General features: G+C 33.9%; 1 protein-coding gene and 2 non-coding genes across 3 annotated transcripts; 2 read left to right on the top strand and 1 right to left on the bottom strand.

Annotated features, from left to right (window-relative positions):
* Positions 1-40,433: 40,433 nt before the first annotated feature.
* Positions 40,434-40,540, top strand: LOC115715406 (small nucleolar RNA R71). Its single transcript, XR_004011279.1, has one exon. It is a non-coding gene; the product is annotated as a small nucleolar RNA R71 (small nucleolar RNA).
* A 6,370-nt stretch (positions 40,541-46,910) lies between these two features.
* On the bottom strand, positions 46,911-47,017 carry LOC115715407 (small nucleolar RNA R71). The gene has a single exon (XR_004011280.2). It is a non-coding gene; the product is annotated as a small nucleolar RNA R71 (small nucleolar RNA).
* A 4,068-nt stretch (positions 47,018-51,085) lies between these two features.
* LOC115713280 (uncharacterized) lies at positions 51,086-52,401 on the top strand. The gene is made up of 2 exons (XM_061113794.1): positions 51,086-51,401; positions 52,391-52,401. Exons 1-2 carry the CDS (start codon positions 51,086-51,088, stop codon positions 52,399-52,401), a joined length of 327 nt encoding a protein of 108 aa, XP_060969777.1.
* The last annotated feature ends 19,688 nt before the right edge of the window (positions 52,402-72,089 follow it).

Below are 72,089 nucleotides of genomic sequence, written 5' to 3'. Positions count from 1 at the left end.
AAGCTTTTACTTGCCAAAATTTTCTTCTTCTTCCTTTGAATATTTGCCAATCTCTAAAATAAAAATGCTAAATTAAAACTCTAAATAAAACTCTCTCTCACTCTCTTTCTCTTTTTCTTCTTTTTCTTCATTTTTCTCTTTTGTGTGGAACTCTAGCAGCCGCCCCTCCTTCTTGTATGTATCACGCCTCACTCCTTCTTTTTCTCTTATTTTTTTTTTTACAAAGCAAACATATAATGCATATATGATCTTGTAACCACCAACATAGCCCTACGTGGCCCATGCTTCCTTCTCTTTTATTTGTTTTTTAATTTTTTTTCATTCAATTGTTGAAACAAATGCCCAATAACAAAATATCAATATATTTGGACTTTAGTGATTTTAATGATACTTTGATGAAATATTAGCCCCATAATTTTGACCCATGTGATAAGTCCAAAATATGCATTTAAACATTCTACAAAAATACACAACATTGAGATTAACACTTATAAAATGGAAAACTAAATTAAATTGATAAAATATTACAAAATTAATTAAAATTTAATCTAAAAAATACTAAAATTAATATTTATGCAAAACTAAATAAAACCAAATAAAAGTCACTAAAATAAACTAAAAATACTTGAGAACAAAGCTAATTTAATGCCCAAGAAGATATAAATAACTCTATTTTCATAGAGTTATCACACCCCAAACTTAAAACGTTGCTTGTCCTCAAGCAAAAAAGAAAAATAAAGAAAATAAAACACGAGGCAATATGACACTAAAATTGGTGATCTCCACATTTCCTTAAAGCTTAAGGCTGATTAATGAACATAGCTTAGAGAAAAATAAAAAGATTGTCCAATGATTGTGAAAAATTCAAGCACAAGTTTCATTCCAATTTTGATTACTCCCAGTGTGTGAAATGCCTTTTATCAAAATGTTACTTGCAATTTAGATCAATTTATGTAAATATGAATTAAGCACAAAATCTCTAAAGTAACAAATTCTCATAGGTTTGTTTTTCATCTCTCTCTCCACTAATGTAGACAAACACAAAACCAAAGATCAAAAGGACTTTTTTTTAAGCTTGTAATGTAAGGCTTAGGTGAAGGTGGTTAAGAGAAGTTATTTTTGGCTCAAATCACCTAAAAGCACCTTAATTTTCCTAAGACCAAAATGAGACCTCACACTTACTTCCTCAAAGAATATCCCACAAAAAATTTGAGTACTAATATTGCCATTATTTATTGCCCCAAAATTTTCCAAAATAATGTGCTCCCAGGAGTTATAGCAATGCTTTAGCATAGCATTTTTTTTCTGTCTCTGCTCCAGAATGCTGAAGCAATGCTATAACACCAGGGAGTTCAAGCTTCTAAAAAAAAATCTTGCTCTTTTTTTTTTTTTTTTTTTTTTTTTTTTTTTTTGCAAGGGGTGGCACACCCTAAACTTAATTTTAAACACATTTTTTTTTTCAAGGGGTGACACACCTCAAACTTAATTTTAAACACTCTTTTTTTTATTCTTTTTTTTTTTTTAATAACTAACAATATAAATATAATAATGGCAATGTACAAAAAATATGGTATCTTTCAAAAAAAATAAAAAAAATATGGTAACTCTCCCCCAACTTAATATTCAACATTATCCCCAATGGCGAAAATAATAAAATTACACAATGAAAACACTCACCCAATTACCACTCTACCAAAAATACACTTCCCACATCCCCTTCATGACACAACAAACAAATATCTTAGAATAATAAGGTGCTCAAAGGGTATATGGTGGAAAAATTTGTATTTGGCTAGGCTTACATGTGGTAAAAAAAAATAAAGGGATCAATTATGCTCAAAGGGGGTGACTAGGGATGAAATAATACTATGGTTGGCTCGAAAGGCTCAAACGGTCCAAAAATGGCCTAAATCATGTCTTCGGTTAAGCATTGTCTAGGATTTCGCCTCAAGAGAGAATCAAACAAATTCTAAGACTTGTGAGATCACAAAATCATATATTTACACAAATTTTCACCAAATCACACACAATAAAATGATCAAGGCATTCGTGCTCAAAATTGGACATATCTCAATCAAAATGAAACTAGCACAAGAATTAGTCACATGCTCAAACAATATTTACATTTTTCAACAAGCTATGCACACTATCAATCATGTATTAGAATATGGAAAATCACCAAACCAAAGCACATATGCCTCAATTTTTTTTTTCAAACAAGCAAAATAAAAGAAAAGAAAAAAAAATATTTAGTTTCCCAAACTATTGTATGCACAAAATTCTCAAATATGTGTGAGCAAGTTTAAAATTAATAAAGAAGAGTTAAAGAAGAACTCCCCTTTCAATGATGTGAAAACTCGCTAGTGTCAACCTCCGTAGGTGCGCCCAATTCCACTTGACTTTATGCTCGCACCTAAAAGAGAGAAAAAGAAAAGAAAGAGAGAGAAAAAAAACTACAATGCAATTGTCAAAGCTATTTAACATTGCATGTTTATTGAATTTAAAACAAAATAAAGACAAAGTTTAGAAGGCTTGGGTTCCCTCCCAAGAAGCGCTTGATTTAAAGTCATCGGCTTGACTTTTTGAGAAGCCCTCATCAAAGAGCGGCTTTCGCCCATAGAGAGTGGAATATGCCCTCACAAATGGGTCTTTGTCGTGGATGCCCTCAAGCTTGGCGAGATATGGAATTGAAAAGGCGAAATTCTCAACTTGACTTGAATTCGATGAATGCCCATGATGGATGCCAAGGTACCATGCCAATGGTGGAGGAGGAGGTGGTGGCCAAAAAGGATCTTCATAAACATAATATTCCATTACCATGAGCTCTTTGACTTGAGGAATGCAAAAATGCTCTTGCTGAATTTTTTTAAAAACTGGACAGTTTTGCTGTGATAATGCTACAGCATTATGAGCAGCAATAAATGTTGACCAACTTGGAATGCTTGCTTCCTTATCTTTTTTTTCACTACTTTAGATTGAAGTGAGCTCTTGTAATTGCTCAAAATTTTCTCCAAGTATCTCCAACTCATTACCACTCCTCAAAATGACATTTTCACTTTCTTCTTTCTCCTTTGAATTTTCCATATCAATGCCCAAAGTTTCATGGTGTTTATCACACAACTCATTGACCAAAAGCTCAAATTGGTTCTCCAATTTCCTCAAGGATGAAGCTTGGCCTTGAATTAAGGTATCGTTTTTAGCCATGAACTCCATCATCAACACCTCAAGTGAGATTGGTTGAGCCATTTGATGAAGATCTTCTTCTATGTTGAACTCTTGTAAATCTTCTAAAATCTCATCATTTGGTCCTTGAGTGTAAGTGTCAAAATTTGGCTCCAAATTGTTGTAATTGTCCTCCCAAACATGGTCATTGTTTGGACAATTATAACACCACTCATTGTACTCCGCCATGTCTTCCAACATCCAATAGGCTTCATCAATTGATAGTTGGTAGAAATTGGTGGTACCATTTCCTCTTTCTACCCATTTTCGTGTGCTTGGATTCAACCCATTTAGGAAGATTTCTAGTTGACACTCTTTGGACAACCCATGATATGGAAACCTCATTAGAAGTGTCTTGTATCTCCACCATGCTTCATACAAGAACTCCAAGTCATGTTGAACAAAATTCATAAGGACTTGTCGATGAGACATCCCAAGTACCTTGAAAAAGGAACCAAGACAAACAAACAAAGCGTAAAATAGAACAAGGAAAATAAAACGAAACAAATAAAAAACTTAAAAAAAAACAAATTGATAGTAATTAAGTTCCACAAACAAAATTTCACTAAATCAATCCCCGGCAACGGCGCCAAAAACTTGTTGTGAAAAATTGTATACCCAAGTGTACGCAATCGTAACAAGTAATAAAGTGATAAATCGAGTATCGTCTCCACAGGGATTGAAAATTGGAAATTAATTTATAAAACTAATTACTCACAAATTAGTTTCAACAAAAATAACATAAAGTGATGAGAATATGTAAAAAATTAACAAACACAAACTATGAAGAAAACAAGCTAGAATTATTAAATTGACCTAAAAAAATGCAAAGTTGATATAATGGTACAAATGAGTATTGTTGCAAATTGATGATGTCAACTAGGAATCTAAAATGTCATAATCCTTTTTCCAAAATATTTATGGTTTGATTCTCTAATTAATTAACATATTCCTATGCCCAATTAATTTTAAGAATACCAATTTAAGCACAATTCCTTCAAGTCATACAAGGTAAATAACACATTCCTATGCTATTTACAAATCACCCTTTTCCAAGTTGATATTCATGCATCATTCAAGAAATTTCACTAACCCTATTTTTTCCAAAATTAAGATTAGCTAGTACCTACTAATGGTGATCAAGCAAAAGTAAGCAATTGCACAATAAACACTCTTGAATGAACAAAACCAATTCACTAAACATAGCAATAAAATACCAAATCACAATTTAAGTCAACAAAATAATTCTAGCAAAATAAAAATTAACTCATAATGGATTGTGAAAAATTACAAAGTTTAAAATAAGAGAAAGAGGAAAAGAAAAACCCATATTGGAGTTGTCACAATACTCCAAGCTTTTTCTTGCCAAAATCTTCTTCTTCTTCCTTTGAATATTTGCCAATCTCCAAAATAAAAATGCTAAATTAAAACTCTAAATAAAACTCTCTCTCACTCTCTTTTTCTTTTTCTTCTTTTTCTTCATTTTTCTCTTTTGTGTGGAACTCTAGCAGCCGCCCCTCCTTCTTGTATGTATCACACCTCACTCCTTCTTTTTCTCTCTCTTTTTTTTTTTTTTACAAAGCACACATATAATGCATATATGATCTTGTAACCACCAACATAGCCGTACGTGGCCCATGCTTCCTTCTCTTTTATTTTTTTTTTAATTTTTTTTTCATTCAATTGTTGAAACAAAGGCCCAATAACAAAATATCAATATATTTGGACTTTAGTGATTTTAATGACACTTTGATGAAATATTAGCCCCATAATTTTGACCCATGTGATAAGTCCAAAATATGCATTTAAACATTCTAAAAAAATACACAACATTGAGATTAACACTTATAAAATGGAAAACTAAATTAAATTGATAAAATATTACAAAATTAATTAAAATTTAATCTAAAAAATACTAAAATTAATATTTATGCAAAACTAAATAAAACCAAATAAAAGTCACTAAAATAAACTAAAAATACTTGAGAAAAAAGATAATTTAATGCCCAAAAAGATATAAATAACTCTATTTTCATAGAGTTATTGTAAAGCCCGCTTAGTTAATTTGGAAATTAGCAGTTGTTTATGTTTAATTATGAAATTATTTATAGCTATTTAAATAATTTATTACTGTTATTTATGGAATTCAGAAATGCATGATTATGTCATCAGTAGTTTTTATATTTTGCATTTCCGGTGTCCGGTATTTTGGAACTCGGCGTTTGGCTCAGTAGAAATCACACTTAGTATGTTAGTAATTTGGGGACGGGTTTTAGACATTGGGAATGTCGGGAATGGCCGGGAATTTAGAATGTCCCAAAAATACCCCTTTAGTATGATTTTCATGATTTTATGGTGGAAGGGCAAAATGGTCTTTTTGCCCCATTAGTGTTTTGTCTTTTAATGACTTTTTATTTGAAAATTTAAATGTTTAAGTGTTTAATTGTTGGCTGAATAAAATGGGATTTTATAGCTTTTATTTCATTTTTCCCAAACTTAGAAAAATTACATTTTCTCAAAGAAAACTCTCTCAACTCTCTCTCTCTCTTTTCGGCCATTTGAGGCAGCTTCAAGGGTGATTTTTCCTCTTCAATTTCAAGTAAATTTCAGCTAGTTAGTGTGTCTCTAATCAAGGTAATTCTTGTCTAGCTTTTTCTAATTAGTTTTCTTGAGATTTTTATGAAAATTGATGAAATGCATGCTTGATTAGTTGTTGTTGTTGCTGCTGAAATCTGGTTGTTGTTCTGAGTTTAAGCATGTTAGATTAGGGTTGTTTATGTGATTTTGAAAGCATATTGGATAGATTGTTTAAAGCTTTGAATTTTCTATGCAAAAATGTGGTTTTTGGAGGAAAATATAGTGATTCTGTTATTGTGTTGTTGCTGTAGTTTCTAATAGTTTTCAGAGGTGATTTCATGCTTATTTGAGTAGAATTAACTAGGTTTGAATGCATGTTTGTGGGAATTGCTCAAGTTTGAGTTTAGAACTCAAAGCTTGAGCTTTAATGGTGATTTTTGATTCTGTGGTTTCTGGGTTAGTTTGAGGCCTTAGAAATGTTCTAGGGAAGGTATACAACAGGTCTGGAAAGTTTGGAACCATTTGGGGTTGAATTGGTCGAGTTATGAAAAAATTGGTTTGCTGCCTGCGAGGAACCGGAATTCCGGTTGTGCATCCGGAATTCCGGATGAGGGTTCAGTAATTCCCAGAACCGGAATTCGGTTGGGCAACCGATCTGGGTTGGGGAATTTTTCAGAACCCTAGTTTTCCTCGTTTTTATGTTTTTAGGGGTATTGCCATGCTTTTTATCGATAGGGAAACTTTTAGTTCCAAGTTTTAGTCCCCGGGAAGTGATTTAGCGTGTCACTTATAGCGTTGTGATTTTTATGGTTTAGGAGCCGATGTCCGCCGTCACTTCGGTTCCGGTCGGGTTGACGCACACCCGAATTCGGAATCCGTAAGATTAGTATAACAAGTATGCATATGTAGATTACATGTTTAGCGTGCATGTAGGAAGCCTATTAGATTACATTAGTTGTATGTTGGCTTCGAACCATCCAACCCTGTCACGCTCTGCAGACAGCCGGAGTATGACCAAAGAATGAGTATGACCGGCTTGACCGATCAGCCGACACTTGGTTGGTGGTTCCGTGCTATTGACGTATCCCGTCTGCACAGCTGCCGGAGTATGACCAGCAATGAGTATGACCTGGTTCGACCGATCGGGGAGGATATAGTAACACGTCGGTACAGCCGGAGTATGACCAAGACGGCGGAGTATGACCGGCTCGACCGATCGTGTTGTTACGTGTCAATAGTACCGTCCCTATGAACGTTCGTAACTCGGCACCATGTTGGACATGGCAGTAGTGGCTCAGTACCATGTTGGACATGGCAGTAGCGGGACTCAGTATCGTGTTGGACACGGCAGTTAGTATCATGTATGAGTATTATTATGCTTTTCTTACTGAGTCTGTCGACTCACAGTTCTACGTTTATGTGTAGGTAAAGGCAAGGCTAAAGCTGATGGACCGTGAGCGAGCTTATGAAGGTTGTACATGTCGGGGCGGTTAGGCCTGGAGCGTACGATCATCGGGACAGCGAGGCTGATTTTTGTAACTGGTCGTTAGACGACGTTTATTTTATGTAACAGTTAAACAGTTAAACCTTTTGTAAATGATTTTATAATCGGGATCCCGAGTCTTTTGTAATATTATTTTATAAGTTTAATTAAAAAAAGCAAAATTTTAATTAATCACGTTTTTCCATAAACCTCGTTGATTAGCAACGAGCTGCACAGTACGTTTAAAAAATCACGTAATACGCCTAAGTTAGTTAGGGTGTTACAATTTGGTATCAGAGCCGCCAGGTTGTCTTCCGAAGATCGTCACAACATGTACAATCATCATCAGCGGTTAGCTCGTTTCACGGTTCAGTAAGCCTTTATTGCTTTAGTAGTTTATTTTATTCAGTTATGAAAAAGAAAAGCCTGTTAGGAAGCATGTTAGTAGCCTGATAGTAGAATAGGCGCATGTTTCGTTTTAATTTCCAAATTAAGCGGCATTAGTAAGCTCTCGATGATCGTGACCTGAAGTGCCAACTCGGGATTTCGAGACGGTTCAGACTAGATGGGCGCCAGACGAAATATTAGGAGTCAGGGCATCTCAGTCGGGTCAGATCAAGGTCGAGGAGCTCAGTTCCCCTCAAGTGTTTTGGGCCGAGGTAGAGGTCCCAGGGGCAGGGTTTGCGGTTGGAGGATGTTAACTCACCACAGGCTGCCCAAGTCAATCAGGAAGCCCAGAATTGGGAAGTTACGGTTTGCGGAAATGCAAGCTCGGATAGAAGAGCAAGATCTCGAGATTCAGAGGTTGAGACAGCAGGGTGCTCCTGCAGCCCGGCTCCGTAGTTCCGGTGGCACCTCGCCTCGCCGCCTGTGCCGAGATAGTGGTGGCGGCAAATAGATTGGAACCTTTGTACGAACGGTTCCGGAAGCAGGCACCTCCGGTTTTCCTGGGAGGTCCGGATGTAGTGAAAGCCGAGCAATGGCTGACGGTGATCACCAAGATTCTGAATTTTATGGGTGTCACCGGGAACGACAGAGTGGTGAGTGCCACTTTTCAGTGTTAAGAAGACACTCTGGTTTGGTGGGACATGGTATCTCAGATCCATGACGTCGTCACTATGACCTGGGAAAGGTTTTAGGAACTCTTCAGCGTTAAATGTTATAACGAGGCGGTCTGAAGCGCCAAGAGGAAAGAGTTCGCCCACCTGACCCAGCGAGAGAATATGAGCATGACGGAATATATTACTCAGTTCGACCGGTTGGCGAGGTTAGCCTCGGGATTTGCGCCAACCGATTTCAGTAAGAAAGAAAATGTCTCGATGGACTTAATGTGAAGATCAAGTATGACCTTGTGATCACTACCGACGATAAGACCATCTAAGCTGAGATGGCGAAGAAAGCATGGTGAGCTGAGGGCGCAGCTAGATGTATGTGGAATCAGTCAGGACTCTGGAATGTGGCGGGGCTCCTACCCCTTCTGCGTCAGGTTTCAGCAGGGGAGGTAGTGGTTCGGCCATGGACTGGAGGAGGAAATCATCCACTGCATCCGGTGGCTCGAGGCAGAACAAGAGGTTCCGGGGGAACCAGAACCAAGACGGTCGTCAGGGTAGTGTTGAGACCCGTTATTCCTACTGGAGTGTCTCATTAGTAAGAGGCGTCCTATGGATGAGTGTTTAGGCCAAGGATGTCTGGTGTGGCAGCTAGAGTCTTTAGAAAATTGGAAAGATCGTATGATAGATATGAATCCAGGTTTGGAACCCTATTACCTGGCGGAGAACTGGTTATCTCCAATAGGTGGATTAGGTCTATGCCGATCAGGATAGATGGTAGAGAGTTAAGTGCTGATCTGATAAAGATGAGTTTAGTCGAATTCGATATTATTTTAGGGATGGATTTCCTATCTAAATATTCGGCGAGCATTGATTGTAAAAAGAAGATGGTGGTCTTCCAACCGGAAAGTGAAGAACCGTTTGTATTTGTGGGTTCAGTTCAGGGATCTCGGATCCCGGTGATCTCGGCTATGTCAGCGAGAGAATTGTTGCACGGCGGGTGCTTAGGGTTTCTGGCCGTGGTGGTGGACACCACTCGGCCAGATACCATTCGGCCAGAGGACATCAGAGTGGTTCGGGAATTTTTGGATGTTTTTCCCGAAGAACTTCCAGGGTTACCACCTCAGCGGGAGATTGATTTCGTGATTGACTTGGCACCAGGGGTGGATCCGGTTTCCAAAGCCCCATATAGAATGGCTCCAGCTGAACTTAAGGAATTAAAGATTCAGCTCCAAGGGTTGCTTGACATAGGGTTCATTCGGCCCAGTGTGTCACCCTGGGGAGCCCGGTTTTGTTCGACAAGAAGAAGGATGGATCTATGAGGATGTGCATCGACTACAGGGAGTTGAACAAGCTGACGGTGAAGAATAAATATCCATTACCTAGGATCGATGACTTGTTCGATCAGCTTCAGGGGAAGACGGTCTTTTCTAAGATTGATCTCCGTTCGGGTTACCATCAGTTGAGAATCCGAGAGGAGGACATTCCAAAGACGGCTTTCCGCACTAGGTATGGACATTACGAATTTCTGGTTATGTCATTCGGACTAACCAATGCTCCTGCAGCATTCATGGACCTGATGAATAGGGTATTCAAGGATTTCCTCGATATCTGTGTGATTGTGTTTATCGACGACATCTTCGTGTACTCTCAATCAGAAGAGGAGCATGAGTTACATCTTCAGATGGTACTGCAACGACTTAGAGAACATAAGCTTTATGCCAAGTTCAAGAAATGTGAGTTCTGGCTATCTCAGGTGTCCTTTCTAGGGCACATTGTGAGCAGAGATGGGATCAAGGTGGATCCCGGGAAGATTGAATCCGTCAGGGATTGGCCGAGACGAAGACAGTGACAGAGATTAGAAGCTTCTTGGGTTTAGCTGGGTACTACCGTAGGTTCGTGGAGGGGTTCTCCAAAATTTCAATGCCCCTAACCGAGCTTACAAATAAGAATCAGCGGTTTATTTGGTCAGATAAGTGCGAAGCTAGCTTTCAGGAGTTAAAGCAGAGGTTGATCACTGCTCCGGTGCTAGCTTTGCCTTCGGACAAAGAGAAGTTCGTAATCTTTTGTGACGCATCCAAACAGGGTTTGGGGTGTGTATTGATGCAAGCCGACCGGGTTATCGCCTATGCCTCCCGTCAGTTAAAGGATTATGAACAGCGATACCCGACTCATGATTTAGAATTGGCCGCAGTGGTTTTTGCACTGAAGATTTGGCGGCATTACCTTTATGGGGAGAAGTGTGAGATCTATACCGACCATAAAAGTCTCAAGTATTTCTTTACTCAGAAAGATTTGAACATGAGACAAAGGCGTTGGTTGGAATTGGTGAAGGATTACGATTGCGAGATCCTCTATCATCCCGGAAAAGCCAATGTAGTGGCCGATGCCCTGAGCAGAAAGGGTCCCGGGCAAGTAGCTAGCATGGTTCGGATCTCACCCCAGCTAGCTGAGGATATGGTTAGATCCAGCATTGAGTTTGTAGTAGGTCAGCTTCACAACTTGACGCTGCAGTCTGATCTATTAGAAAGAATAAAAGTCGCTCAGATGACAGATCCGGAGTTAGTGAAAATCCGAGATGAGGTGTTGGCTGGTCAAGCCAAGGACTTTTCAGTGTCAGATAGTGGGATGCTTTTGTATAAAGCCAGGGTTTGTGTTCCGAGCAGTGTGGAACTTAGAAATGAGATCTTTGAGGAGACTCATTCTACTCCGTATTCTCTGCATCCCGGCACCACCAAGATGTACCAAGATTTGAAACTGTACTTTTGGTGGAGCGGTATGAAGAAGAATTTGGTAGAATTCGTGTCGAGATGCCTCACTTGTCAGCAGATTAAGGCTGAACATCAGAGACCAGCAGGGTTGTTGCAGCCTCTAACCCTACCAGAATGGAAATGGGAGGATATTGCGATGGATTTTGTGGTCGGGTTACCTAGGACCACGGGTTTGTATGATTCCATCTGGGTAGTGGTGGACCGATTTACGAAATCTGCTCACTTTCTGCCGGTTAGAACAACACTTTCAGTGGATCAGTTGGCAGAACTGTACGTCAGAGAGATAGTGAGACTTCACGGGGTACCGAAGTCTATAGTTTCAGACAGGGATCCGAAATTCACCTCCAAATTTTGGCAAAGTTTGCAACGGGCAATGGGTACGAAGCTGAAATTCAGTACAACATTTCATCCTCAGACAGATGGTCAGTCCGAAAGGACAATTCAGATATTGGAGGATATGTTGAGAGCCTGTGTTATGGACTTTGAAGGCTCATGGAGTAAGTATCTACCGTTGATAGAATTCTCTTGCAACAACAGTTATCAGAGTACGATAGGGATGGCTCCCTATGAACTGTTGTACGGTAGGAAATGCAGATCCCCTATCCACTGGGATGAGACAGGGGAGAAGAAATACTTAGGTCCTGAGTCAGTACAGCGGACCAATGAGGCAATAGAGAAGATAAAAGCTAGAATGCTTGCCTCACAGAGCAGACAGAAGAGTTACGCAGATCCGAAACGCAGACATGTTGAGTTCCAAGTAGGGGAACATGTGTTTTTACGGGTATCTCCGATGAAGGGGATTAAACGTTTCGGGAAAAGAGGCAAGTTATGCCCTAGATTTACAGGACCTTTCGAGATTCTTGAGAAGATAGGTCAAGTGGCATATCGGTTAGCATTGCCTCCAAATTTATCACAGTGCACAACGTATTCCATGTCTCAATGTTGAGAAAATACGTTTCGTACCCCTCTCATATACTCGGTTATGAGATTCTTCGGCTTCGACGGACATGACCTATGAGGAACGGCCCGGTGCGGATCCTGGATAGAAAGGATAAAGTCCTTCGGAATAAGACCATAGCATTGGTCAAGGTTCTCTGGAGAAACAGCAAGGTGGAGGAAGCCACCTGGGAGCTAGAGTCAGATATGAGAGCTCAATATCCAGAGTTATTCAGGTTAGATTTCGGGGACGAAATCCTTTTAAGGGGGGATAGTTGTAAAGCCCGCTTAGTTAATTTGGAAATTAGCAGTTGTTTATGTTTAATTATGAAATTATTTATAGCTATTTAAATAATTTATTACTGTTATTTATGGAATTCAGAAATGCATGATTATGTCATCAGTAGTTTTTATATTTTGCATTTCTGGTGTCCGGTATTTTGGAACTCGGCGTTTGGCTCAGTAGAAATCACACTTAGTATGTTAGTAATTTGGGGACGGGTTTTAGACATTGGGAATGTCGGGAATGGCCGGGAATTTAGAATGTCCCAAAAATACCCCTTTAGTATGATTTTCATGATTTTATGGTGGAAGGGCAAAATGGTCTTTTTGCCCCATTAGTGTTTTGTCTTTTAATGACTTTTTATTTGAAAATTTAAATGTTTAAGTGTTTAATTGTTGGCTGAATAAAATGGGATTTTATAGCTTTTATTTCATTTTTCCCAAACTTAGAAAAATTACATTTTCTCAAAGAAAACTCTCTCAACTCTCTCTCTCTCTTTTCGGCCATTTGAGGCAGCTTCAAGGGTGATTTTTCCTCTTCAATTTCAAGTAAATTTCAGCTAGTTAGTGTGTCTCTAATCAAGGTAATTCTTGTCTAGCTTTTTCTAATTAGTTTTCTTGAGATTTTTATGAAAATTGATGAAATGCATGCTTGATTAGTTGTTGTTGTCTTCGCTGAAATCTGGTTGTTGTTCTGAGTTTAAGCATGTTAGATTAGGGTTGTTTATGTGATTTTGAAAGCATATTGGATAGATTGTTTAAAGCTTTGAATTTTCTATGCAAAAATGTGGTTTTTGGAGGAAAATATAGTGATTCTGTTATTGTGTTGTTGCTGTAGTTTCTAATAGTTTTCAGAGGTGATTTCATGCTTATTTGAGTAGAATTAACTAGGTTTGAATGCATGTTTGTGGGAATTGCTCAAGTTTGAGTTTAGAACTCAAAGCTTGAGCTTTAATGGTGATTTTTGATTCTGTGGTTTCTGGGTTAGTTTGAGGCCTTAGAAATGTTCTAGGGAAGGTATACAACAGGTCTGGAAAGTTTGGAACCATTTGGGGTTGAATTGGTCGAGTTATGAAAAAATTGGTTTGTCGCTCGCGAGGAACCGGAATTCGGTTGTGCATCCGAATTCGGATGAGGGTTCGCATCCGAACCGGAATTCCGGTTGGGCAACCTGTCCGCCGGTTGGGGACTTTTTCAGAACCCTAGTTTTCCTCGTGTTTATGTTTTTAGGGGTATTGCCATGCTTTTTATCGATAGGGAAACTTTTAGTTCCAAGTTTTAGTCCCGGAAGTGATTTAGCGTGTCACTTATAGCGTTGTGATTTTTATGGTTTAGGAGCCGATGTCCGCCGCTCGGCTTCGGTTCCGGTCGGGTTGACGGCACACACCGAATTCGGAATCCAGTAAGATTAGTATAACGGTATGCATATGTAGATTACATGTTTAGCGTGCATGTAGGAAGCCTATTAGATTACATTAGATGTATGTTGGCTTCGAACCATCCAACCCTGTCACGTCGGTACAGCCGGAGTATGACCAAGAATGAGTATGACCGGTTTGACCGATCAGCCGACACTTGGTTGGTGGTTCCGTGCTATTGACGTATCCCGTCTGCAGACAGCCGGAGTATGACCAGCAGCGGAGTATGACCGGTTCGACCGATCAGAGGATATAGTAACACGTCGGTACAGCCGGAGTATGACCAAGAATGAGTATGACCGGTTCGACCGATCAGGTTGTTACGTGTCAATAGTACCATCCCTATGAACGTTCAGAACTCAGTACCATGTTGGACATGGCAGTAGTGGCTCAGTACCATGTTGGACATGGCAGTAGCGGGACTCAGTATCGTGTTGGACACGGCAGTTAGTATCATGTATGAGTATTATTATGCTTTTCTTACTGAGTCTGTCGACTCACAGTTCTACGTTTATGTGTAGGTAAAGGCAAGGCTAAAGCTGATGGACCGTGAGCGAGCTTATGAAGGTTGTACATGTCGGGGCGGTTAGGCCTGGAGCGTACGATCATCGGGACAGCGAGGCTGATTTTTGTAACTGGTCGTTAGACGACGTTTATTTTATGTAACAGTTAAACAGTTAAACCTTTTGTAAATGATTTTATAATCGGGATCCCGAGTCTTTTGTAATATTATTTTATAAGTTTAATTAAAAAAAGCAAAATTTTAATTAATCACGTTTTTCCATAAACCTCGTTGATTAGCAACGAGCTGCACAGTACGTTTAAAAAATCACGTAATACGCCTAAGTTAGTTAGGGTGTTACAGTTATCAACCACAAACCATTTTTTTCGAGACTTTTCAAAGAAAATAGACAATCTTTTACATATATTCTAGGAGCCATAAAAAATAAAATAATATAGCCTTTTCTTTTTTTTTTTCAAGATTAAAAGGCAACATGTTAGATAAATAGATAAAATTGTTGCTCTTGTTTTTTATTTTTTATCAAGAAGGAACAATCTTCATTAATCACAAACAATTACAAAGCTAAACAATCCAAAAAGCTAGGCAACAAACTAGCTTTTACATAAAAATTCTCTCTTTGTATCTCTTCTCATGATCTTTCAAACTTCTTTTTTTAGCTATTTGTAATCTATAATACACTATTTTTTTTTTTTAATTTCCTATGTAGTCTTTGTTGCTGTACTCGAGTATTTGTTGAAAAGGCAATTGTTCATATTGCTCCAAATGCTAAAAATCATGGCTGCCAAGATCGACACATGAATCCGATGCTTCTTGTCCCTATTGTTCTGTAGCAGCCACTGCTGCCAGCTCTGGAAACTAGTCGGCCATCTCTTGATTCCCAGCCAAATGCTCACCTGCTCCATAACCTGCTGAGAGAAACAGCAGTCAAAAAACAAATGGGAGTTGCTCTCTGTTGCTGCTTCACACACCGGACAGTTGAGGCTGTGAAGAGTGATATGAAATTGCACAAACTTGTCTCGAGTTAGAAGCTGAGAGTTGATTACTTGCAAAAAATGAATCTGTGCTTCGGCATGTTAAGGGAGCACCAAATGTACTTGGTGAACTCAAATTGAGTTTGAGGAATGCAGCTGTTGTATAATAGAGCAGCTTTGAACCGGTTTACACTAGCCCCAGCTTTTGCAATGTCTTCACGAGTGAACTTATCCCATAGATGACATAATTTCCTCCAATACCAACTAGTATCACTCTTAAGCACATAGTTCCACAAAGACTTGCTCTTGAGATAAATATTATTGACCCATTTCACCCAAAGGATGTCCCTTTTAGAGGAAATGGCCCAAACATATTTAGCAAGGATGGCTTGATTCTATTTAATTCCATCTTTGAAGCCTAAGCTACCATACGCATTAGGAAGGCACACTTTTTCCCAAGACGCCATATGGAGTTTACTTCTATTCCCATTCCAGCCCCATAAGAACACTCGACAAAGTTCTTCAACCTCCTTTGTAACACTATGAGGTAATATAAAAATGCTCATCCAATAGTTTCTAAGCCCAAGCAAAAAAGAGTGAATGAGTTGAGCCGTACCGACAAATGAGAGATTCCTAGTAGCCCAAGTATGGAGTCTTTGCTTGATTTTCTTGATTATCACACCACAATCTTTTGCTTTCCACTTTGTTGGTCTTAGGGGCACTCCCAAATGTTTGAGAGGATAAGTTCCTTCTTGAAGAGCCAATTTTGTCAGCATTGCTTGCTTTTCTTCCTCTTTCAACCCCCAAAGTAGAGATGAGATTTGTTGGTGTTGATTGCAAGACCAGATGTTGCACTAAATTCATCCAAAATCTCCTTGACCACCTGAATTGAGCCTAAGTCCCCTTTGCAAAATAACATCAAGTCATCCGTGAAGCTCAGATTAATAATCTTAAGATTCTTGCACAACGAATGATGTCTGAACTTAGATTGATTGGCTCCTAGAAGTAATCTCCTGGTCAAGTACTCCATTATCATGCCAAATAAGAGAGGTGATAAAGGATCACCTGTCGCAAACCCTTCTTGCCTTTGAAACTCCCTTGCACTCTTCCATTCATCAAAACCGAGTAAGAAGTAGCTTTTAAACAAGTCATAATCCACGATATAAATCTTCCTAGAAGTTTAAAGTCATTCAGAAGCGCCTCCAAGAACTCCCAATTAACTGTGTCATATGCTTTACTAATATCCACCTTGAGAGTACATCTTGGTGATATGTTCTTCCTTTTGTAATTCTTCAAGAGGTCTTGAAGAATCATGACATTATGAGCTATTCATCTCCCTTGCACAAACGCTCCTTGATTTTGATTGATCAACCCAGAAAGCACTTGAGAAAGTCTCGAACACAACAACTTAGAGATGCATTTATACACAGTTGAGCAGCAGGCTGTAGGTCTAAACTCCGCTGCCTTGGTAGGGTTTTCTGTCTTTGGAATGAGCGTTATCATAGTTGCATGAAACTCCTAAGGCATTAAACCTGTCATGAAAAAATTCTCCACAACTTTAGTGAATTCAGCTCCTACTTCAGGCCACATTGTCTTGAAAAATCCAACTCCATATCCGTCTGGTCCAGGGGATTTAGAATCTGGAATACTGAAAAAATCCTTCTTAATTTCCTTCCTTGTAAACGGTTTGATCATACTCAGTTGCTGCTCCATATTAAGTCTGCTCCCCAGCTCCATACAATCCGATCTTCGGGATTAAGTAGGACTTGAACTAGTTCCCATATAGCCCTGAAAGTGCATTATAAAATGCCTTACCACTTCACTAAAATCGTCTATGACCTCACCTTGGTCATTTGTATAAAATGCTCTTGTTTTTTTTAACTAAGAGGCAACATAAATGATGAAGTATTGCTCTTGTATTATTTTTTTTCTCTTTCCTTTTTTTTTTTTACAAAAAGAAAATAAATACACAAAGGCTCCTTAATAAGATTTGTCTACAGAAAAACTTATCCCTTAAAGCAACATCCAATCAAACCCTAGTACCATGTCCAAAATAATTATAACCATTTCTAAGAATCAATGAAAATTCAAAGGTTGTTTTCCCAAATCTCACCACTCATAAAAATATAAATACTTAAACTTGATAAATTTTTTAAGCAAATATGTGATAACAACCATCTTACCACAAAGTTTGACATGTGTATTTTATAACTCTAGAAAAATTTTAAGTAACAAAGATAGCAAAAATTAGCTTAAAAATAACATTCGACAAGAATAATTGAGTAATTTTTGAAAATTATGACCATGAAAATATTAATATGACAAAATACAAATCACAATACTTAAATATGCTCATCACCCCAACTAAAATCAGACAGTGTCCTCAATGTCTAAAGATATAGAAATTAAAAGAATAAGGAAATAGAACACATGAAAAGCAAGCAACCATGGATAACGATGATATTGATCCTCTAAAAAAAAAAGATAACAAAGGAAATAAACATCGAATAAAATGTAAACAAGGCAATAAACAAAAATAGAAACAACATGATCATTCAGGGTATGCTAGAGTCACAAAGGTGATCTCCTCAGGTAAGCCTACCCTCTTACCGAAAGTTGTCAATATTGCACATGGACCCGAAGAAGCTTTTCATGGATCGGGCCTGTAATCGCAAATTTTCATATTGTGATTGTGATGCTTCATCCTGGGACATCTCAAGAATGGAAGAAACATTGCCTCCCTCAGATGGATAAAGCATATTTTCAGTATCAAAGTCATGGAGGAGATCATTTAAAGAATCAGAATCATCATGAATAAAAATTTCCTCCTCAACAATTGTGTCTATCACATTAGTATGATAGCAATCTTCCTCCTCGTCTGGTGGTTATTTCTCAACATGAAAAATATTGACCTCCATAGTCATATTCCCGAAAGATAATTTCATGAGACCATTCCTACAGTTAATGAGAGCATTTGCTTTTGCAAGGAAAGGCTTACCGAGAATGATGAGAGTTTTTGACCCAATATTAACCTCAAACTGAGTGTCCAAAAGCAAAAAGTCAGTGGGATAATAGAATTTTCCAACTTAAATCAAGATATCTTCAACTATTCATCGTGGTTATTTAATTGAGTGGTCAGCCAATTGTAACACCACAAATGTGGGCTTGATTTCTCCTAGGCCTAGTTGCAAGTAAACTAAATAAAACATGAGATTAACACTTGCGCCTAAGTTTAGGAGGGCTTGACCAAATCCTTGTGTCCCAATTTGGCAAGCGATTGTAGGATAACCTGGATCTTTGTATTTGATTGGTATCTTTTATTTGATCACTACACTTCTATCAAGAATACAATTTTCTTCACATGGTGCTTTCTTTTCATGGTGCATAAATCCTTGATGACATTGGCATATGCTGATACTTGTTGGTGGAAATATTTTACCAGGATCTAGATTTACTACCATGTATGTTGTTTAACATCCTAAATATGAATCTCTAAAACAATGAAAATAAACACATATAAAGTTTAAGAAACCTTACCGTGGGTGCAACAGAATTAAATGACTCCTTCCGCTCAGATCTCTAACCCTTGTATCCTTTCTGTAGCACAGTATCACCAAGATCTGAGCCCGATTCTCCTTCTTATTGATTGGATTCTTCACAATCTTACATACTATGATTGAGGACCAACTTGATGTGTGTGGGCACTTACTCTATCACTCAAGGTATGAAAATATGAAAAGAAGAAGAAGAAAATGTGGTTCGAAATTAATAGGAAAGAAGGCTCAGGAAAATTTGACTGAAGGCGAATATTTCATCATCTTTTGGTGTGAGCCATCACTATCTATTTATAGGCAACCACCTAGGTTTAGGTTAAGATTTATTAGGCATTAAAATAATGAAAAAATTAAATGGAAAATACCCTATAAGTGGCCGGCCATAGGATGTTTGGGCCCCACTTGGAATTTTTCCATTTTATCACAATCTTTCTTTATTTTCTCAAAAATACCATTTTTCCAATTCTAACCATTTAAATGCAAAAACCATTTATTTAATAATTAAAATAACTATCAAATAAAATTATCATTTAATATATTTATTAATTAGACTTAATAAAGTTTCTTAATTAATAAATAAGACGTAGGATCTCTTTTCTTCACATTTAAGCCCTTGCTTAGTGAAAATTCATAAACTAGACATAGTCTAATTTTAGAATTATAATTGATTAACTAAAATCAATTAACTGAGTCTTACAAGCAGTTTGTCTCAACTAGTATGAGGACCATGGGCCTATATAACCGAGCTTCCAATAAGCAGATCTAGAATTTACCAAGTAAATCCACTAACTTATTAATTCCTCATTGCAGAACTTGGAATCGCACTCTCAGTTACATAGAACGCTCTATATGTTCCACGATATAGATACGCTATAATCAATGATCCTCTATAGATGATCTACATTGCATAGGGATAAAATTACCGTTACACCCTTTCAATGTATTTTATCCTTAAAATACTTGGCCACCTATAAATGATATTATAGTGAACTAATATAATCACTAAAATGAGCGCTCTATCATTTATCTCTATTTAACAAGCTCGAAGGAAATTATCGTTTCACTTCTAAATACCTATAGAAGCTATAGATTCCATATCTATGATTAGCGCTCCCACTCAATTGCACTATCATGTTCCCAAAATGTACGTATCACCCTAACCAAAAAGTAGGCTTAGCTAACAAATCAAAGAACATGAATAACACTCTTGAGATCGAACCTAACCATGTCAGGATTAAGATCATTTGATCTAGGATCAACTAGGTGATATTGAATTGAATAGATATTACGGTAAATTTATCATATCTAATCCAAGTTCAATATCTGCCCCTTCTAATGTATACTCCATACATCCGATATTGGTAAACTTTGTCAATGCCCTGGAATGGACATAACACTTATCCAAGGTGTAAGTATACCTATCGCTGATTATCATGCCAGTCTAAATCCAGTGAGATAATTCAAGGAATTAAACTTTTGAACATATAATCATGATTATATTCCACTGTGCTGACAACACTATAATCATGAACAAATACATATGTTATGGACTTAATCGAATTTATACATTAAATATAAACATGAAATAAATCATGTGAACCGTGCAACATAAAATGTGATTTTTGATCTTTATTAATTAGTTTATCTGATTATATTGAAATGGGTTTTATTTAGGGTACAAAACCCAACACTTGTTTGATCACATGCAAGAGAGGCAAGTTGATATTCACTTGTTTTAAATTTTTTAGGATTTCACCTTGATTTCCCAGTAACTTCCTAGTAGATTTTAAAGCTGAGGGAAGGGCACCTTTACTGGAATTCTTTGTGGCATGGCAGCATCTAGAGTGGGCATTTGTACAATATTGGTCTTAGGTAATGGTGAAACCGTACTTTGACCACTTCGAGTAGTAATGGCCTTAACCCCTTGAGATTAGACTTTGAAGAAGTGGAGGTTTGTGCCATATGTTGCCATTTGGGAGTGATTAGAGGCTGAGCGGGAAGCTTACCACACTCTTGAATGGATGAAGAATTATTTAACATCGTTAATTGAATCTTCATGTCCTTCAATTCCCCTATCACCTAAGTGAAATAAGTCCTAAACTCTAGTTGAAATTCGACGAGAATTTTCATGGAATTCTCAAGAGAAATTATGTTATTGATCAGGCCTCCATTGACTCCCAGATGCTTGATTTTGACTTGTATCCTTCCAACTGAAATTGGGATGGTTACAACTGTTGGATATATTTTACCAGGATCTAGATTTACTAACAAGTATGTTTCATTAACATCCTAATATGAATTCTAAAACAATGAAATAAACACATAAGAGTTTAAGAAAACCTTACATTGGGTGCAGCGGAATATAATGACTCCTTCCGTTCAGATATCTAGCCCTTGATTCCTTTCTGTAGCAGAGCATTATCAATATCTGAACCTGGATCTCTTTCTCTCCTTCCTTTGATGCTGAATCTCCTTCTTGTTGGATGGTTTTCCACAGTCTTACACACTATGATTGAGATACCACTTGATGTGTGTGGGCACTCACTCATTCACTCAAGGAATTCGAAATTTAGAGAAGAAAAGAGAAGGGAAGAGGTTCGACCTATAGAGAAAATATAGAGGCTCAGTTTTCATCTGATAGAAATTCAAAAAGTTAAGTGTGAATGAGAGCCATCACTATCTATTTATAGGTAACCACCTAGGTTTAAGTTAGAATTATTTGGCATTAAAATAATGAAAAAATAAATGATAAAATCCATTAAGTGTGGCCGGCCATGGGCCTTGGATAATGGGCCTCAATTATGCAATTTTCCTGTTTTATCATTCCTGTATCTAATTTTCTCAAAAATGCCAATTTTCAAATCCAACCATTTAAATGCTAATTCTAATTATTTAATAACTAAAATAAATTATTAAATAATGTTGTCATTTAATTTAATTATTAGTTAGACATATAAAGTCTCTTAATTAATTAATAAACCTAGAATCTCTTTTCTTTACAATTTCGCCCTTGCTTAGTGAAAATTCACAAAGTAGACATAGTCTAACTTTAGAATTATAATTGATTAATCAAAATCAATTAACTGAGTCTTACAAGCAGTATGGTCTCAACTAGTATGGGGACCATGGGTGTATATATCCGAGCTTCCAATAAGTAGATCAAGAATTTATATCTTAAATTCACTGACTTATTAATTCTTCGTTGAATCCATGCATAGAACTTAGAATTGCACTCTCAGTATATAGAACGCTCTATATGTTCCACGATATAGACACGTCATTAGTTATCTATTGTTATAACCCTAATGTGATCAATGATCCTCTATATATATGATTTACACTGTAAAGGGATTAAATTACCGTAACACCCTACAATGTATTTTATTCTTAAAACACTTAACCCTGTTAAATGATATTTCAGCTAAGTGAAATGAGATCTCCACCATTTATTTTCGTTTGGTTAAGCTCGAAGGAAATAATCCTTTACTTTCTATTCGCCAAATAGAAGCTATAGATTCCATATTTATGTTAGCGCTCCCACTCAATTGCACTACTGTGTTCCCAAAATGTACGTATCACCCTGACCCAAAAGTAGGCTTAACTAACAAATCAAAGAACACGAATAACACTCTTGAGATTGAACCTAATCATATCAGGATTAAGATCATTTGATCTAGGATCAACAGGTGATATTGAATTGAATAGATATTACGGTAAATTCTAATATATCTAATTAAAGTTCAATATCGGTCCCTTCCGATGTATACTCCATACATCCGATGCTGGTAAACTTTACCAATGTCCTAGAAAGGACATAACACTTATCCAAGGTGTAAGAATACCTATCGCTAATTATACCATGTCAGTCTAAATCTAGTGTTCTGACAAATCAAGGAATAAACTTTCGAACATATAATTAAGATTATATTCCACTGTGTTGACAACACTATAATCATTAACAAATTGATATGTTCTGGACTTAAATAGAATTCATACATTATGTACATATAATCATGAAATAAATCATGTGAACTGTTGTCCTCAAAAGTGAGTGTTTTAATATTTATACTCGCAAGTGCACGAATCGTTTCGGAATATAATGTTCATGTAAGTGCAAGGTCGAACCCATGGGAGTTGACAACATCAAAAGAAACTATTTCAAACAAAACAAGAATATTCTAACCTAGTTCCAAATGTTTGATGGGATTTTTGTTTTGCAAAATAAAATAAAAGACAAGTAACTAAAATATTTAAGATTAAATATGAGTGAGTATGAAAATGACTTTCAAATAAGATGTGTAAAATAAGATTATTAAGATATTAGAATCCACAAAATGCAAGTTCAATAATATTTATAAGTATATTGATTTCCAAATTCAAATATAGTTGAAATAAATCACACTATATTTTTCAAAATATATTTTCTATTTAAGCACAAGTTATTTTCAAAAAGATAGGATTTTTCTTCACTTATAAAAGGTATAATTTCTAAGCATTAAATGTGTTACAATTTAATGAAACTACACAAAATCAAAGAAACTATGTTTAGGACAAATATAACACTTATATTCTAAGAATTAGATGTAAACAATTTAATGAAAGACATTTAATCAAAGAGTATTATATTTTTGCATAATGAAGAACTAAGTGGAAATATGCTTTAACAATAAAAAATACATGATATTGAAGATGAAAAAGACATATTTTTGATAGAAAAATCCATGAACTTTATAGCACAAATGGGAAATCAACATACAAACATAAACACTATCTAGTTACATTTTGCTTCATCATCATCTTAATAATCTTGAAAAAAGATTAGAAGCTCATAACTAGATAAAAATTACAAAAGATAAACATACTTGACATGCTCTTCAAAATGTAAAAATGGTAGAAAGAAAATTGTGAAAATGAAGAGTGTGGAATGGAGAAGTGTTTTGGGTTGAAGAGGTGTTTAGGGGGGTGAAGAGATGTGATTTTAAATGGTCTTCCAACACCATATTTATAGGCGAAATTGGGAGTTTAAATTAATCAAAATAAAATAAATAAATTGATTAATTTAATTAGTGTTGGGAAGAGAAGGGATTAATAGAGTATGTGTAAGAGTATTGGAAAAAATAAATGTTTGTTTGGATGGAAAAATAGTGAAAAGATAGGGTAAAAATAAATTAGGAATGTTTATTTAGGTGAAATAAATTGGGAAGAGTAAATGAATATTTAGGGTGTAAGTTGTGGGAGAAATATATGGATTTTGTTGCTTTTATGTGTATGAGAAAATAGGAATAAAGCAATTAATTTAACTGCCTTTTTTTTCTTTGTTCTCAGCAGGTACACGTGGCGAGGGCTGGTTGGAGCTGAAGCTGACGGAATTCCAAATGGCGTGCGCTGGTTTGCTGCTGGGGCTGACTGGGTGCATGCGTGGCGAGCTGAGGCTGGGGCTGGTTGCACGCGTGGCGGAAGGAGAGGGCTGGCAGCTGCTCGTGGGCCCCGCGTGGAAGAAAAGCAGCAGGAGGAGATTGCTCTCACTCTCTCTTGTCTGGGGTGCATCTCACTCGCCACCTGGGTCGTTAGATCTGCAGGCGGACGACTCTGATTGGGTCAAAGAGCTGACCGAGAGTGGGCCTTCTAAAGGGCTGATCTGATTTTCTTTTGAAAATTGCACTTTTAACTCCATTTCTCTAATATTTCTTCAATTTAATCCCAATCTTTTTCTTCTAAACACACCTAAAAATACATAAAATTAATTAGAAAACTAAAGTAAAATTAAAAAATAAATACCACATAACATATTATAATAAAATAATTATAAAAACACACAAAAACATATAAAATTACAATAAAGCTAATAAATTCAAAAATAATTAAACATTTACTAAATTAATTAAAAACTTAAGAGCTAAACCAATTTTTAGTTAAAAAAAATGTGAAAAATAACTCTAATTTCTAGAGTTATCACAACCCCAAACTTAAACTTTGCTAGTCCTCAAGCAAAAGAAAAATTAAAAAACACACATGTTTTTATTTTTTTATTTTGGTGATATAAAAAATGTCCTCAAAAATTGCACATTGAAAAATAGCTTATATAAAATATGAATAAAAATTAAGCTTATCTAATTAATTCAATAGTCAATCTTGCTTTGAAAATATATTTTAAATTCTAAATCTAAAATCTATTCATCAAATTATTATGTGAATTTTAGAAAAATTATTGTAACAAAATATTTATTTCACATAACAAGATGAATAATTTTTTTTTTTCAAAATTAGATTTTTAGCAAAATTGACCCAAGAGTTAAAAATAAAGCTTAAAAGATATTCATATTTTTATAAATTAAAATCAAACTCAATCAAGGGTATTATCATAGGAAAATGGGATATCACCAAAGGGTTTTTTGTTTTTTTTGTTTTTTTTTAATTTTTTTTTATTTTTAAGGCATAAATATATATAGAAAATAAATATATTTTTTTTTTGGTTTTTTTTTACTAGAAAAATAATAATAAACATTTTTTTTAATTTTTTTTTTAAATTATATAATATAACTACTTTAGCATCCAAACAAAAATTTTAAAAGTAAAAAATAATACTCTACCATTTTTAAGCACATGAAAGAAATAACCATAGGAACTCACACCCCAAACTTAATTTATGCATTGTCCTCAATGTATCAAAATACAAATATAAATTGAAAGTAAAAGAGTTGAGAGTTTAGAATGGTCATACCTCATCTTGGAGCAATGTCAAGAGCAACAAAAAGATAACAAAAATCAAAACAAAAAGTTAATCTAAAACATAAAGAAAAACACATTACCAAGAATTGAAAAGAGCAATCAAGGATCATGGTAAATTGGATCCTCAAGGAGGATTTCATCCACTTCAACATTTTTCAATTCTAAAAATGGTTTCAATTTTTGTCCATTAACTTTGAATACATTACCATTATTAGGATTTTCAATTTCAATGGCTCCATGTGGAAAAACATTGCGGATAATGTATGGACCTACCCACCTAGAGCGTAACTTTCCTGAAAAGAGATGCAAACGAGAATTGTATAAAAGGACTTTTTGACTGGGAGAAAAATCTTTTCTCAAGATGTTTTTGTCATGGTAAAATTTCATTCGGCCCTTATACTTTTTCGAATAGTCATATGCATCATGCCTAAGCTCTTCTAACTCATTCAATTGAAGCTTTCTTTTCTCACCCGCTTTGTCTAAGGAAAAGTTTAGTTGCTTAATAGCCCAATAGGCTCTATGTTCTAACTCAACGGGTAAATGGCATGCCTTTCCATAAACAAGTCTATATGGAGACATTCCAATGGGCGTTTTGTAAGTAGTACGATATGCCCATAATGCATCAATGAGTCTTAGGGACCAATCTTTCCTAGTGGGGTTGATAGTTTTCTCTAAGATGTGCTTAATCTCCCTATTTGATATTTCAACTTGGCCACTAGTTTGTGGGTGATAAGGTGTAGTGACTTTATGTGTAATGCCATATTTTTTCATTAAATGTTCAAAAGGCCTATTATAAAAGTGTGTACCATTATCACTAATGATGGCACGTGGTGAGCCAAATCGTGAGAAAATATTTTCTTTCAAAAACTTAAGCACAACTTTGTGGTCATTAGTGTGACATGCAATAGCTTCTACCCATTTAGACACATAATCAACACTAACAAGAATGTACAAATTACCAAAAGAATTAGGAAATGGACCCATAAAATCAATGCCCCAAACATCAAATATTTCAACAATAAGAATAGGATTTAAAGGCATCATGTTTCTTCTAGTTACACTTCCTAATTTTTGACAACGTTCACAAGATTTGTAATATATATAAGTGTCATGAAAAATAGTAGGCCAATAAAATCCACATTGTAAAATTTTCAAAGCAGTTTTCTTACCACTAAAATGTCCACCACATGCATGATCATAACAAAAAGATATGATTTTAAGTTGATCACAGTTTGGAATGCATCTTCTTAGTATTTGATCAGGGCAATATTTAAACAAATAAGGATCATCCCACATGAAATTTTTCACTTCAGCATAAAATTTAGATTTATCTTGTTTAGACCAATGAGAAGGAATTTCACCAGTGACCAAATAATTGACAATATCAGCATACCAAGGAAAAGAAGATACATGCATGAGTTGTTCATTAGGAAAAGTTTCAATGATAGTGGAGGAATCATGATTAGTTTCAACAACAATTCTAGACAAATGATCAGCTACAACATTTTCAAAACCTTTTTTTTATCTCGTATCTCTAAATCAAATTCTTGTAAAAGCAAGATCCAACGAATTAAACGAGATTTAGCATCTTTTTTCGACAAGAGATATTTCAATGCAGCATGATCAGAATAGACAATTATTTTAGATCCTAACAAATAAGACCTAAATTTCTCTAATGCAAACACAACAGCAAGCAATTCTTTTTCAGTTGTAGTGTAATTCAATTGAGCTTCATTTAAAGTTTTGCTAGCATAGTATATTACATGAGGTAACTTGTTAATTCTTTGTCCTAAAACAGCACCAATTGCATAATCAGAAGCATCACACATTATTTCAAAAGGAACATTCCAATCGGGAGGGCGAATAATAGGTGCACTAGTTAAAAGGGATTTCAATTTTTCAAAGGCAACATGGCAATCATTATCAAAGACAAAAGCATTTTCTTTTCCAAGTAAATGACATAAAGGACGTGAAATTTTGCTAAAGTCTTTTATGAATCTTCTATAAAAACCGGCATGGCCTAAGAATGATCTAATTTCTTTTACTGTCTTAGGTGGAGGAAGTTTTGAAATAAGATCTACTTTTGCTTTATCAACTTCTATTCCTTGAGATGAAATCACATGACCTAAGACAATTCCCTTTTTAACCATGAAATGACATTTTTCCCAATTAAGAACTAAATTTATTTCTTTGCAACGAATTAAAACAAGAGAAAGATGGTGCAAACAATCATCAAAAGAATTTCTAAACACAGAAAAATCATCCATAAATACTTCAAGATTTCTTTCAACCATATCAGAAAATATTGCAATCATACATCTTTGAAATGTTGCAGGAGCATTACAAAGACCAAAAGGCATGCGACGATATGCAAAGGTTCCAAAAGGGCAAGTAAAGGTAGTCTTTTCTTGATCTTCGGGGGCAATGGGGATTCGGTTATATCCCGAATACCCATCAAGAAAGCAATAATAAGCATGGACAACTAACCTTTCAAGCATTTGGTCAATGAAGGGTAATGGAAAGTGGTCTTTCCTAGTGACACTATTCAACTTTCTATAGTCTATACACACTCTCCACCCAGTTTGGACTCTAGTAGGGATTAACTCATTTTGTTCATTTTTAACAACAGTGATCCCAGACTTTTTTGGAACAACTTGAACTGGACAAACCCATGGACTGTCAGAAATAGGGTAAATGATCCCTACATCTAACATTTTAATTACATCATCTCTTACTACCTCTTTCATGTTTGAATTTAATCTTGTTTGACTTTCTCAGGAGGGCTTAGCATTTTCTTCTAAATGAATTCTATGCATGCACACACCTGGGCTAATTCCCTTAATGTCTCCCTGTTGGAAATTATTTTACCAGGATCTTAGATCTACTCACAAGTATGTTGTTTAAACACCCTAAATATGAACTTTCTAAAACGATAAATTAAACACATATAAAGTTAAGAAAACCTTACATTGATGCAGCGGAATTAATGTCTCCTTCCACTCAGATCTCTAACCCTTGTATCCTTCTGTAGCAGAGTATAATCAAGATCTGAGCCCGAATGTCCTTCTTCTTCAAGTTTGATCCTTCACAGTCTTCCAATCTATGATTGAGTTACTGCTTGCTGTGTGTGGGCACTCACTCTTTCACTAGGGTCACGAAATTGATGAAGGGAAAAGAGAAGAGAGGGTTTCGGCCAGGTATAGAAAGTGGGGAAGGCTCAGTTTTTCTGAAGAGAGAAATTTCTGTCAGAAAGCTAATGTTCAAAGATGTGTATTTGACTGAGGCATCACTTTCTATTTATAGGCAACTACTAGGTTTAGGTTAGGAATTATTTGGCATTAAAATAATGAAAATATTAATTTGAAAAACCTCATTAAGTGGCCGGCCAAGGTGTAGTAGTGGGCCCCACTTGATTTTGAAGTTTTATCAAATTTTATCTCTATTTTCTCAAAAATGCCAATTTTCTAATTCTAACCTTTTAAATGCCAAAACTAATTATTTAATAATTAAAATACATTATTAAATAATATTGTCATTTAATTTAATTATTAATTAGACATATAAAGTCCATTAATAAATAAATAAACCTAGAAACTCTTTTCTTTACAATTTCACCCCTGCTTAGTGAAAATTCATAAAATTAGACATAGTCTAACTTTAGAATTATAATTGATCGATCACGAATCAATTAATGAGTCTTACAAGCAGAATTTTCTCAACTAGAATGGGGACCATGGATCTATATGCTGAGCTTCCAATAAGTGAACCAAATTTACCAAGTAAATTCCTACTTATTAATTCTTCGTTGAATCCACTCTTAGAACTTAGAATTGCACTTTCAGACTTATATAGAGCATATTGTATGTTCCACGATATCCATATGCTATCTCATTTAACCATTGTTATAATCTTATTGTGATTTAAAGATCCTCTATATAGATGATCTACATCGAGATGAGATTTCTTTACCGTTCTCACCCCTCAATGTATTTTGCCCCTTAAAACACTTAGCTACCTGTAAATGGTTTTTAGTGATCTAATAATTAGTCAGTTAAACAAGAGCTCATCCATTTACTTCTATTTGCTAAGCTCGAAGGGAATCATCACTTGACTTCTATACACCAGTAGAAGCTATAGAGTCCATATTTATGTTCAGCACTCCCACTCAATCATACTATCATGTTCCCAAAATATACGTATCACCCTGACCCAAAAGTAGGCTTAACTAATAAATCTAAGAACATGAATAGCACTCCTGAGTTGAGCCTAAGCATATCAGGATTTAGATTCTTTTAATCTTAAGATCAACTACTGATATTGACTTGGAAAGATATGTATAACGGTAAGTTTGTAATATCTTAACTTAGTTGCAATATCGGTCCAGTCCAATGTATACTCCATACATTCGAAACTAGTATACTTTACTAATGTCCTCGAAAGAACATAACACTTACTCCATGTGTAAGTACACATCATCGCTGATTATCACATTAGTGTAAATCCAAAAACACTGATGAAACAGGGACCAAGTCTTTTGATTCATATGATCACAATCACATTCCACTGTGTTGACGATACTGTAATTGTGAATAAACATATGATCTGGATTTATCTGATTTTGTGTGTGTGAATGTAATAAACATATTAAACTATTAGCATGTAAAATTCATGCAAACATCAATCACTTCAAATTTCTTATATTGATAACTAATCAGATTGTAAAGAGTTTTATTTAGGGCATAAAACCCAACAAACTCCCACTTGCACTAATATAAAACAAACTGTGCAAATAGGTCAATCTGATGTCTTGATCTTCAGATCAAGTGTAGTATATTTGAATCCACCCAAACTTTTGGAACTAGTTCATAAATACACTTATGAAACATCCTTTACTATATGCTTTACTCATCAAGGGATACTGAAATCTTTACTGTTTTAAAAGTACATCTGAATAAACAGAAGACATATCTCTCATATTTTAAAATATGGAATTGAGATAATACAGTGTAGACTTTTCTTCAGTGATATAACTTTCTGGTATTTTCGAATAGACCAAGTTACAATTCTTCTCTGGTAGAGCTTCAATTATTATTCAATAATTCCTCCACCCCTAAAGTAAGCACCATCTCATAGAAATTTCGAAATTAGATGGTGAGATACAAGGACAGCTGATACACAGTTCCTTAATATCTAACATATAGATCACTTTTATAAATCTTTCTTGAATATCTTCTAATGTTCCCTATTTGATTACATCTCAGATAGCTCCCACTCAATAGCAGATGTCTGGTTAAATAATACTTTTAACCTCTGATTGTTTAGAGAGTTACCTAGTTGTGACTTTTGTATTAGTCTAAAACTTTAAGTTAAGACTAAGTCATCAACATAGCAGACTAGTATTTGAAGTGAAAAATACATGCCAGAGATAAAGTAATCAAAAATTAAGATACCATAAAATTTTATGAGGATTAAGAATTCTAGGTTCAAGTCATTCGAATGGACTGAACTAGAGTTCTTTATCTTATTCTCATAATTCTGATAAGCTATACCTATCCATGTGAATGGTTAGAATTTCTTTTCAGTAGTGTTCTTAAGTATCTATCACAAGTATCAACCTGATGAAGATGGGTATAGAACTTTAAAATTCTCCCACTTAATTAAGGTAGTGTGAAACTTTAACAAAGAAATTTTATAGGTATCAATCTTTTACTTACAACAGTAAAAACGAAATGGAACATACAATCAAGATCAAGAATTTATATTGATAATAGCTGACTCATTATATTACTTCCATGTTTAAAGAAGATATGTGTTACATAGGGAATTGTGGAATATGCTCCACCCCTAAGAATATACATATAGGGTACCTGTGGATAACCTCCACCCCTAGGTATATAGAGATTATGATCTATCCTTAAAGGTTGTAAAGATCATGATTCTCATAGTGTGATAGAGTTTATGTGGAGTTAAATACTATCCAGAGTTCAGTAGATATAAAAGATCGTTGAACTGCATAGTTTTCTCAACTTTTCTCCACCCCTATCAGATCATAAGATCCTTTTATTAAACAAATTCTTAATAATTGTATGAGAATTAACAATTATTAATAAACATAGAAATAGTTTCTAGTGTTTATTTAATATAACTCTATGAAGAGTTGTAAATATTATAGAATTTGTATCAATAATAAAAACACTTACACATTCAAACATATAAATATAATGTGGTAATAGTTGATGAAGATAAAATAAATGAAGCTCAATCTCATAATTTGCAATAGTGAATTTCGAAAATAAAACTTTATTAATAATAAAATAAAAAAAGTATATTGCAACAATATGAGAAAAACAGGGATAAATATCCCTAACTAAAATTTGAAATCCAAATTGTCTTTAAACTAAAACAATTAATTCAAAAATAAATTGAAGAGCTTCATCTTCATCTGGACGATTTCACCCTTGGTCCAGCTTGCTGATCCAACTCATCTGAGTTCAAGTAGCTTGGCCTATAAGAAAAATAAAACAAATAAACAAAGTTAGTCCAGAATCATAAATCCAATTGGATAATAATTCACTAAAACTCTTAAAGTTTATAAATAGAAATACCTTGTTTCTTTGCAAGAAGTTTAGGACATTGGGGTTTCCAATGACCTTTTTCATTGCAGTAGAAACACTTTCCTTTAAGTGTAGCATCACCAGAAGGAACAACCTTTTTATTCTTCATGGCTTTTGTTCGCTTCTTGGTGTTCTTCCACTTCTTCTTCGATTTGGGCTTCGAAGTAGAGGCAAAATTTGCTTCAGGTTTCATCGTCCCATTACCATTCCCAGGATTGTGAGGTTTACTCCCTTTCTTCTTGGGTCCTCCAATCAAATTTTCATAAGTTTGAAGGTCATTGACTAATTCATGAAAGTCAATTTCCTTCTTATTCATGACATAATTTGATGTGTATGGTAGAAATGCTGGAGTCAGGCTATTCAAGATAAGGCTAACTTGAGTAGCACTGTCCATTTCAGCACCATGATCCTGGACTTCTTAAAAATAACTAGACATGAGGAGAATATGGTCACGCACGTTTTGATGAGGTTCCATCCGTGCATTGATGTACTTCTTAGTCGCGTCAAAGCGTGACTGAAGTGATGCCTTACCGAATAGCTCATTTAACTTCATCATAACTTCAGCAGCCTTTTCGGTTTTAGAAAACCGAGTTTTGAGGGTGTCAACCATGCTAGAAAGCATAAAGTATAGAGCTTTGTCATTTGCTTTCTGCCAACACTCATACTTTTCTTTCACAGCTTTGGATGCATTATCCCCAGACACTTCAGGTGACGGCTCAGTTAAAACAAACAAGGCACTTTCTCCTATGAGAGCAATATTAATGTTCTCATTCCACTTTTTAAAGTTAGATCCATTCAGCTTGTTTTCAGTCAATAGTGATAACATGGGATTCATTTTGATAATACAGGATACTACAAAATAATAGAATTCAACAAATAGAAATTAATAATGGTTTAACACAAAATCAATTCAGAAATTATAAGCACATAGCAAGTAGGAATGATATGAGAAAATACTTAAAAATTCAATCCTAAATAATTTCCAAGGTTTTTCAACAAACTGATATCAGTGTCCCGTTTAGGCGAGAGTCAAAGGTACCATCCATTAAATAGAGTTGTCAGCTCATCTAAAATGTTAAACATTCTAGCAACCTTTTATTCGATCAAGATTGGAATCCAGCGTTGTCCCGTTTAGGCGAGAGTCAAGGCTATTCTATCTTATGAGCTTCTACCATTGTTTCGCAATTTGCAAGTCAAATATGGTCGCCACCATTAGGGTGATCCATACCATATAAAACACTTACAAACTACTTATCATGCGAGATTAAACGGTGCGAAATTGCTAATGAACGTTCCTCCATTAGGGAGGATTACTTACTAAAACAAACGCGGTGTAAAACCCACAATGGAGATCGAATATCTTAATAATAATAAAGCTCATTCTTTAAAATGTATTTTCTTTATTATTCTAATAAATAAATTCTCATTAAATTCGAAATTTAGAATTAAAATTCAAAATTAAGAATTTAATATAATATTTATAAAATTATACTTAGATGGTGATTGAAATAAAATTAATTATTTCCATCTTAGCAATAATCTTAAATATAAATATTAAGGAAATTAATTTAAGTTGAATTAAATTAAATAATTAGCAACTTAAAAATTTCCTTTGAGAATATATTTATTGAGTTCGAAAATTTAAAGTATATAACAAATACAATTTTCGAAAATAATAAAAATAGAAAAGAAATACTTCAAGCAAAAAGATCACCTATCTAGATTTTCTTTTGACTAGTTAATTCAATTTCTAATAATATCTATATTTTAAATTTATTTATTTTAAATTAATCAATTAAATGAAAAAAATAATTGATTGTAGTTGGTCCAAGAATTAATTAAAATAAATAATTAATTTACAACTCAATCTCCTTTTCAAGATTAAAAATTCGAAAAATATTGCATAAATAAAATGCAATTTTCGAAATTGATTAAGAAAATAAAGAAAAAATATATATTGAAAATTATTTAAATTTAAGTTGATAAATTAAATTTCAACTTAAAAATAATTTTCTATTTAATTAAGTGTCATGAAAAATCAATAAATATTTATATATCATGATGAAAATCAACTTAGATATTTAGATTTTTCAAGTTAATTAAATGTACTAAATTCAAGAAATAATAATTAAGTGTAGAGAAGGCTTAATTATTTATTTCTAATTTAATACTAGGAAAAATATACTTAATAAAATTGTACCAAAATTAATTATTTAAATAATTAATTTCACAAAGTATAATATTTTCCTATTCAAATATTAGAAATAATAAGTAGTCTAGAAATTACTATCTAGAAAATATCTTACTTGACTAAGTATCTTTTCAACAAAATTTGAAAAATATCTAATTTAAGTTATATAGAAATAATCTAAAACTTAAATAATTTCAAATTTAGATTTAATTAAATATCAAAAATTAAGTTATAACCACTTAATTTGAAGATATCTTTTTAAGTTAATATTCGAAAAGATATTAACTTAAAAAAAAATATCTTAAGAATCTTTAATAACTAATGCCTAGGATTCCTCAACTTGATTTAAAATTTAAATCAAATATTCAAATTTAAGTTAGATAAGAAAAATCAGTTTTTACAACTAATTTATAACTTAAATATTAATATTTAATTAAATAAGCTCCAGAAAGAATCTAGTTAGTTAAAATTCAATATTTAATTAAATACAAGAAAAATACAAATAGTTTGTCTAGAAATAATATCTAAAACTAAAAGTGTTTTTCTTAAAATTAACTTTAAAATATTAAAATGAAAATAAATTTTCATATATTTTAAAAGTTAATTATGTTGCTAATTCAATTTTATTAGGTCAAACTAATATAATTAACCTAGTACAGTTATTCAAATCAGGCAAATGGGCCTTCACAATTGGGGTAGTTCATGTGAGGGGGGGCTGGGTTCAGTATGTCGTACCCACTTCTATGGCTCCGAACTCTCACACAAGGCCCAAAAGAGAGGAATTTAACCTTAAAATGAATAACTGTTATTAATTGAATAGGTCCAATAACTAAATGGACCTAAATAAAATCTATCATGGTGTGACATTTTATTTAGCAACAACCTATATGCATCTATATTAAAACAAAATAAACATATAGGCTCACACAGGTACACACTTGGATGGATCCTATCATGTTGCTAGGTCATACACAGATGAAAGAAGATTGTAAAATTTACCTGTTACAAATTATTAACTTGACCAAGGGAGCCATCAGATCATTAGATCTGGCAAAAAGTAACCATGGCTATTTGCAATCAAGTAATAATAGGTTTTGAAAACTTACATACAACCCAAAACCACATACTCCTGCAACAAGGTTAGCTGGATAGTTGGAAGTAGGATTTATTTAATTCTAAATAAATAATTTCGAAAAAAAATAAATAATTAAATAAATAAATAAAAAATAAAATTTAATTTTCGAAAAATTAAATTAAAATAAAATAAATATTTATTTTTGAAATTAAAAAAAATATTAATTTAAATTTCGAAATTATTTAAAAAAAATATTTAAAATTAAACCTACAATTTTGAAAAATTAGGTTTCAACCAACCTAAATATCATTTCAAAATTTGCTAACTACTTTTAAAATTTAAATGTTATTTTATAAATAAAATTAAATAAAAAATTAGAAAAGATAAATTAAATATCTTTTTCAGATTTTAAATTTAATTTAAATAAATAAATAACAAAATTTAAAAGTTAGCAAAATATCTTACATCTATTTAAAATTACATGATTATAGTTATCTTATTTTAAATTTAAACAAGGTCAAATTATTTAAAAAAGATTTAATTTAAAAATAGTTAAAATCTGACCTTAAATTTAAAAATAAGATAAGATATAATCAAATTTAAAAATAAGATAGATAATTAAGCAATAAGATAGATATTTACAATTTTAAAATTCAAATTACACTAATATCTTGAATTAAATTTAAAAAATATTAAATTAATTCAAAATGATAATTAGAATTGAATTAGGAATAGTAAATATATAAATACAAAACTACACAAAAAATCAGAAGTTAATTCCATGAAAAAGCATGAAAAAACGAAGAAAAACGAAAAAATTGTGAGTTATACGGACAGTTTTCACGATCGCAGGAAAATTTCAGCACAACTCCGATTTTTCCGAATCTTCAAAAAATCATAACTAATTCAAATTAAATCGAAATTTAGTTCTGTAAAAAAGTAACTTGCTTAATTTTTTCCATACTATCCAATAAAAATAAATCCAGAAACAGAATCGCAAATATTTTTCACGAAAATTTACAAACACCAATCAATCATCAAATAACACTCAATACAACATGATACCATCCAAAAACAAACAAACAATCGTTTTAAAGTCCAAATTTCTTGTAAGTAAATAAATTACCATGGCTCTGAGGCCAGTTGTTGAAAATTATTTTACCAAGATCTTAGATCTACTCACAAGTATGTTGTTTAAACACCCTAAATATGAACTTTCTAAAACGATAAATTAAACACATATAAAGTTAAGAAAACCTTACATTGATGCAGCGGAATTAATGTCTCCTTCCACTCAGATCTCTAACCCTTGTTTCCTTTCTGTAGCAGAGTATAATCAAGATCTGAGCCCGAATGTCCTTCTTCTTCAAGTTTGATCCTTCACAGTCTTCCAATCTATGATTGAGTTACTGCTTGCTGTGTGTGGGCACTCACTCTTTCACTAGGGTCACGAAATTGATGAAGGGAAAAGAGAAGAGAGGGTTTCGGCCAGGTATAGAAAGTGGGGAAGGCTCAGTTTTTCTGAAGAGAGAAATTTCTGTCAGAAAGCTAATGTTCAAAGATGTGTATTTGACTGAGCCATCACTTTCTATTTATAGGCAACTACTAGGTTTAGGTTAGGAATTATTTGGCATTAATAATGAAAATATTAATTTGAAAAACCTCATTAAGTGGCCGGCTAAGGTGTAGTAGTGGGCCCCACTTGATTTTGAAGTTTTATCAAATTTTATCTCTATTTTCTCAAAAATGCCAATTTTCTAATTCTAACCTTTTAAATGCCAAAACTAATTATTTAATAACTAAAATACATTATTAAATAATATTTTCATTTAATTTAATTATTAATTAGACATATAAAGTCCATTAATAAATAAATAAACCTAGAAACTCTTTTCTTTACAATTTCACCCCTGCTTAGTGAAAATTCATAAAATTAGACATAGTCTAACTTTAGAATTATAATTGATCAATCACGAATCAATTAATGAGTCTTACAAGTAGAATTTTCTCAACTAGAATGGGGACCATGGATCTATATGCTGAGCTTCCAATAAGTGAACCAAATTTACCAAGTAAATTCCTACTTATTAATTCTTCGTTGAATCCACTCTTAGAACTTAGAATTGCACTCTCAGACTTATATAGAGCATATTGTATGTTCCACGATATCAATATGCTATCTCATTTAACCATTGTTATAATCTTATTGTGATTTAAAGATCCTCTATATAGATGATCTACATCGAGATGGGATTTCTTTACCGTTCTCACCCCTCAATGTATTTTGCCCCTTAAAACACTTAGCTACCTGTAAATGGTGTTTAGTGATCTAATAATTAGTTAGTTAAACAAGAGCTCATCCATTTACTTCTATTTGCTAAGCTCGAAGGGAATCATCACTTGACTTCTATACACCAGTAGAAGCTATAGATTCCATATTTATGTTCAGCACTCCCACTCAATCATACTATCATGTTCCCAAAATATACGTATCACCCTGACCCAAAAGTAGGCTTAACTAATAAATCTAAGAACATGAATAGCACTCCTGAGTTGAGCCTAAGCATATCAGGATTTAGATTCTTTTAATCTTAAGATCAACTACTGATATTGACTTGGAAAGATATGTATAACGGTAAGTTTGTAATATCTTAACTTAGTTGCAATATCGGTCCAGTCCAATGTATACTCCATACATTCGAAACTAGTATACTTTACTAATGTCCTGGAAAGAACATAACACTTACTCCAAGTGTAAGTACACATCATCGCTGATTATCACATTAGTGTAAATCTAATAACACTGATGAAACAGGGACCAAGTCTTTTGATTCATATGATCACAATCACATTCCACTGTGTTGACGATACTGTAATTGTGAATAAACATATGATCTGGATTTATCTGATTTTGTGTGTGTGAATGTAATAAACATATTAAACCATTAGCATGTAAAATTCATGCAAACATCAATCACTTCAAATTTCTTATATTGATAACTAATCAGATTGTAAAGAGTTTTATTTAGGGCATAAAACCCAACACTCCCATGGTCCAACCTATGGCCTTTTTATGTTTTCTAAGGATATCTAACAACTTTGTTTCTTCTTTTTCATCTAAATCAGATGCAATGATAACAGGATAAGTGTTAGACTCTCCTAGAAATGCATATTTCAAAGTGTCGGGCAAAGGTTTAAGATCTAACTTTGGTGGTTTAGGAGTTTACTCAACATGCTCTAATGGAATACATGGTTCAATTTTGGCTTTCCATTTTTCAGTATCCATTAGTAGGGTAGACTCAAGCAAAGAATTGACATCATGAATAAAATCATCAACATTTAAGCACATTCCAAACATTTTTGCATAAGTTTCAAAAGATTCATTCATGTCCATTTCAAACATATTTTCCGTGTTAATCATGTTTACTTCATGTATTTCCTCACACTCAACAGATTTAGCAACATTAAAAACATTCAATTCAACAGTCATGTTTCCAAAAGATAATTTCAATACACCATTACGACAGTTGATAATTGCATTAGATGTAGCTAAAAATGGTCTACCTAAAATGATGGGTATTTGAGCATGAGCATTTTCAACAGGTTGAGTATCAAGAACAATGAAATCAACAGGAAAGTAGAATTTATCCACTTTAATTAAAACATCTTCTATAATACCTCTTGGAATTTTCACAGAACGATCAGCTAATTGAAGTGTTATAGAAGTTGGTTTTAATTCTCCTAGACCAAGTTGCTTATAAACAGAATAAGGCAGTAAATTCATACTAGCTCCTAAATCAAGTAAAGTTTTGTTAATAAAATGATCACCAATGATGCATGAAATTGTTGGAGAACCAGGATCTTTATATTTCACAAGGCTTTTATATTGAATTATGGAGCTAACTTGTTCAGTTAAAAATGCCTTTTTTGGAACATTAGTGTTTCTTTTAACAGTGCAAAGGTCTTTCAAGAATTTGGAGTAGGCAGGAATTTGTTTAATGGTATCTAAGAATGGAATGTTGATACTTACTTGTTTGAACACTTCTAAGATGTCACTATATTGGTTGCCTTTCTTGAGTGGAAGTAATCTTTGTGGAAAAGGAGCTTTTGGAATGGAAGGAAGAATTTGATCATTATCTTTTGACAAGTCATTTGTGTTGGAAATTTGAGGTTGGCTTTGGTCTTTTTTAACTTGAGGTATGTAATCGGGTTTGGCAATTTGTTTTCCAGACCTAAGAGTTGAAATAGATTTAGCTTCTTCTTTATGACTAGGAACTCCTACTTCATATTGACCTTTAGGATTTGGGATGGATTGGCTAGGAAATCTCCCTTTTTCTCTCTCAGTTACGGCATTGGCAAGTTGACCCAATTATGTCTCAAGTTTGGCAATGGATTGAGATTGATTTTGCATGATTTGTTGGGTGGATTGCATGAATTGTTGTAAAGTGTCTTTTAAGGAAGGCTTTCTTTGTGGAGGGTAAGATTGACTTGGTTGGGCATGATTCGGATTTGGCATGTTGAATTGGTTTCCTTGGTTCATTTGTGGTTGGTTTTGTCTCCATGAAAAATTGGGATGGTTTCTCCAATTAGGATTGTATGTGTTTGAAAATGGGCTATCATTTGGTTTACCATATGAATGTAATGCATTAGCCTCTTCGGAAAATGTTTCAAGAAAAGAAGGACATGATTGATCATTATGACAAGTACTAGCAAAAATATCTTTTTTAGGTTGAACATGAGAATTCATAGTTTGACTTATGACTAAGGCTTCTTCTTTTCTTGCTAATTTTTCAAAAGATGTTCTCAAATCAGTTTCTTCTTTTATTTCATATTTCCTCCTCTTTTAGGTGAATTATTTGCTCTAGACCTAGGCTCAGAATAATTCCATTGTTGTGAATTAACAGATAATTCTTCAAGAGCTTCCCAAGCCTCTTGCCCTTGTAATTTCAAAAAATTTCCGGTGTGCATAGATTGAATCATTTGTCGGTTTGAAGAGGTTAAACCATCATAAAAATATTTTACAAGTCTCCATTTTTCAAAACCATGGTGGGGACATTTTAATAATAGATCTTTAAATCTTTCCCAACATTCATAAAATTCTTCATTATCTCTTTGATAAAATTCGGAGATTTCTCTTCTTAAATTATCAGTTTTGGACATGGGGAAAAATTTGGCAAGAAATTTATTAAAAAGTTGATCCCAAGTGGTTATGGTTCCGGTTGGAAGTGAGTTTAACCAAGCTTTGGCTTTATCTTTTAAAGAAAAAGGAAACAACCTAAGCTTAACCGATTCATCCAAAAAATTTTGAAAACGAAAAGTTGAGCAAATATCTAAGAAATCTTTTACATGCATATAAGGATCTTCTCTTTCTAAACCATAAAAAGAAGGCAACAATTGAATGATGGATGGTTTAAGTTCAAAATGAGTGGCATTAGTAGTAGGCAAAACAATGCATGATGGAGCATTAGATGAAATAGGTGAAAAATATTCAAGTAGCGTTTTTTCTTGCGCAATATTAGGTTCTTGTTCCATTATGCTTAATTTTTCAAAAACACTTTCAATTTCACCTAAAGTTACTACTCTTTTTACCAAACGATTTTTAGAATCATGTTGCCAATGATGCATGCAATGTCACAAATTTCACAAAGAAACACAAAGTAACACAATAATCTCAAGAAGACAAATTTCTGATGTGGAAGATCAGTTATAAACCGCAACCACAGAGCATACTTTATACCACGAAGAGATTGTGATTTTTTTTAAATTTTAAATTTTTCATTTTTTTTTGTTTGACTTGTTCCCAGGCCTATTTTATTCCACTTACACACGACTTAATAACAACTCCCCGTGGTTAATTATTAAGTGTGGATGGGAACTTTGCCAAATTTCCTTTAAGCAAAAATTGCTTATGTTGAAAGAACAAGCTTTGTTTTTAATTTTTTTTTCAAGTATTTTCTTAAGCAAAGTAAATAAAATTACAACTAAATAAATACAATAAAAAAATGACAATAACGATAATAGATAGTTATATCAAAGTTAAGAGGCACAAAATGCCATCAACTAACTATAATAATAATAGTAGTAGTAGTAGTAGTAGTAATAATAAGATTTTAGGACGCACAAGATGTCATCAACTAAAATGATAAACAAAAATAAAAGCTAGGAGACACTAATGCCATCACTAGAGGAGGGATAATAGGAGGCAAAAATGCACTCAACTATCAAGTATGTAGGAGGCACAAAATGCACTCAACTACTAAAAGAAAAAAAAAAGGTTAGGAGGCAAAAATGCACTCAACTAACAAATAGGTAGGAGGCACAAAATGCCATCAACTACCAATAAATATGTATATAAATAGTATATAATATATAATATATAATATATAACAATATATATGTATAAATATGTATAACTTTCTCTTTTTTTTTTTAACTTTTTTTTTTTTGATTTTTTTTTAGATGAAAGTGAGAATAATAAAAAAAATAACTAGTAGAAGAATATTACTTACCTTGTAGAAAGATCGTTTCTTTTTAGCAACTCCCCGGCAACGGCGCCAAAAACTTGTTGTCCTCAAAAGTGAGTGTTTTAATATTTATACTCGCAAGTGTACGAATCGTTTCGGAATATAATGTTCATGTAAGTGTAAGGTCGAACCCATGGGAGTTGACTAACATCAAAAGAAACTATTTAAAAAAAAACAAGAATATTCTAACCTAGTTCCAAATGTTTGATGGGATTTTTCTTTTGCAAAATAAAATAAAAGACAAGTAACTAAAATATTTAAGATTAAAGATGAGTGAGTATGAAAATGATTTTCAAATAAGATGTGTAAAATAAGATTATTAAGATATTAGAATCCACAAAATGCAAGTTCAATAATATTTATAAGTATATTGATTTCCAAATTCAAATATAGTTGAAATAAATCACACTATATTTTTCAAAATATATTTTCTATTTAAGCACAAGTTATTTTCAAAAAGATAGGATTTTTCTTCACTTATAAAAGGTATAATTTCTAAGCATTAAATGTGTTACAATTTAATGAAACTACACAAAATCAAAGAAACTATGTTTAGGACAAATATAACACTTATATTCTAAGAATTAGATGTAAACAATTTAATGAAAGACATTTAATCAAAGAGTATTATATTTTTGCATAATGAAGAACTAAGTGGAAATATGCTTTAACAATCAAAAATACATGATATTGAAGATGAAAAAGACATATTTTTGATAGAAAAATCCATGAACTTTATAGCACAAATGGGAAATCAACATACAAACATAAACACTATCTAGTTACATTTTGCTTCATCATTATCTTAATAATCTTGAAAAAAGATTAGAAGCTCATAACTAGATAAAAATTACAAAAGATAAACATACTTGACATGCTCTTCAAAATGTAAAAATGGTAGAAAGAAAATTGTGAAAATGAAGAGTGTGGAATGGAGAAGTGTTTTGGGTTGAAGAGGTGTTTAGGGGGGGTGAAGAGATGTGATTTAAAATGGTCTTCCAACACCATATTTATAGGCGAAATTGGGAGTTTAAATTAATCAAAATAAAATAAATAAATTGATTAATTTAATTAGTGTTGGGAAGAGAAGGGATAAATAGAGTATGTGTAAGAGTATTGGAAAAAATAAATGTTTGTTTGGATGGAAAAATAGTGAAAAGATAGGGTAAAAATAAATTAGGAATGTTTATTTAGGTGAAATAAATTGGGAAGAGTAAATGAATATTTAGGTGTAAGTTGTGGGAGAAATATATGGATTTTGTTGCTTTTATGTGTATGAGAAAATAGGAATAAAGCAATTAATTTAACTGCATTTTTTTTCTTTGTTCTCAGCAGGTACACGTGGCAAGGGCTGGTTGGAGCTAAAGCTGACAGAATTCCAAATGGCGTGTGCTGGTTTGCTGCTGGGGCTGATTGGGTGCATGCGTGGCGAGCTGAGGCTGGGGCTGGTTGCACGCGTGGCGGAAGGAGAGGGCTGGCAGCTGCTCGTGGGCCCCGCGTGGAAGAAAAGCAGCAGGAGGAGATTGCTCTCACTCTCTCTTGTCTGGGGTGCATCTCACTCGCCACCTGGGTCGTTAGATCTGCAGGAGAACGGCTCTGATTGGGTCAAAGAGCTGACCGAGAGTGGGCCTTCTAAAGGGCTGATGTGATTTTCTTTGAAAATTGCACTTTTAACTCAATTTCTCTAATATTTCTTCAATTTAATCCCAATCTTTTTCTTCTAAACACACCTAAAAATACATAAAATTAATTAGAAAACTAAAGTAAAATTAAAAATAAATACCACATAACATATTATAATAAAATAATTATAAAAACACATAAAAACATATAAAATTACAATAAAGCTAATAAATTCAAAAATAATTAAAAACTTAAGAACTAAACCAATTTTTAGTTAAAAAAAATGTGAAAAATAACTCTAATTTCTAGAGTTATCATGAACCATGCAATATTAAATGTTATTTCTGATCTATATTAATAAGTAAATCTGATTATATTGAAATGAGTTTTATTTAGGGCATAAAACCCAACAAACTCCCACTTGCACTAATATAAAACAAAATGTGCATTTCAAATAATCTCAACACCTTGATATACAAATCAAGTGTAGTAGTAGTAAACTCCTTGTAATAGGATCTGAAAGGTTGAATTAACCACAACCTTTCCTCCACTATTACTCTTCCTTAATCACAAAATCATTGATAATGTGAAATTCCTCTCTATATGTCTACTCTCTTGGGATACTGGATTCTATACATTTGGCAACTACTTCTTGGTTATTCAGGAAGTAACACTAGTAGTTAAGGCAATTTGGAATGGTGCCAAAAATGTATAGAACTTTCCTTAGACTGAATAAGTACCTTTCCTGCAACTTTAACATTCAGTCCCTTTCTGGTAGACCTAGAGACTTCAGATAGGTTTTTACACTTCTCCAAAATCACTATTCCACCCCCAGAGTAATCACCATCTTATCAACAGACTTTCTAACACAAAGGCAAGTCTTGAAATCGGATGTGGTGTAGTCTAAGAGTTTTAAACACACTCTTATTGACTAACATATAGTTCCTCTTCTTAATCTTAAGATTTACTTGATTGTCTTCCAATGTTCCTCTCCTGGATTAATCTGATACCTACTCATTACTCCCACTCAACAGCAGGTGTCTGGTCTAAGGCATACAAAAGCATGTCTAAGACCTCTCACTGTTGAATTAAGAAATTCTTTCATGGCTTTATCTTTTCTGGAATAGTTGAGACTTTTCCTTAGATAAATAAAATCTATGTCTAAGAAGTTGTGAATAGATTGCCATTAGAAAGAAAATGCTTCAGCATCTTACTAAAGTAAGTTGCTTGCATTAGAGTAACTAATTACAAGGTATACCATAAGCCATAGGTTTAGATAAACTCAAACCTATAATACTAGGAACAAGAAGTTTTGTTAAGTCCATTGAATAGACTTATTAACAAAATTTCCTTTTATGTCCTTGTAATAGAAAAATTTAGGTTACTCCATGTGAATGGATTAAACCATAGTTCTATTGGCTTTTCTTCTTAGTTTCTTATTGTTAGGTTATAATTAGCTTATGTTCCGGGTCTTTAAAGTTAGCAATATCTCGTCTATTGGTGTCTTTTGGAGCAGTTTTACGCTTGATTTTCATGATTTCAGGTTCCCGGGGTGTTAAAGTTCGAATTCAGTCAAATGGCGAAAAACTGGGACAAACTTGGAAAAAATTGGAAAATTCGGCTCCAGACGCATCAGTAGTCGCGACCTCCAGAGAGCCAGGTCGCGACCCTGGTCACGACTTCGAGAATTGGCAGAAACTCGGTTTTTCGAGTTTTGCCTGTAGTCGCGACCAGCTTAAATGCTAGTCGCGACTAGGTAAGGAAATCGCAGATTTGACCTAATTTTGATTTTTCTCTCAATTGGAGGCACACCACTCATCCCTATATAAGGAATACGACATTGAAGGTCAGAAGGAAGCAAAAACAGACCTAATAGTGGAGGCAAGTGGAGAGGAAGCTATCTTGAAGACCTGGAGCGATACCACCTTCTAGTTTCTTTCTTTTACCCTTTTAATTCTTCTTTATGTTTGTTTTTATTTCTGAATTAATTAGGGATGTTTTTAGAGTTATTATGAACTAAATTTCCCAATAAGGGAGGATGATGATTGTTGTTTAAGTTTATGCCTAATTAATAAATAATTGTCATTCCTTCATCTTAGGTGTGAATACTATCTTTATTTGTGTTTAATTCCATGTGCAAGCTTGATCACCTTTTACATGTTTAATGATCTCAATTCGAAATCTGAAAAGTGAGAATTGAGAATGCTAAAATTTGGATAGTCTAGGTTCTGATGTAAAACAAAAGTATTTACATAGCCTCAGTGACTAATAGATTATTGCTTAATGCTGATTTTGTGTTGATTTAATTAAGAAGTTAATTAGAGAACATATTATTTAGAACCTAAAAGATCTGAAAAGAGTTAGGTTAATTTATAATCTGTCTTTCACATTGAGATAAGGATAGCAATTAGGTATTAACATAGGTAGCTTATCAACAGGATTCACCTCCCTATTCTCTCATCTTGATTAATCTTCGTTTATTTTCTCTTTAATTTTCTGAGTTATTTACTTTCAAATTGCAAACTTATTATTTTACCGAATAGAATCATAAGTATAGTTTAGTAGTACTTAATCCAATTCCTTGTGGTTCGACCTCACTTACGTGAGATACTACTTGATTGCGTACACTTGCGTATAAACATAATTTTCGTAACAAGTTTTTGGCGCCGTTGCCGGGGAATTGTTTAAAGATTAATATTACACAAAATTATACTAACTTCTACTTTGGTATATTTTCTCTTGCTGATTTTTTCTAACCTTTTTCTTGCAATAATTTCGTGATCTATTTCAGGAATCATAAGTGTATACGCCGTCAAGGACAAGCTGTGATATTACCAGTTGATCCCGAAATCGAGAAAACTTGTAGGAGAAACCGAAAGAACAAGAGGCAAGAGGTAGTTTCAGCAACTGTTGAAACTTCAGAAATCATGGCTGCTAATGCTGCAAACAATGGAGGCAATAATGGTAATAATGGTGGCGCAGTAGAAGATCAAGCTAATGGCCGCAGCTTGAGAGATTACATTCTCCCTACTCTGACGGGAGTGCAGTCGTGTATCAGGCCACCGGCAGTGGATGCAAATAACTTTGAGATCAAACCTACCATACTTCAAATGGTGCAGTCTTCAGTTCAGTTTGGTGGCCTCCCTTCTGAAGATCCTAACCTGCATCTCTCTAACTTCATGGAACTTTGTGAAACTTTTAAAGTTAATGGAGTTAGTGATGATGCCATTCGACTGAGACTGTTCCCATTCTCACTCAGAGAACGAGCCAAGAGTTGGTTAAACTCCTTGCCACCCAACTCTATTGCCACCTGGAATGATCTAGCAACGAAATTCTTATCAAAGTTCTTCCCTCCAGCAAAGTCTGCAAAGCTGCGAGGAGAAATAAACAACTTCTGCCAACAAGATAATGAATCTCTCCATGAGGCTTTGGAGAGGTTTAAAGATCTGATCAGAAGGTGCCCTCATCATGGTATAGAGAAGTGGATGCTGGTCCACAACTTCTACAATGGGTTGGTAGGAAACACTAAAACTTTAATAGATGCAGCAGCTGGAGGAGCCTTTATGAGAAAGAGTGCTAATGAGGCTTATGATCTATTGGAGGAGATGGCTCTAAACAATCAGCAGTGGCCAACTGAAAGGAGTCAATCAAAGAAGGTAGCTGGTGTGTTAGAGGTTGATGCCATCACAAAGTTGACAGCACAGGTTGAGGCATTGACAAAGATAATTGCAGGGCAAGCTAAACAAGCCCAAGTTGTGTGTGAGTTATGTGGGGGAAGCCATCACTTTTCAGAATGTCAAGCTGATGTGGATGATTTGCCAATGGATGAAGCTAAAGCCATTGGAAACTATTCACAGAACAACAACAACAACTATGGGTTCAACCAGGGTAATAACCGAAGAAACAGTGGGTTCTATCAGCAACGAAATCAGAACCAATCGAATCAACAGTTTAATCAAGAACAAACCTGCGGTGGAAATTCTAGTTTGCGGTACAGTTATTGCTTCAATTCATGACTGAAACTAGATCTTCAATCAAAGACCTGCAGACACAGATGGGCCAACTAGCAACTCAAGTAGCAACCCGTCCTCAAGGGAATTTGCCTAGCACAACTGAAGTAAACCCCAAAGAAAACTGCAAAGCAATTACCCTGAGAAGCGGTAAAAATTATGATTGTCCTGAAATGCCACAACTAGTGAATGGAGAAAAGGAGAATGAAGAGCAACCAATGTCAACCCCAACACCCACTTCAACGAAGGCTACTGATAGTCAAACACAACCACAGCAGTCTCCACCAACTAATAGTGATCACCATGTAAAAATACCATACCCTCAAAGGCTTAGAAAGTCAAGCTTAGACAAGCAGTTCACCAAATTCCTGGAAGTTTTCAAAAGACTTCACATTTACATTCCCTTTGCTGAAGCTTTAGAGCAGATGCCAAGTTATGTGAAGTTTATGAAGGAAATCATGTCAAAGAAGAGAAAGATGGAGGATTATGAGACAGTGGCTCTAACTGAAGAGTGCAGCGCCATCCTACAGAAGAAACTCCCTCCTAAACTCAGAGATCCAGGGAGTTTCACTATTCCTTGTACTATTGGGAAAATTGAGGGAATAAATGCACTTTGTGACTTGGGAGCCAGCATTAACTTGATGCCTCTGTCGGTGTTTAAAAGATTGTAGCTGGGTGTAGCAAAGCCAACAATAGTAACTCTCCAATCGGCGGACCGATCACGAGCCCATCCTAGAGGAGTCATTGAGGATGTGTTAGTTAAGGTTGACAAGTTCATCTTTCCAGCTGACTTCATCGTTTTTGATATGGAAGAAGATAGCAATGTCCCAATTATTCTTGGGAGACCATTTTTGGCAACTGGCCAAGCCTTGATCGATGTTCAGAAGGGTGAATTAAAGCTGAGAGTCCAAGGAGAAGAAGTGGTCTTTAATGTGCTAAAGGCTATGACGTACCCAAAGGCAAGTGATAACTGTTTCTTCATTGACTTGATTGATGAAATGGTGAGTGAGAAAAAGCTGCTAGATGATCCTCTTGAACTAAGTCTAACTGAAGATGAATTGACGGAGCAAGAAGGACAAGAGGTCATGGGTTATGTGAAGTGGCTTGATTCCTATGGGCCCTTGAACAGAAGATATTTTGAGGAATTGGGAGCAGTTCCAAAAGAGCTAAAGCCATCTACTGAAAAGCCTCCAGAACTTGAATTGAAGGTGCTTCCTAGTCACTTGAGGTATGAATTTTTGGGTCAAGATAAAAAGCTGTCAGTTATTGTTTCAGCTTCTCTCTCTGATGTGGAAACTGATAGACTTTTGAGGGTACTCCGAGCTCATAATAAGGCCATCGCTTGGACACTAGGTGATGTCAAAGGAATCAGTCCTTCAACAGTGATGCATCGAATTCTCATGGAAGATAATGCCAAACCAACAATTGATGCTCAATGAAGACTTAATCCACCCATGAAAGAAGTTGTCAGAAAAGAAGTAGTTAAGTGGTTGGATGCTGGAGTTGCTTATCCTATTTCAGATAGTAAGTGGGTTAGCCCGGTGCAAGTGGTCCCGAAGAAAGGTGGAATGACGGTGATCAAGAATGAAAAGAATGAGTTGATTCCTACAAGAACAGTCACTGGTTGGAGGATATGCATCGATTACAGGAAGCTCAACAAAGCAACAAGAAAAGATCACTTCCCTTTGCCCTTCATTGATCAAATGCTAGACAGATTGGCGGGGCAAGAATATTACTGTTTTCTTGATGGATATTCTAGATATCACCAGATAGCTATAGCACCTGAAGATCAGGAGAAGACTACTTTCACATGCCCCTACGGTACCTTTGCTTTCAGAAGAATGCCCTTCGGCTTGTGCAACGCTCCTGCTACTTTTCAAAGGTGTATGATGGCTATCTTTTCAGATTTGATTGAATCTTGCATTGAAATTTTTATGGATGATTTCTCAGTGTTTGGTTCTTCCTTTGATCATTGTTTGGAAAATCTGGACAAAGTGCTAACAAGGTGCGAGAAGTCTAACTTAGTGTTAAACTGGGAGAAGTGCCACTTTATGGTAACAGAAGGAATTGTTCTTGGGCACAAAATTTCAAAGGCCGGAATTGAGGTGGATAAGGCTAAGGTTTCAACAATAGAAAATTTGCCACCTCCAGTTTCTGTAAAAGGAGTGAGGAGTTTCCTAGGACATGCTGGCTTCTACCGCAGATTTATCAAGGACTTCTCCAAAATCTCAAAACCTTTATCTAGCTTACTTGTAAATGGTGTTCCATTTGAGTTTGGAGAAGATTGTTTAAAAGCTTTCAAGATTTTAAAGGAGAGATTGATTACAACACCGATAGTAACTTCACCAAATTGGGAATTGCCGTTTGAATTGATGTGTGACGCAAGTGACTATGCCATTGGAGCGGTTTTGGGTCAAAGAGTTGACAGAGTATTCCACACAATCTACTATGCTAGTAGAACTCTGAATGATGCTCAATTAAATTACGCCACTACAGAGAAAGAAATGTTGGCAATAGTGTTTGCTTGTGACAAATTTCGACCCCACCTGATTGGAAATAAGGTAATTGTCTACACAGATCATTCAGCAATCAAATACCTTATGACCAAGAAGGATGCAAAACCAAGACTGATTCGGTGGGTACTTCTACTTCAAGAGTTTGACTTAGAGATAAAAGATAAAAAGGGCACCAAAAACCTGGTAGCAGACCACTTGTCAAGATTAGAGCTGGAAGAGAGTCAGAATACAAAGGAGGTACAAATAAATGAGCAATTTCCTGATGAACAACTATTTAGTGTGAGGGAAAACCTGATGGTACCGTGGTACGCTGACTATGTTAATTTCTTGGCTGCAAAAATAACTTCGCCCGAGCTTTCGCGTCAACAATTGAAGAAATTCTTTTCTGAGGTGAAACATTACTATTGGGAAGAACCAATCCTCTACAAGCACTGCGCTGATCAGATAATATGGAGATGTGTGCCTGACGAGGAGATGTATTCTATCCTAAATCATTGTCATGCTTTACCATGTGGAGGACATTTTAGTGGAAATAGAACAGCTGCAAAGGTGTTACAAAGTGGATTCTTTTGGCCAACGCTATTCAAGGATGCTACTACCTTTGTAAAGGCATGTGATCGTTGTCAACGAACAGGTAATATCTCAAGAAGAAACGAGATGCCTTTAACAGGAATTTTAGAAGTTGAATTGTTTGATGTGTGGGGAATAGACTTTATGGGTCCTTTTCCTTCATCCTTTAGCAATCAGTACATTCTTTTGGCTGTTGATTATGTGTCTAAATGGGTCGAAGCTTCAGCTACACCTCAAAATGATGGAAAGACAGTTCTCCGCTTCTTACAAAAGAACATTTTTACTCGGTTTGGTACTCCTCGAGCAATAGTAAGCGATGAAGGGAGTCACTTCTGTAACAAGCAGTTTGAAACACTTCTTTCAAGATATGGTGTCCGACATTGAACTGCTTTACCATACCATCCCCAAAGTAATGGCCAAGCTGAAATTTCTAATCGGGAGATTAAGATGATTCTAGAGAAAACAGTGCAAAGATCAAGGAAAGATTGGTCAAGAAAATTAGATGACGCATTGTGGGCATACAGAACTGCTTTCAAAATACCGATTGGCATGTCCCCATATCGGTTGGTGTTTGGAAAGGCTTGTCATCTACCGGTGGAGTTAGAGCATAGAGCTTTTTGGGCCATGAAGACTCTTAACATGGAACTGAAAGCTGCAGGGGAGAAAAGACTGTTACAGCTGAATGAGCTAGAGGAGTTTTGGAACGAAGCCTATGAAAACGCAAAGATATACACAGAGAGAACTAAAAAGTGGCACGATCAAGGTCTAATACGGAAAGAGTTTCAACCAGGGCAGCAAGTGTTACTCTTTAATTCAAGGCTAAAATTGTTTCCTGGAAAGTTGAAATCAAGGTGGTCGGGACCATTCACGGTGGTCAAGGTGTTTCCTTATGGAGCGGTGGAGTTAAAAGGTGAAAGTCCAACAACTTTCAAAGTTAATGGACAACATTTAAAGCTCTACTTGGGAGGTCAGTTTGACCAAGCCAAGTCCGCCATGATCTTGGCGCCACTTTGAAGTGCAAAGCTCAGCGTCCAGCTCTATGACGATAAAGACAGCGCTTCTGGGAGGCAACCCAAGTATTTTTCGTTAGACTTTTGATTATGTTTTAGCATGTTTTAGTATTGTTAGTATTTTCAATTTTTAGATTAGTACCAGACATTATTTCTTTTTAATTGAATCGTGAAAAGCGTGAAAAAAAAAATAAAAAAAATTCGACTTGGAGCCCAGTAGTCGCGAGTAGCCTTTGGCCTAGTCGCGACCTATTTCCCAAGTCGCGACCTCAGTCGCGACTTCCTGATTTTCAAGAGAGGCAGGAAATTTGATCGTAAGCTAGTCGCGACTAGCCTTAGGCCAAGTCGCGACTTGCTCACGAAAATTTCTATAAATTCACACTTTCCCCCTCATTCAACCCTACACCAACAAATTTCAAATTTCAAATCCTCTCAGCCGACCCTACCCTCTTTCCATCTCAAAAATTCAATTTTTCATCCCCAATCCTCAATCTTTTCATCTTTTCTCAAATTTCTTAAACCCAATCTAATCAAAAACCCAATTTCACTCAACAATCTACACATATCATCAAAACCCACACCAAAAATAACCCATAATAGCCCAAATCCAAAAATCACCATTGTTTTCAACTTCAACCTCAAGCTTTCAAGAACATTCAACAATGGAGGTGGAGTAAAGCTTTTTCGAGTTTGTAAGTATCACTTTCTTCATTCTTTAAAGAATTTGATTAATTGTTTTTAGATTTTGAGTGATATAAATGTGTGTGGTGCAAAAATATTGATGATATTGGGTTGTTATTATTGTATTGTGGTATTGAGTGTTTAAGAATATTGTTTGAGTGAATTTTTATTTTTGGGATAGAGAAAATTTAAGGGGAAGTGCTGCCCAATTTTTTTTTTAGAAAAAAAAGTTTTAGAAAAAAAAAAGTTTCAGAAAAAAAAAATGGCACCAAAGAGGACTAGGAATGTTGAGCAAGGTTCGTCTTCAAACCCACCACCAACGGGTTTTGATAGAACCCGCTTTGGAAATATCGAGGCCCACAATCGCTTCGTGAGGTTAAAGAATAGGGCTTATATTGAAGATCGGGGTATTGAATTCCCGGAAAATCCTTTAAGGCGCCAACCTCGGTTTGAAACAATCAGAGCTTAAATAGAAAGAATGAAGTGGGGAAGCTTTGTGGATACTCGGGGTCGGGCTAATGTTACTATGGCCTATGAATTCCTTGCGAATTGGCCCGACCGCCGGAATGGGGAAGTGAAGGTGCGTGGAAAGAAAGTTCCCGCCACTGCTGATGCATTCAATGTGATGTTCTCTGTCCCAGATTACACTAGGGAGGAACAACGCCTCCGAATTATTGAGGAGGAAGATCAGTTTGATATGGTGGATGTGGCAGAGACAGTGGGATTTCCTGGGTTGAGGTTCCATGACAATGATGGCACCGAGGGGTCGCCAAATATTCTATACCGGTGTGAGCTGAACCCGGTGGCAAAAACATGGCTGTACTTTGTGAGTGCTGGGTTAGTGCCCAACAAGCATTTTTTCGATGTCCAAATGGATCGCCTGAAATATGTGTACGCCATAATGAAGGGGTACAACATTAACATTGGACAAGTCATAAGGCAAAGCATTGACCAAATCGTGCAAGGAGCCCCGGGAGGTGGTTTTGGTTTGGCAGGAGTTATCACAGAACTCTGCGGGGCATATGAAGTTCCCCAGTTAGAGTATGACAACACGGTGTTGCCACTTCGCAAGATGGACATCGCCTTTGTCAACAGGCTGAAAGAGCCACACCCCTATGGCCAGCCACCACCTGATGCACCGCAAGGGCGTAGGCGGCAACGTGAGCCTAGTGTTGAAGAAGAAGAGGAGCAACCACTACAATTGCCTGGGCCCATCGATCCTACAACACAATACACTCATGCACAGCTGAGTTATATAATTCAGCAGAATAACCACATGCAACAATACACGGTGCAAAGGAGTCTTTATGATGAGGGACAAGTTCAGCAAGTCAACTCTCTTATCAACAGAATGAATATTGGGATTGATGACCCGAAGTATTTCGCACAACCTCCTCGGTTCTATCCCTATGACCAGCTGCCACCACCCAACCCTTTCTGAAAGGGTCTCAGGTAAGTTTCTTCTCTCTGCATATTACTGTATACAATGGGGACAATGTAATATTTAGTTTGGTGGGAGAGACTTAAAAATTTTAAATTCTGCACTTTAATTTCTGCATTTTAATTTTCTGTTTTAGTTTTTGTTTTAGTTAAGGAATGGCAATAAGCTTGACGATAGTTGTACACTGCTGATTAGCGTGATGTGATCTGAAACTGTAAAATAGCTGTGTGCTTGATTTTGTTAACTCTTTGGATTAGTTTGGATGCTTAGAAACCTGTGTTTTTCTGCAAATACTCAGGTTGTGAAAATTGTTATAATTGTTTTATTATGGTTTGTGGTAAGATTGATAGGATAGCTTAGAACTTGCATGTTTATTCTTTTGAGGCGAAATCCTTGATAGTGTTCAATTGGAATATGATTTAGGCATTTGTTGGATAGTTTGAGCCTTTCAAGCCTACCATAATGTGTATCCCTAGTTACCCGTTTGAGCCTTAACCTGTTGTGTTTTCACCCACTGATTTGAAATTTTGCAACCACACTATTAATTTTTGTTCTCACCATGATTATCCATGATATCATAAGCTATATGATTAGTTTGGGGGAAAAGAAACATTTAGTGTGACGAAATAGTGAGAGGGAGAAAATTTTGTAAGATTGAGAAGAAAAAAAAAAAAAACTTGTAATTCAATGTCACTGAAAAAAAAAAATGAAAAAAAAAGTAAAGTATATGATTTCAGTGATGTTGGAAAATAATAAATTTATCTTCTCTCAATCTTGGTAGATGTGGGAACACTATGGGGTATTGAAAAAGAAAAGTAAGAAGCTTGTGGGTTCTGTTTGTGTGCTTATGATATCTTGAGCCAGAATTGTCTTTTGCCTATCCCTGAATATCTGAGCCATACTACCTAAGCCTTGAAAAGACCTAATGATTCCGAAGAACACTGTTAACATTAGTGGAAAAAGGTAAGCATGCAAGCTTATGAGTTATCGGATCGTGGAACTAATGGAAAGAGTAAAACTCTTATAACAATGTTTCACATTTGAGTAGATTGTTGCAGTTGTACATAGTGTTATTAATTGAGCATCTGAGTTAATTGTTAGAGTTAGTAGGATCAAAATTCTAGTTTATGCAAGGAAGAAAACAGAGCATGAGTCAGCAGCGTAGTAATTATCTGATAGTGTAGTTAGTTTTTTTTATCTTACTCGGGGGCGAGTAAGAATCTAGTTTGGGGGATTTTGTTAGGTTATAATTAGCTTATGTTTCAGGTCTTTAAAGTTAGAAATATCTCGTCTATTCGTGTCTTTTGGAGCAGTTTTACGCTTGATTTTCATGATTTCAGGTTCCCGGGGTGTTAAAGTTCGAATTCAGTCAAATGGCGAAAAACTGGGACAAACTTGGAAAAAATTGGAAAATTCGGCTCCAGACGCATCAGTAGTTGCGACCTCCAGAGAGCCAGGTCGCGACCCTTTTTCCGTGTCGCCACCCTGGTCGCGACTTCGAGAATTGGCAGAAACTCGGTTTTTCGAGTTTTGCCTGTAGTCGCGACCAGCTTAAATGCTAGTCGCGACTAGGTACAGAAATCGCAGATTTGACCTAATTTTGAATTAATCAAGGCTGTTTTTAGAGTTATTATGAACTAAATTTCCCAATAAGGGAGGATGATGATTGTTGTTTAAGTTTATGCCTAGTTAATAAATAATTGCCATTCCTTCATCTTAGGTGTGAATACTATCTTTATTTGTGTTTAATTCCATGTGCAAGCTTGATCACCTTTTACATGTTTAATGATCTCAATTCGAAATCTGAAAAGTGAGAATTGAGAATGCTAAAATTTGGATAGTCTAGGTTCTGATGTAAAACGAAAGTATTTACATAGCCTCGGTGACTAATAGATTATTGCTTAATGCTGATTTTGTGTTGATTTAATTAAGAAGTTAATTAGAGAACATATTATTTAGAACCTAAAAGATCTGAAAAGAGTTAGGTTAATTTATAATCTGTCTTTCACATTGAGATAATGATAGCAATTAGGTATTAACATAGGTAGCTTATCAACAGGATTCACCTCCCTAATCTCTCATCTTGATTAATCTTCGTTTATTTTCTCTTTAATTTTCTGAGTTATTTACTTTCAAATTGCAAACTTATTATTTTACCGAATAGAATCATACGTATAGTTTAGTAGTACTTAATCCAATTCCCTGTGGTTCGACCTCACTTGCGTGAGATACTACTTGATTGCGTACACTTGCGTATAAACATAATTTTCGTAACACTTATCTTGACAATCCATTACTTGTTTAAAATCACAATGGATTTTAATCACTAGTGTCTTCCAAGTCATAAGAAGGTGAGTTCCTAGAAACTCTCCCACTACGACAAGGTACCGTGAATTATGTCTAAGAAAACTAAATGACATTAACCTCTTCAGTTGTGACAAGACAACAGAGGCAGTGGGATCATCATATGTCAAATAAGATGATAGAACACTTTTGGAATCAAGAAATAAATATCTCCTTTATTTGCTACTTTATTTTCAGACTTAGTCACTTTGTTAGAAAAGTAGTATTTGTTTAAACAAACACTTTCTTATCTAATGACTATGGGATGGTCCACCTGTAACACCCTAACTAGCATAGGGGTATTACTTGATTTTTAAATATATTGTGCAGCTCGTTGCTAATCAACGAGGTTTATGGAAATCGTGATTAATTAAAATTTTTGCTTTTTAATTAAACTTATAAAATATTTATACAAAATACTCGGGATCCCGATTACAAAACCTTTTTCAAAAGTTCACTGACTATACAAAATACTTGTCGCCTAGCGACTAATTACAAAATAGCCTTGCTGTCCCGAGGATCGTACGCTCCAGGCCTAACCGCCCCGACATGTACAATCTTCACCGGCTCGCTCTCACGGTCCTTCAGCCTTAGCCTTGCCCTTACCTACACATAAACATAGCACTGTGAGTCGACAGATTCAGTAAGAAAAGCATAATCAAATATCATACATAAATCCTGGGTTATGATCAGACGCCCATACCCCTGACCATAACCCTAACTGTCGTGTCCCACACGATACTGAGTCCTGAACGTTCATAAGACGGTACTATTGACAAGTAACAGCCTATACTCGGTACACTGGTCATACTCCAGCTGCTAGTCATACTCTAGCCTGTACCGATGTGTTACAGTATCAGCCTATACTCGCATTAATCGGTCATACTCCAGCTGCTAGTCATACTCTAGCCTGTACTGATGTGATACGTCAAATAGTACAGAACCACCAACCCTAGTATCAGCCTATACTCGGCACACTGGTCTTACTCCAGCTGCTAGTCATACTCTAGCCTGTGCCGATGTGATACAGTGTCAGCCTATACTCGGTACACTGGTCATACTCCAGCTGCTAGTCATACTCTAGCCTGTACCGATGTGACACAGTCGAATGGTTCGAAGCCAACATACATATCTAATATAATCTAACAGGCTTCCTACATGCACGCTAAACATGTAATATATATGCATACTGTTATACTAATCTTACCTGGTTTCCGAATTCAGGTGTGCCGGTCAACCTGACTGGAACGAACTGCGCGGCGGTTTACAGGCTCCTAAACCATAACAATCACAACACTATAAGTGATACACTAAATCACTTCCCGGGGACTTAAACTACGAACTAAAAGTTTCCCTATCGATAAAAAGCATGGCAATACCCCAAATAACATAAAAACGAGGAAATCTAGGGTTCCTAAAAATTTCCCAACCGGCAGACCGGTTGTACAATCGAAATTCCGGTTCTGGAAATTCCTGAACCCCATCCGGAATTCCGGATGCACAACTGGAATTCCGGTTCCTCGCAGAAATCACCCAAAAATTCAAACATTGCTCAAATCCATTCCAAACTATACCAAAACTTCCAGACCTGCTATTTAGACCCTAAGGAACAATTCTAAAGCATAAAAACCAAGCTTCAAGCAAACACACCAAAATCACCATTGAAGCTTCAAGCTTTGAGTTCCAAACTCAAACTTGATCAAACATCACTAACATGCATTCAATTCAGCCCAAATCTACTTAAACATGCATAAATTAACCTCTGAAAATAGCAGCAAACAACTACAGCAAGCAAAGCAACAAATTCAACATATTTCTTTGAAAACCATAGTTTTGAGCTAAAAACTTCCAAGCTTGAATCAAAGCAAATACCATGCATTAAACTAGCTCTAATCTACTTAAAATAAAAAGATTAAACCTCTGAAATTAACATCAAAACACAGCAGCAACTAGACAACCAAATCAAGCATGCAACCATTTCTTTTCATCAAAATTCAAGAAACTAAAAGAAGACAAGAGTAAGAACAATACCTAAAGCTTGAGTTGCACACAAAATTAGCTTGAAAAACCAAAGAAATTCCCAAATTCTTGCTGCTTCAAAGGGCCGAAAATAGAGAGAGAGAGTTGAGAGAAAAATGCTTTTCCTTTGAATTTTTCTAACTTTCTAATTTTTGAAACTTTGGAAAATGAAAATAAATGCACATAAACCTTTTTATTTCAGCCAACAAATAACATATTATACATTTAAATTCCACTTACAAAGTCCACTAAAGGACAAAATATCATTGGTCATTTTGCCCCCTTCACACCAAAATAGCATAAAAAGCACTAAAGGGGTATTTTGGGAAATTCTAAATTACCGGCCAATCCCGACATTCCCAATGTCTAATAAACCGTCCCACAATACTAACATACTAAGTTGTGATTTTACTGAGCCAAACACCGAGTTCCATGTTACCGGGCACCGGAAAATGCAAAATTATTAAAATCACTAATTGACATAAAATGCATTTCAGAATTCAATAATAACAGCATAATAATTATTTAAATAGCTATAAATAATTTTCATAATTAAACATGATTAACTGCTAATTTCCAAATTAAACTAAGCGGTCTTTACACCACCCCTAATCACTTAGAACAGCTAACAAACCATGGTTAACAGTTCTAGCTTTTCTTAAGATTTTGATTAGGTCATCCATGAATCTAGTAATGATTTACATTAAGTATACAACCATTGCATCATTCTGAAATTGTATTACCATAGAAGGACTTAGGCAACGACTAGTAACTAATCATCAATATGCAAATCGAAATTTCTGGGGAGGTAAGTTTGGATATAATTCAAAAATCAAATTAATGATCTTTAAACTACATATCTACTAACTATTTCTCCACCCCTATCAGTTCGCAAGATCTTTAACCACTTACCTCAATGGTTAATCACCATTGCTAGAAATCAGAAATTTTTCAAACATTTCAAATTTCTTTGCATAAGGTATAATCTAGAGTTATCGTTTTAAGAATACAACGAAAAACTCATATCCACCCCTTAATGTACATCCATCTACGAATGAGATGAACAACTTTCAGTGGATATAGGCATATTAACTATTTACAGAGATTGATCTTGTCAAAACCACTATGAACAAGATACAAATGCCATAGATTAAAAAAATGTAGTTGTGTCTTTTTGATGGCTTAGGTTTAGTTACATCAAAGAGTTCTTAGAATAGTGCAAGTGGATCCTGGTCATAGAATACTAAACTCATATTCCATACAGTTTGAATCCATTGATAGAAAATGGTTATTATACACTTGTGAAAGTGTAACTGTATTGTATTCTTGGAATTAGAAATATAAGAAAATTTCTGTTTGGATTCTAAACTTAAAGTCAAAGACTTAAATTTATACCAAATATAATGAGTAATTCTATCTTGGACCACCACTACTAATTTAAACTCTAAGTCAGATTTGCCTAACAAGTAGGAGATTTCTAAGATTGAGGACTATATCATTGTGGAATAGAATTTCGGGTTTATAATCATATGCGTCATTTAATTTCTGAAGAGAAAAAATAGAATGACACGAAATGATATATAGACCATTCATCCAATGATATGTTATTGAGGTAATTCGAAATGAATAAGCTAAGAGGAATTAGGATAATTTCGTTTATAAATAAGAATCCAACGATGCTTCGATTAGCGAGAGTCAAAGTAATCTTATTTATCTAATCTTCTTGTTTCATATTGTAAAAATACTAGTCTAAGGTGTCATCTACTGATGAACAGCTAGATGTTGCATATACAATATTTATCTTTCGAGATCTAACACTATTATGTATGTCTAATGGTGAAAATTCATTAGGGATTTATCTCATTAGAGAAACAAACCAAGTTAGACCAACAATGAAGATTCGAAATTAAACTACAATTTAATAACAGAAAATAATATGGTTCAATATAAATTCATACACAATTCAGAAATTATTAAACATATAGCAAGTAGGAATTGTTGGAAATTATTTTACCAGGATCTATTTACTATCATGTATGTTGGATTAACAACCTAATATGAATTCTAAAACAATGAAAATAAACACATATAAAGTTAGAAAACCTTACAGTGGGTGCAACGGAATAATATGACTCATTCCGTTCAGATCTCTAGCCCTTGATTCCTTTCTGTAGCAGAGCATCACCAAGATCTGAACCTGGATCTTCTTTTCTCCTTCTTTGATGCAGAATTTCCATTGTCTTACATACTATGATTGAGATACCACTTGATATGTGTGGGCACTACTCATCACTCATGAGAATTCGAAAAACAGAGAAGAAAGAAAGGGAGAGAGTGGCAGTTTCATAGTGTTTGAGAGAATAAATTGTAAAGTGTGTCTCAAACCTGAAGCCTTTACCTTCTATTTATAGAATACCACATAGGGTTAAAGTTGAATTATTTGGCATTTAAAAATGAAAAAAAAAATGAGAAATAGAAGCATTAAGTGGCCGGTCATACATTGAGGAAAACAAATCCTTCCACTTTTCCAACTTTCCTATTTCATCATTTCTAGTTTCCCATTTTCTCAAAATTGCCAATTCTCTCTTTCAACTTCATAAATGTCAAATCTAATTATTTAATAACTATAATTAATTATTAAATAATATATTGTCATTTATTTTATTTATTAATAAAAACTAATCAAAGTTTCCCAATTAATAAATATACCCTTTAAACTCTCTATTTACTGTTTTACCCTTGCTTAGTGAAAATTCATAAAGTAGACATAGTCTAACTTTTAGAATTATAATTGATTAATTAAAATCAATTAACTGAGTCTTACAAGCAGTATGGTCTCAACTAGTATGGGGACCATGGGTCTATATAACCGAGCTTCCAATAAGTCGAACCGAATTTACCAAGTAAATTCCCTAACTTATTAATTCCTCATTGAATCCACACTTAGAACTTGGAATTGCACTCTCAGTCATATAGAACGCTCTATATGTTCCATGATATAGACACGTCATTAGTTATCCATTGTTATAACCCTAATGTGATCAATGATCCTCTATATAGATGATCTACATTAAAAAGGCACTACTGTTACCGCTACACCTTCAATGTATTTTATCCTTAAAACACTTAACCCTATATAAATGATATTTCACCTAAGTGAAATGAGATCTCCACCATTTATCTTCGTTTGGTTAAGCTCGAAGGAAATCATCCTTTACTTCTATTTGCCAGATAGAAGCTATAGATTCCATATTTATGTTAGCGCTCCCACTCAATTGCATTACCGTGTTCCCAAAATGTACGTATCACCCTGACTGTCAAAAGTAGGCTTAACTAACAAATCAAAGAACACGGATAACACTCTTAAGATTGAACCTAACCATATCAGGATTAAGATCATTTGATCTAGGATCAACAGGTGATATTGAATTGAATAGATATTACGGTAAGTTTTAATATATCTAATCAAAGTTCAATATCGGTCCCTTCCGATGTATACTCCATACATCCGATACTGGTAAACTTTGCCAATGTCCTGGAAAGGACATAACACTTTTCCAAGGTGTAAGAATACCTATCGCTGATTATACCATGTCAGTCTAAATCCAGTGTTCTGACAAATCAGGGAATAAACTTTTGAACATATAATTAAGATTATATTCCACTGTGTTGACAACAATATAATCTTAACAAATTCATATGTTCTGGACTTAAAAAGAATTCATACATTATATACATATAATCATGAAATAAATCATGTGAACCATGCAACATTAAATGTTATTTCTGATCTTTATTAATAAGTAAATCTGATTATATGAAATGAGTTTTATTTAGGGCATAAAACCCAACAAGAATGACAAATGAAAATACTAAAACATTCAATCCTAAATAATTTCTAAGGTCTTCAACGAACTGATATCAGTGTCCCGTTTAGGTGAGAGTCAAAGCTACCATCCATTGAATAGAGTTGTCAGCTCATCTAAAATGTTGAACATTCTAGCAACCTTTTATTCGATCAAGATTGGAATCCAGCGTTGTCCTGTTTAGGCGAGAGTCAAGGATATTCTATCTTATGAGCTTCCACCATTGTTTCATATTTTGTAAGTCAAATACAGTCGCCACCATTAGGGTGATCCATACCATATAATACACTTACAAAGCTACTTATCTTTCGAGATTAAACGGTGCAACTTGCTAATGAACGTTCCTCCATTAGGGAGGATTACTCACTAAAACAAACGCTATGTAAAACCAACAATGGAGATCGAATGTCCTAATAATAAAACTCATTATTTAAAGTGTATTTTCTTCTAATATTTATTTTAATCAATTTATTTTAAATATATATTATTAAATTAAAATTTCCAATTTAGAATGAAAAATTCTAAATATAAATTTCAATTTAATATTTATAAATTTTACTTAGATGGATATGAAAATAACATGAATTATTTTCATCTTAGTAATAATTTCCAATAAATATTTAGAAAAATATTCAATTTAAGTTGTTACAAAATTAATTTAAATTAATTTACAACTCAAATTTAATTTTCTATAAATATATATTGCATTTCGAAAAATTAAAGTATTTAAGAATACAATTTTCGAAATTGCATGTTAAAATAAAATAAAAATAAATCCTGTAAAAATTATTCTAATTTAATGTTGGCCCAAAATTAATTTACAACAAAAATATAATTTTCCTATTTAATTAAATATATAAAAAAAATTTAAAATATTTAAGTATCATGATTAAAATCAACTTAAATATTAATTTTCTATTTAATTAAATACACTAGAAAAATACTTCAAGCAAAACAGATAATATCTATCTAGACTTTCATTGACTAATTAATTCATTTTCTAATTAAATATATTTTACTTCATTTATTTTAATTAATCATTAAATGAAAAAATCATTGATTTAAGTTGGTCCAAAATTAAAATAAATAATTTACAACTTTAATCTATTTTTTTTAAATAAAATTCAAAATTTTGCATTTAAGAAATGCAATTTCAAAATTGTGGAAAAAGATTAATAAAATAAAATAAAATATATTTTGAAAATTATTCAAATTTCAGTTATATGAAATAAGATTTCAAACTTAAAATAATTTTCAATTTTAATTAAATAACATGAAAATAATAATATTTAAGTATCATGATGAAAATCAACTTAAATATTTAAATTTTCAATTTAATTAAATGTATTAAATTCAAGAAATAAATAATTAAGTATAGAGAAGACTTAATTATTAATTCTAATTTAATACAAGGAAAAATATACTTAACTTAGATCGTACCAAAATTAATTATTAAACTATTAATTTCACAATCTATGATATTTTCCTAATTAAATATTAGAAAAAATAACTAGTTCTTGAAATAACTATCTAGAATAATTTCATTTACTAAGTGTTTTTCTAAAATTAACTTTAAAATATTAAATGAAAAAATAAATTTCATATATTTTAAAAGTTAATTATGTTGCTAATTTAATTTTAATTAGGTTAGACTAATATAATTAACCTAATACAATTATTTAAATAAGGCAAATGGGCCTTCACAATTGGGGTAGTTCATGTGAGGGGAAGTTGGGTTCAGTATGTCGTACCCACTTCTATTGGCCCCCAACTCTCACACAAGGCCCAAAAGAGGGAAATTTAACCTTTAAATAAATAATTGTTATTCATTGAATAAGCCCAAATCTAATTGGGCCTAAATAAATTTACTTATGTCAAAATTTATTTTAGCAACCTAGTCCATTTACTTAGTAAAACTTAAATGGGCTTCCTATATGCATCTAAGCCCAATAGCAAATATATAGGCTCACACAGGTCAAAAGATGTGGATGGGCCCTATCATGTTACTAGGTTTACACAGATGAAAGGAATTACAAAATTTACCTGTTACATATTATTTATAAGATCTATTGACAATTGGACTATGATTAAAATCAGATCATTGGATCTGTCAACAAGTTAATCATAGCAATTGTGATCAAATAAATAATAGGTTTGTAAAAAAAAATTTGAATACATAATAATATAATCAAACAATACAAACAATAACTGATCTGGAATATCTGGAAAGTAAGCTAAAATATCTCAATTTTAAAATTTAAAATAAAATTAAATTTTAAAATAAATATCTTAACTAGAATTCAAATTTAGGTTGTTAGAGAATATTTGAAAAAAAAATTCAAAATTCAACAAACTCCTAAATTTCTTAAATTCTAACAAAAAATCAAAAATATCTAACCAATTTTTCAAATATCAAGTTTATTCAAAATTTAAATTTATTTAAAATTTCTAATATAATATAATATCTTGAATTTTAAATTTAGATATTTTATTATATTCCGAGTCTTATAATTTAATAAATTTAAATATTACATAAATAAACTAATTGAAAAATAAGATATTTTATATGGTTAGAATATTTTAAAAAATAATAAAATAATAAGTTTGAAAAATTTATGGTTTGGAACCCTAAAATATCTATTCAAACTAAACTAACCAATTTTTCAAATCTTCATGTTATTTTTGCCAAAATATAATTTTATTAAAAAAATGTCTAATAAGATAAAATGTTAAACCTAACATATTCCTAATCTTATAATTTTAATTAATAAAATATATTTTGAAAATAACAAATTTGAAAAAGATATGATATGGTTAGCAAATTTTGAAATTTGAACAAGATTATTTTTAAAAAAGATAATATTTTAATATCAAAGTAAGATCATTTAAAATTTAATAAAAATAATATCTGATCTTATAATTAAAATAAATAAAATAATCTAAAATTTCAAAGTTAACCATAAGGCTCCTTTTGTGAGAAATCAAATTTTCAAAATTCAAAGCCTACTAATATCGAAAACTAATTTTAATTAATTAAAAAATTAATAAAAATTAATTTTATTCTAAAAATTAGATTTTTAATTGAAAATTCAGATTCTACACAAAATTCTACCAAAATTTGGCTTTTGTTTCAATGAAGAACGATTTTTGAATCAAAAGTTATGACGAAAACAACATTTGAGGCACAGGAGTATGCAATGCATACCGCTGCACGCGCGGAATGGAGTGTCTGGCCGAGCAAAGAGGCTGAACGCAGCCTCATTTGACCGTGAGACGTGGGCGCGAGCTGCCCTTCAGACAAGGAGCTGTCTGAGCGTCCGCGCGCGTGTGTGGATTCAAATCCTGATATTTTCGTTCAACTTCAAAAAATCATAACTAATTCATAAAAAATCCAAATTAGGTTCTGTAAAAGCCTAAATCTATTAAGTTTTTGTCTACTTTCCAGAAAAAATAATACTAGATCGAAATAAAAAATATTTTAGTAACGTATATTGTGATTTCTAAACTATCATCAAATAAGCACATAAACCACATGAAACCATCCAAATCAACATATAACATCGTTTTAATTCATATTTTATGAAAGTAAATCATTACCATGGCTCTGAGGCCAGTTGTTGGAAATATTTTACCAGGATCTAGATTTACTAACAAGTATGTTTCATTAACTTCCTAATATGAATTCTAAAACAATGAAATAAACACATAAGAGTTTAAGAAAACCTTACATTGGGTGCAGCAGAATATAATGACTCCTTCCGTTCATATATCTAGCCCTTGATTCCTTTTTGTAGCAGAGCATTATTAATATATGAACCTGGATCTCTTTCTCTCCTTCCTTTGATGCTGAATCTCCTTCTTGTTGGATGGTTTTCCACAGTCTTACACACTATGATTGTGATACCACTTGATGTGTGTGGGCACTCACTCATTCACTCAAGGAATTCGAAATTTAGAGATGAAAAGAGAAGGGAAGAGGATCGACCTATAGAGAAAAGATAGAGGCTCAGTTTTCATCTGACAGAAATTCACAAAGTTAAGTGTGAATGAGAGCCATCACTATCTATTTATAGGTAACCACCTAGGTTTAAGTTAGAATTATTTGGCATTAAAATAATAATAAAAAAAAAATGATAAAATCCATTAAGTGTGGCTGGCCATGGGCCTTGGATAATGGGCCTCACTTATGCAATTTTGCTGTTTTATCATTCCTGTATCTAATTTTCTCAAAAACGCTAATTTTCAAATCCAACCATGTAAATGCTAATTCTAATTATTTAATAACTAAAATAAATTATTAAATAATATTGTCATTTAATTTAATTATTAATTAGACATATAAAGTCTCTTAATTAATAAATAAACCTATAATCTCTTTTCTTTACAATTTTACCCTTGCTTAGTGAAAATTCACAAAGTAAACATAGTCTAACTTTAGAATTATAATTGATTAATCAAAATCAATTAACTGAGTCTTACAATCAGTATGGTCTCAACTAGTATGGGGACCATGGGTCTATATATCCGAGCTTCCAATAAGTAGATCAAGAATTTATATCTTAAATTCATTGACTTATTAATTCTTCGTTGAATCCACGCATAGAACTTAGAATTGCACTCTTAGTGTATAGAACACTCTATATGTTCCACGATATAGACACGTCATTAGTTATCCATTGTTATAACCCTAATGTGATCAATGATCCTCTATATATATGATTTACACTGTAAATGGATTAAATTACCGTAACACCCTACAATGTATTTTATCCTTAAAACACTTAACCCTGTATAAATGATATTTCAGCTAAGTGAAATGAGATCTCCACCATTTATTTTCGTTTGGTTAAGCTCGAAGGAAATCATCCTTTACTTTCTATTTGCCAGATAGAAGCTATAGATTCCATATTTATGTTAGCGCTCCCACTCAATTGCACTACCGTGTTCCCAAAATGTACGTATCACCCTGACCCAAAAGTAGGCTTAACTAACAAATCAAAGAACACGAATAACACTCTTGAGATTGAACCTAATCATATCAGGATTAAGATCATTTGATCTAGGATCAACAGGTGATATTGAATTGAATAGATATTACGGTAAATTCTAATATATCTAATCAAAGTTCAATATCGGTCCCTTCCGATGTATACTCCATACATCCGATGCTGGTAAACTTTGCCAATGTCCTGCAAAGGACATAACACTTATCCAAGGTGTAAGAATACCTATCGCTGATTATACCATGTCAATCTAAATCCAATGTTCTGACAAATCAGGGAATAAACTTTCGAACATATAATTAAGATTATATTCCACTGTGTTGACAACACTATAATCATTAACAAATTGATATGTTCTGGACTTAAATAGAATTCATACATTATGTACATATAATCATGAAATAAATCATGTGAACCATGCAACATTAAATGTTATTTCTGATCTATATTAATAAGTAAATCTGATTATATTGAAATGAATTTTATTTAGGGCATAAAACCCAACAACACCCACCAGGATTGTATGTGTTGGAGTAGGCATTATACGGCTTCTTGTAATCCCTTAAGGAATTACATTGTTCCTCATCTCCTCCCATCAACATACTAAGAGTAGGGCACTCGTGTAGTTGATGATCTGTCCCTCCACAAATAAAGCATGGTTCTTGCTTTTCCGTATTTGTAGACATCTGGAGTACTTTACCTTCTCGAGTTTTGAAAGCCTCGAATTGTTTTTTCAAAGCTTCGAGTTGAGCTTTCACACTGTCATCCTCCTTAAATTGGTAGGCTCCATTTGTTCGTGGCTTGTCCATAGAACTTGGCGCACTCCATGTGTAGGATTTTTTAGAGATTTCTTCAAGATATTCCAAAACTTCTTCGGGATCTTTCTGAAGGAAGTCGCCATTGCACATCATTTGAACAAATTGTCTTTTGTCGGCTATGAGACCATCGTAGAAATAGCTGACAAGACGCCAACTTTCGTATCCATGAAGTTGGCACTGGCCCATCAAATCTTTAAACCTCTCCCAGACCTGATTAATTGATTCATGGTCCTTTTACGTGAAGGTAGAGATTGTTGGAAATTATTTTACCAGGATCTTAGATCTACTCACAAGTATGTTTATTAACATCCTAAATAAGAACTTTCTAAAACGATAAATTAAACACATATAAAGTTTAAGAAACCTTACATTGGGTGCAGCGGAATAATATGACTCCTTCCGTTCAGATATCTAGCCCTTGATTCCTTTCTGTAGCAGAGCATTATCAATATCTGAACCTGGATCTCTTTCTCTGAATCTTTGATGCTGAAACTCCTTTGCTGATGATCTTTCTTCACGATCTTCCTCACTTTGATTGAGGTATTGCTTGATGTGTGTGGGCACTACTCTAATCACTAAGGATTTCGAAATATTGAAGAAGAAGAGAGGGAGTGGTCAGCTAAAGATAGGGAGAGAGAAGGCTCAGGTTTTTCTGATTCAGAAAGTCTGAAGAAAAGTGTAATTTTCCTGAAGCCTTCACTATCTATTTATAGCATTCCACTAGGGTTAGATTTGAATTATATGGCATTAAAATAATGAAAAAATCAATTTAAAATAGCTACATAGGTGGCCGGCCATACACTTAGTGGATTGGGCCTTGGGCTTTGCAATTTTGCAATTTTAACACCTTTTGTATCTGATTTTCTCAAAAATGCCAATTTCCTAATTCAATCATTTAAATGCCAATTCTAACTATTTAATAACTATAAATAATTATTAAATAATATTGTCATTTATCATATTTATTAATTGAACCATACAAAGTATCATAATTAACAAATATGCCCCTATAAACTCTTTCTTTACAATTTCGCCCTTACTTAGTGAAAATTTCACAAATAGACATAGTCTAATTCGTGAATTATAATTGATTAATCAAAACCAATTACATGAGTCTTACAAGCAATATTATCTCAACTAGTGGGGGGACCATGGGTCTTTATAACCGAGCTTCCAATAAGTAGATCAAGAATTTAGCACTAAAATTCACTAACTTATTAATTCTTCGTTGAATCCACGCATAGAACTTAGAATTGCACTCTCAGTTATATAGAATGCTCTATATGTTCCACCATATAGACACATCATTAGTTATCCATTGTTATAATCCTAATGTGATCAATGATCCTCTATATGAATGATCTACACTGTAAAGGGATTAAATTACCGCTACACCCTACAATTTATTTATTCCTTAAAACACTTGACCCCGTATAAATAATATTTCAGCTTATGTGAAATGAGTACTCCACCATTTATGTTCGTTTGGTCAAGCTCGAAGGAGATCATCCTTTGCTTACTATTCGCCAGATAGAAGCTATAGATTCCATGTTTATGATAGCGCTCCCACTCAATTGCACTACCGTGTTCCCAAAAAGTACGTATCACCCTGACCAAAAGGTAGGCTTAACTAACAATTCAAGGAACACGAATAGCCTTTCAAGATTGAGCCTAATCATAACAGGATTAAGATCATTTGATCTAGGATCAACTAGGCGATATTGACTTGAATAGATTTTACGGTAAGTTTAATTAAATCTAAGTCAAAGTTCAATATCGGTCCCTTCCAATGCATACTCCATGCATCCAACCTGAGCTTTACTTTAACCAATGCTCTGGAAAGAACATAGTATTTCTCCAAATACAAGTAAACTCTTGTTGTAGATTATCATATCAGTAAAACCCTGTGTCTGATAAATCTAGGAAACTTTATTCACATAGTAATGTTTACTTTCCAATGTGTTGACGGCACAATAAACAGGATCAAGTATGTGAAAAGGGTTTCAGATGAATTTATACATTATGTACATATAATCATGAAATAAATCATGTGAACCATGCAACATTAAATGTTATTTCTGATCTATATTAATAAGTAAATCTGATTATATTGAAATGAGTTTTATTTAGGGCATAAAACCCAACAGAGATCTCCCTCTTAAGGCTGCTAGCTTAAGAGGTGGGAAAAATTTAGAGAAAAATACTTTTGCCATTTCGTCCCATGTCCTAATAGACCTAGGCCTTAAGGAATACAACCAGCTTTTGACTTTGTCCTTGAGTGAGAAAGAAAAGAACTTCAATCTCACCAAGTTCATGATGCCAGCTCGGTTATTGAATGTGGCCACCACCTCTTCGAAGGCCTGAATATGCACACATGGACTCTCATTTTCCATACCATGAAAGGTTGGTAAAAGTTGAATCATGCTAGGTTTGAAATCGAAGTTGGACATATTCATGGGATACATTATGCAAGAAGCTGTGGTCGTACGCATAGGATGTACATAATCTTGTAGCTTTCTTGGTTGGACTTCCTATTATTGAGCCATCAGTGGCGGTGCAGGAAGTATGGGTGATGGTGGTGAATGAGAACGAGTGGAAGAAGACGATTTAGGAGAGTTTTCTAAAATTTCAACTTGTTGTTTTACAAATCTCCCTAATTTGTCTCTATTTCGTGACATTCACTTTTTTTGTATTTTTTTTTTTTTTGTGTATTTTCACTTGTTAAATAATATAAATTACAACTATGTAATAATGCAAGGGTATTCACACGAGATATTCGCAGGCCGATTGGAAAGGTTGCCAAGGTACCGCTTTGTCCCACACTTTTATTAGAACTCCTCGGGGTTGCAAGAAAGTGTAGAGGATACTCTACCATAAACCTTTAAAGCCAATTTTTCTTAGACAGAATAATTTCAGTTTGTACCACTTATACCATTACACAATTGGGTTTACACTAAAAAATTTATGAAAACATTTTATGCACAACCATTGTTTTGCCTAAAGGATAAAAGTCTACAACTAACTTAAAATAAAATAAAAAGTGTTAATCCTAGAAACAAAAGTGTACAAAGAAAATACTAAATGAAACTAGCAAGTAGCAACCTAATAGTTAAAATAAGACTATGATAAATCAAAAAAACAAAAATTAAAAAAGAAAGAAACTAAGGTGGCGTTTGGTAATACTTTTTTAATCAGTTTTTTATTTTTAAAAGTAGAAAAGTGAAAATATTTTTCAAAAACATGTTCTATAAAACTGTTTTTACTTTTCAATTTTATAATTAGAAATCAAAATTTTAAAAACAAAAAAAAATCACTTTCAATATTTTTTTAAACAGTTTTTTTTCTTAATCAATCTTTTAGATTACGACCAGACCCGAACCCAAATCCCCTCCCTACGGCCCTGGCGCTAACCCGGCTTTTGACTTGAACCCGAATCCGACCCCAGACCTAGACCCGACTTAAATAAAATCAAAAAATAAAAATAAAAATGAACTTTACAGAACACACTTTTGTTTTCTGTTTTTAAAATTGAAAAACAAAAGTGGTTATAGAACGTGTTACCAAACGGCACCTAAATTTAACTAGTAAACTGAATTAAAATTTTTTTTAACTTAAAAAAAGAAAAAAGTTAATATATATATGTACAGTTAACGTTTATAATTTAAGTAAAAGAAACAAATTAAACTTCGAATAAAAAAATGTTACATTTTTTTTAAATGTTATAACTTTTTTTTTTCAAATTAGATGAAACCAAAAACAAAAACAAAACAAAAAAAAAAAGATTAAAAAAAAAGAAAAGAAAAAGTAGAGACAAACTATACTAACCTCTTGTAGTATAGAAACCTTCCCCGACAACGGCATCAAAAAATTGATGCCGCCCAATTTATTACACCGCGGTTGCGATAGTTTGTCATATTCACAGGGAGGTAAAAATACACTCAAAAGAAAAGTTTGCTAAATTAAAATAAATTAGAAAGTGACTAAAAATTTAGAGAATACGATGTAGGCAATTGTAATAAAAAAATAAAATTTTGCCATAGTAATTCAATGAGAAAAAATAGTGAGATAAAGATTCACTCATGTTTTTGTATTATAAATGAAAAATAATTCTAAATGAAGCTCACTTTATATTTATTTTGAATAAATTAAGTTTTCACAATTATAACAAGTGATTATCAATATACGATATTCAAAAAGCGACAAAATACTGTTCATAGTGATTTTGCAGTAAAAGATAATCATATATAATAATATTAACATTAACAAAATA

The sequence above is a fragment of the Cannabis sativa genome, chromosome 4 (assembly GCF_029168945.1).
Source record: "Cannabis sativa cultivar Pink pepper isolate KNU-18-1 chromosome 4, ASM2916894v1, whole genome shotgun sequence".
Classification (NCBI taxonomy): Eukaryota; Viridiplantae; Streptophyta; class Magnoliopsida; order Rosales; family Cannabaceae; genus Cannabis; species Cannabis sativa.
The sequence above is the reverse complement of the archived record's forward strand: the minus strand, read 5'-3'. Positions and strand labels throughout refer to the sequence as shown.

Excerpts from the sequence above, each read along its gene's own strand:
- LOC115713280 (XM_061113794.1), top strand. The coding sequence starts at position 51,086 with ATGATTCTAGAGAAAACAGTGCAAAGATCAAGGAAAGATTGGTCAAGA.